This window comes from Artemia sp. Qi Xiang Cuo, chromosome 11 (genome assembly GCF_049724085.1).
Source record: "Artemia sp. Qi Xiang Cuo chromosome 11, ASM4972408v1, whole genome shotgun sequence".
Classification (NCBI taxonomy): Eukaryota; Metazoa; Arthropoda; class Branchiopoda; order Anostraca; family Artemiidae; genus Artemia; species Artemia sp. Qi Xiang Cuo.
In genome coordinates this window covers 8976884-9048972 of record NC_142804.1, presented here as the reverse complement: position 1 = coordinate 9048972, position 72089 = coordinate 8976884, and the positions used below count along the sequence as shown (strand labels likewise).

General features: G+C 35.3%; 2 protein-coding genes across 7 annotated transcripts in view; both read left to right on the top strand.

The window, feature by feature from the left end:
- Rsod (superoxide dismutase family protein Rsod) overlaps nucleotides 1-5731 on the top strand; it is a 108363-nt gene extending 102632 nt beyond the window's left edge. For both annotated transcript variants that reach the window (XM_089096269.1, XM_089096270.1), the window contains 2 exons: nucleotides 3042-3206; nucleotides 5324-5731. In XM_089096269.1, the coding sequence (XP_088952395.1) occupies nucleotides 3042-3206; nucleotides 5324-5430 (272 nt within the window). In that variant the 3' untranslated portion in view covers nucleotides 5431-5731. The remainder of the gene's footprint in view (nucleotides 1-3041; nucleotides 3207-5323) is intronic.
- Nucleotides 5732-12232: 6501 nt separating this feature from the next.
- Dhrs4 (Dehydrogenase/reductase 4) lies at nucleotides 12233-45178 on the top strand. 5 transcript variants are annotated; one of them, XM_089097059.1, is made up of 8 exons: nucleotides 12233-12252; nucleotides 25185-25264; nucleotides 33443-33620; nucleotides 36479-36556; nucleotides 39644-39790; nucleotides 41208-41342; nucleotides 42649-42704; nucleotides 44945-45178. In XM_089097059.1, the coding sequence occupies exons 2-8, from the start codon at nucleotides 25200-25202 to the stop codon at nucleotides 45057-45059; spliced, it is 774 nt and encodes a 257-aa protein (XP_088953185.1). In that variant the 5' UTR covers nucleotides 12233-12252; nucleotides 25185-25199; the 3' UTR covers nucleotides 45060-45178. The 5 variants fall into 5 exon arrangements, with proteins under 5 accessions (XP_088953185.1, XP_088953184.1, XP_088953181.1 ...); XM_089097058.1 differs by having other exon boundaries at nucleotides 12244-12258; XM_089097055.1 differs by lacking the exon at nucleotides 12233-12252 and adding an exon at nucleotides 12272-12294.
- The last annotated feature ends 26911 nt before the right edge of the window (nucleotides 45179-72089 follow it).

The window sequence follows — 72089 nt, the reverse complement described above, 5'->3', positions numbered from 1 at the left end:
GAGGTTTGACACCTATCAAATACCATGCTCTTTAAGCTAAAGTTCGAATTTTGCTTCAATTCTTTAAAAATTACCCCTTAATTATAAAGGCCGTTAATTAGAATAAATAGGTCCTATGAAAGTACTAAAAAATCTTTGGCTTAAAGAGCGAGGTATTTACTTGAAGGTGAACCCAGTCATATAGCTAATATTTTTTTATTCGTTTCAATTTTTGATGTTGCTCCTTACTTTCAGTTGAAAAACTTGTTTTTTTATATTTAATTTCTGATTTTTTTTTTTAAATAATGATGGGAAATCCGGCGCCCCCTTCATAGCAATGTCCCTTCCCCCATGAAAACTTCCTTCATGAAAAGATCCTCCCATATAACCCCCGACCCACCCCCCCCCCCCACAACCACAAAAAATTCCCCCTGAAAACGTCTGTATACTTCCCAATAACCAATACTACACATTGGGTAAAGTTCATAACTTTCAGCCCTCCCCCTGGGGGCTTCGAGGGATTAAGTCATCCTAAAAGACATAGTTATAATATTTTCGACCATGCTGAACAAAATGGCTATCTCAAAATTTTGATCGGGTGACTTTGGGAAAAAATTAGCGTGGGAGGGGGCCTTGGTGCCCTCCAGTTAGTTCGTCACTTAAAAAGGGCACTAGAACTTTTATTTTATGTTCCAATGAGCCCTCCCACGATATTCTAGGACCACTGGGTCGATACGATCACCCCGGGAAAAAAAAAAAACAAAAAACAAATAAACACGCTTCCGTCATATTTGTTCTGGCAAAAAATGGAAAATTCTACATTTTTGTAGATAGAAGCTTGAAACCCCTACAGTAGGGTTCTCTGATACACTGAATATGATTGTCTGAATTTTCATTAAGGTTATATAGATTTTAGGGGGTGTTTCCCCCCTTTTTCGAAAATCAGGCAACTTTTCTCAGGCGCGTAACTTTGGATAGGTAAGATTAAACTCGATGAAACTTATATATTTGAAATCAGAATTAAAATCTGATTCTTTTAATGTATCTATTGGTATCAAAATTACGTTTTTTAGAGTTTCGGTTACCATTGAGCCGGATCGCTCCTTACTTACAGTTCGTTACCACGAACTGTTTGATCGTGTGCTCCTCTTTTGTGTATTTATTGAAAGTACATGGACAATTGTTTATGAATCTTTTGAAGGAAAACATATTATGGTTTACTTACTAAGGTCAAGGGTCAATTTGACAAAATAACTATGGGTCGGATTGGATTATGATAAGTTTCCGCTCCTTGTTTTTCTCCACCCCTTTTTACCAGTTTATTCTGCTGAAGAAATACAGTAAATTCACTATATCTTTTTAGTTATACAAATATTTAATTGAGCCTGCAATTTGGAATAGAGATTGGATACGAAAAATTAGGCAAGAAAAAATGGGTCTTATATTTTTAATAAAGAAGTGAAATAAATAAAAGACAAATAAACACTTTAATTAAAAATGTTCCGAATATTTTGGTCCCACGTCCGGGAGCCTTTCTCAACCGGAAAAAAAAACGTCAAAAAAAGAACAAAAAAATGTTTTTAAAAAAATAACACACATAAAAATTACAACAACTAAACACACGAAGAGAAAAAAAAATTTAAACAAATAAGTAAGAAACAAACTCACATATTAAACAAAACTTCTACCACTGGTGCTTTGACATAGGACGCAAAAGCGAATATGTATAGTGATATGTGTTACAGTCCTCTTACAATCAGTGTATATATCGGAATCTATCAAAAGTTAATGCTATATTTACTTGAACAAACAGAAAAGGTCACATAACCCCAGGTCCATAACCCTTAATTAAATCTCACAGATTAGTCAACCAATTCATGAATTATAAATTGAATGGATTTTTTTGGTTGCTAGTTTTAGCTGCAGTCCGTTGACTTTTCCCAGTTTTTACCTCACTCAGATCTTTATCCGAAAGGCTATCGATTGTTTCAGAACATTTACTAAGATTAGTACTGGTTTAATGTTTTACCTGCGTTTTAAATAAACTATTAATAACAGAATATATCCTAAAATTCGCTTCATCCCTATTGATACTAATACCCCCATAGATAATCTTTTTTATTTCTATAATTCTCTGAAACCTTGTTTAAGTCCTACAGACGTATCTACAATTTTTGTCTGATCAAATAAAATACTGTGATGAGGAAAATTATAAACGTGTTCTGCTATAGCTGACTCAAACGTTTCCGGTTTTTAATTATGTTTTAGTGTTTTTTTTCGTAAATGGAAAAGCAGTGTGGTCTAAGAAATTATTGAGATTAGTTACATCTCTATGTGCTTTGTTATTGTTGAAATTTTCCGGAAATGACTTTTCAATTAGATGTGTGACCATTTGATATAACTGTTGATTCCACTTTGAGTTATATCAGGCCAAGCTGCATTATTTTACCTGATTAGTTTATTTTGATGGAAATAGTATTTTTGAATTGATATAGTTTTGTTTATCTTCTTCATTGATGATGTGTGAAAGCTCATGGTTCTTTGGGATTGCTTGTAACGCTTTTTGTTCGTAGCTTTTGGAGCGTTTTGTCTTTAAATCTTTAATTTATTCCTCTTGGGTGCAATTTACAAAGGAAACTTGTTTCAATATTAACACTATTTCTGTATACTTTTTTTTTTTTTGGGGGGGGGGGTTGACCCTCCTCCATTTTCTCCCAAACATATTCCTATGTTTCCCTTAAACATATTCCTATGTTTCCCCTATGTTTCCTATGTTGCCTAATAGAACCACCCCCCCTTGGGGGGGGTTCTATTAGGCATGTACATATCCCCTAAGTACATGCCTAATTGAAATATTTTGTATGTAGCTAAGCACATATGACGCTAAAGTTCAATGGGCGAAGATACGAAAAACTTTATTTATATTTTTTTATTTAGCGTTTTGTTTTCCCCTTAAATTCCAAATTTCAGCGCCTCTTTTTGGTTTGGATACTGAGCCAACTACTTTGGTAAGCCAAGTTTGTGGTTACTGCTACTACTAATAGTGACTTTTCCCTTCTCAGGTCCTGAATCCGCAAAGTTGGAACTGGATTTTAATTTGCTTCTTATTCATGGAAAATTAGATTTCCCTAGTATTTCAGTTCCGGGTGCATACCCAGACCCGAAACGGCAGAAGAAAATAGATTATAAACTGTGTAACACAAAGGAAGAAATACTGGCAGATAGAGGTAAAATATTTAGTAATAAAATTAATTTAGTCATTTAGTCTAGATTTTCGGAGAAGGAGGCGGTAGTATCTGGAGCTTTTTAAGGGTAGTTTGGTAGAAAATATGCATTATTAGGCTTATATATTGCGACTCGCAGCTTGTTCTGTCATAAAAAAAAGTCCTAGGAAGGGTTTGGGTGACAGGCTTGGACACACATTTGGGAAACTTAAATGCATATTTGCATATATATTAACATTGTTTCATCTATTATCTTCTTTATTTGTTTTCCTTTTGTGTTTTTTTTTTAGGCTTTAAATCTTATAGAACAGTACAACTATTTTGTAGCAGTTTTAACGCTACTTTTTTTTTTCTTAGCCCTCAGAACAAGGATTGTGTTATTATATGATGTTATAAGTATCAATGTTTTGACAGTTTTTGTTAGAGTTTCTTTGGTATGCTTTGTATTTTGCGTTTTGTTGTATTACATGGTAAGGTTTTTGTTGTATTACGTGATAAGGGTGAAAAAAAATGAATGGGTTTAACTATGGAAACACAAAATAAACTAAACATGTGTAGAGGCTCGACAAACAGTTCTGAAAATTCAGTAGCTTCTTGAATTTTAAAAAAAAAAGAAAGAAAAACCTTAAAGTAAAGTGAAAGTTCAAGGCATGGCTAATAACATTTTAATTATTGCGTTCTATACAAATTTGAAAATTCATCTGAAGTTTCTGAAAGTTTGATGAAAGTCGATAAAAATATATAGGTTTTAAAGTAGTCAACCATTTTAAGTTGAAAAGCTTGTCTTCAGTTTCTAAGGGCGTGATTGAGCTTGATCAAAAGGAATTCTCTCTTAGAAATCAGCAGTTGGGATATCACAGGAGTTTGTATTTTTGTATGCACACAAGTTATTGTCAGAAACACGTCATGTTTTTCTATGTATTACAAGACTTACGGACTGTTGTGTACTTTTGGTCACATAGGGCAGGGGAGGGGGGGGTTAAACCACTACTATTCACTCCTCTACAAGAGCACCGGTTGGGGAATAGGAGGGCAACTTTCCCAGTATAATTTTATTGTCCCATCTATATTTTTTTTAATTTTTTAAAAGTTTCATTAAAAAAATTCTAAAAGTAAAAAAAAGGAAAGTAAAAAAAAAGTAAAATTGCCCGTCCTCCTTCCTATTTTAACATTTTTTTGTGTAGAAGTACGTTTTTGTTTCTTTGCTGCAAGAATACATTGAAAAAAAATTGTTGTAAACACCTATTCCTTTTTCATGAATTTGGAGCCCCCCCCCTCACAGTGTATGCCCTTGATCTTGACTCTACCCGGCAATTTTGTTGATTTTGCAAGGATTTCTATGCTGCAAATGAAATATTTGCGTTCTATATGTTAATGTACTGCTGACACGAATGAATAAGCTTAGGTTAAAAATACATGCTTACAATGTTGTAGATGATTAATAGATATGGAGAATATGGAGAATTTTGTTAGCAATTGGTGGAGAAGTATGAACCTCCAGAGGTTATTCTTCGACGTACCTTTTTTAGGTTTCACTTACCTTTCGTCAAGTTTAATTTGATTTTCCTAATCCCCTCCCCCTCCCCCTCTATGTGTGTAACCCTACTTCTGTTTTTTCATGTTTTACTTAGCCACATTACGCACTGTTGTGAACCCCGTTTTGCCAATTTTGAAGTCTGTGAAGTACCTCTTGCGAAGCCGACTTTTTCTAATTTGGAACTACATACACCATGCTCTGAATGGCCTAAGAGCTTCGTTAAGCGAAACTATCGAAAAATTAGCCACTTCAAAAATTAATTACCAAGGGTAAAATAAATAAAATTACCAAGGGTAAAATAAAAAAAATCCTAGCACCAATGATTAGATTTAGCTCTTTTTGCAACCTTTAAACAAAAAGCACATGCTTCTACCATTTTAACGACCTAGGTAGGAGATGAAGGATGGACAAGTGAAAAGTCCTTTTTAATCAGTTGAGGCTCATAGATTTCTACTCCTCCCTCTCTCCTTCTTGTGTTCTCTCTCCCTCTTTTTTCAATTTTTCTTTTCCCCTTTCTGTATCTCTTTTCTATTCTTATAAATGGCGTTCCTATGCGTTATTTATTGAATTCATTTTTTTTCAGGAAGTCAAACGGATATCAGAAGTTCTGCGCACCAGTGCACTTCAACCCATATTCTTCTCTTATCTTTCAGTCTTGTATATGTTATCTACAATGTTGCAGTATTCTAAGTCATTTCAAGTTTCAAAATTGTATCTAAAGGGAAAGTCGCCTAAGTGTGCAAGTTTTTTAGGCAAGGCTTTTTTTGAAATGTATATTAAAAAAGAAAAGAAAAAAAAACACATTCGGCTAATATCTCCTTTTTTCTCTTCTCAAAGTTTCGAATTCCGATATTCTCTGCATCTCCATAGTGAAATTTTGAATTTTTCGTAAAGGAGCATGGAAAAAGTCTATTCTCCCCTTAAAATTTACCCACCAGGCAATAGCTTCACTTCACAAAAATGTAGAAGTTGGCAGGTGGGGGAGCAAGGGTGGATCCAGGATTTTTTTCGGGGGGAGGGTTTACTAATTTTTGACTTTGGGGGGGGGGGTTTACTAATTTTTGACTCAGTTTTCGACTAATTTTACTGATTTTTACCTAGGTTTTACTAATTTTCGACTTATTTTCGACTCGGTCAAGAATTTTTTTTTTTTTTGGGGGGGGGGGGTCAAACCAGGTACCCCCCCCCCCACCCCACCTGGATACGGCCTTGGGGAGGAGTATTTATTAATGGAAATAATGGAAGGTTATTTTTCAAAATCCAGAGGGGCAATTGCCCCCTACCCTGCCTCCTAATTGCTAACCCTGATACCACGGTAACATTATTGTACTGAAGTGGGAGGGTTCCCAAACACTTTGTACCGAACATGGTACGGATCCAATACAATTGTAACCTGATTCTGTTTACAATATTAATTAAATATAACAAAAATGAAAACTTAATAAAAAAATAAATATAATTCATTTTGCTGTGTTTTCTCTTCTAACAACGTTTAGATGTAAAATTGCTAAAAAGAAACGCTTCGTCTCAAATTAAAAAGTATTTCTTTCTTAAGGATTATATTCAGTTTATTCCCAACCTAATAGAAGAAAAATGTCTATTTAGTCCAGATATAGTCTTTTTTTTAGCATTTGAGAAATTTGAAAAAAAATTATCTTTGGATGTTAAAACAATTAGAGCCAGGGATCTAAATATTTGTAAATTCTATGGTCCAGCTCTAATTTTCTGGAAAATTAAATTCTAGCAACACATCCAGGGTGAAATACACCTTAGAATCCCGAGCATGTTTGTTATTATTGTTTAATTGTGTAATTAATTTCTAATTTTATTGGGGTTGTTAAAGTGGCTTTGACCTATTTTAACACTTAAATAGGTCAAAAACCACGTCTTAAATAGGTCAAAGCCACTTTAACAACCACAATAAAAATAGCGTTTAATAACGCTATATTATACGCGTTATTAAACGCTATTATTATTGGCGTTGTTAAAGTGGCTTTGACCTATTTTAACAACCACACTTAAATAGGTCAAAAACCACGTCTTAAATAGGTCAAAGCCACTTTAACAACCACAATAAAAATAGCGTTTAATAACGCTATATTATACGCGTTATTAAACGCTATTATTATTGGGGTTGTTAAAGTGGCTTTGACCTATTTTAACAACCACACTTAAATAGGTCAAAAACCACGTCTTAAATAGGTCAAAGCCACTTTAACAACCACAATAATAATAGCGTTTAATAACGCTATATTATACGCGTTATTAAACGCTATTATTATTGTGGTTGTTAAAGTGGCTTTGACCTATTTTAACAACCACACTTAAATAGGTCAAAAACCACGTCTTAAATTGGTCAAAGCCACTTTAACAACCACAATAAAAATAGCGTTTAATAACGCTATATTATACGCGTTATTAAACGCTATTATTATTGTGGTTGTTAAAGTGGCTTTGACCTATTTAAGACGTATGTAATTCTGAACTATGCGTATATTTTGTTTATATGCAATATTTTAGACGTTGATTTTACTTTATTGGACCAATCTAAATATAGATTTAACGAAAACGCTACTTTGCACATTAGAATTCACTGACAGTATAGTCGATGTGTGGTATCTCAACATTTTGTAGGTTGTTCTCAATAAAATTCTCTGAGATTTGTTAATTTGCAATTTTCCTACAGACCTTGCCTTTACTCTGTATCAAAAGAGAAATTCTTTTACGAGATTTCTCCACTTTTAAAAATTCATTTGCAAAATTTAGCAAACAAATGTTTTCGCAAACACATATTTTAGCAAACAAATATTTTTGAGTTGTACTATTTACCGACGACAAATATAGTTATTGATATGGCATTTGTGAAATTTACGCTCACTACTTGCGAACGGCAATTTTACTGACGATGAACTTTTCGAATCTCCTGCTCTTCTTTGAAACGTGTTAAAATAGTTAGTGTTCTGCACTGGACTCTATCCATGTGATTTGCAGCTCTCTAACTTCACTGGAATAGACTTTGAAGAGTGCCGTCAAGAAAATGGCATCAGGAAAGGGGGGGGGGAAGAATCAAATACTGCTAAGAGTTTAGTTTTCTTAAGAGCTTTGATGGAGTTATTTCCTATTCTCCTCTTTTGATAAGTTTTGGATATTTTCCTGTTTCCCAGGAGGATGAGGGAGAGTAGGACATTGTCTCCCTGGTGAAACCTATAGATTTAAACAGTTATTCATTTTCATTGTGTCTTTTCAATCTAGTTGGTTTGGCACTTTTGTAATGGTTAGTGATGACAATTTGGATACTATCCTAGAGAAGTTAAAATCTCAGTTCATTAGCTATGGTCTTTATTCTGTGTCAAGTGTACTGGCACAATCACAAAATCATTTCAGCGTATTTATTTTTTGAGAAATTGGCTGAGGCGGTATTTGCCTTCATTATTAGCTCAAAGTTGTTTTTTTTATAAATGTTTAGATAGTATCTCTTACTTTTCTAAATTATTCTTATCTGAAGGATTTCTCATCTTGTTTCTTTGTGTGAAGGGAAAAATAGCAAGAAAGCTTTCGGTGTTGGTATGATGTTCGATATATTTTCTCAGGAGATTGTCTGCGTTCGAGCTTCCAAAATTACTTATCCGACAACCCCGTCTTAGCGTCTCACGAAACGTAAGTGACATCAGAGGTTAGGAGGATACTATCCAAGTTGCTTGAAATAGTTACATTGTAACACTGGGGTTTATTTAAAAAATAAAGTATACATCATCGATTCCCTGAATCAAGCTTGTGGGGAATAAAACCCACCTAACAAATCAATAAACCAAAAAAAAAAAAAAAAAAAATATATATATATATATAATTAGAGCTCAACTTACCGGACTCGAAAACCAACGAACCTCCAAACAACACCAAACAAAATTATGATATTTATAATCATATTCAGCTGCAACTAAACCCTCCTCAAAAACACAACTTAACTGGCACAGAATAATCCATCCAAAATATACACATCAAAACAATGGTTCTTTAGCAACTTACGAAATTTCTGCAAACCCCCAAAATTCCTCAAATCCTCTGGCAAACCCTTCCAAACTAACGGAACAACATGGCGAATTGAAAACCTAGACATAGACGTGACCATAGCTTGTCTTCGCACCAACTGAGAAGATCTTGTCAAATGATCGTGAATAGTAGACGCAAGACTGAACATTCCTGAAAACATGATGGTAACTCCGAAGCTAAATATTTAAACATAAACAGAGCATTATAGAATACGCATATTCCTGCAAACGGTAGAATTTTATACTCGCGGAAAGATGCCTCACCGATACAGATAGGTCAATTTGATTACCATACAAAACTAATTGCCATATTCTGCGTTACACAGAGCTGATGGAGGTGAGTTAGGAATGTTTTCGACCAAACCATACAACAGTAAATGAGATATGGGTGAACCATAGAAAAATACAACATTCTCAGAATTTCACACGGAAAAAGATACCTAAGTTTACGCATAATACCAATATTACGGGACAATTTACTGCTAACAGATACAATATGGTCTTTAAAAATAAGGCTTTCATCAATAACAACACCTAGGTATCTAGTAGTAGTAGATCTTACAATAGTATGGTGTCCTACTTCTATCCTATTAATCCATGGATAATGTCCAGTAATTCTACCATAAATCAAAAAACGCGGCTTATTATGATTCAATTTCAATTTATTTACTCGCATCCACTTTTCAATCGAAGAAATAACTTGTTTCAATATAGTCATCAACTCATTTTCAGTTCTAGCAGCTACAGTAAAATGGGCATCATCAGCAAACCATGGTAGAATTCCTTTAGTACCATAAGTATCAAGGTCTAAAGAACAAGACACATTACTTGAAGCTCTACAAAGGTCATTAATATAAACCAAAAACAACAAAGGACCCAAAACGGAACCCTGGGGTACTCCAATCGAAATATGTTCAATTTTAGATGTAAATCCATCCATCACGACACACTGAGTCCTTCCACTAAGAAAACTAACTATCACTTTAAAAAAAATCACCACGCATACCACTACTATATATCTTTTGAACTAGTATATCATGATCAACAGAGTCAAATGCTTTAATAATATCCAAAAATAACGAAGCTATCTTCAGACCATTGTCTAAAGCATCATTAATAAAAGTTATTAAAAACAAAACTGCATTCTCTGTAGAATGATGACTCCTAAACCCAAACTGACTAGAACTAAAAATTGTCTTTTCTCGAAAAAACTTACCACCCTACTATGAATCAACTTTTCAAACACTCTAGAAATAAATGGCAGTAAAGAAATCGGTCTATAATCACTAAAACAATTCTTATCCCCTCCTTTAAATATCGGGATAATATTCACGAACTTTAGACAATCGGAAAATATTCCAGCTTTTAAACAATTATTTATCAGTCCTGAAAAATGACTAGATATAACAGGTAAAATCGACTTCAAAACCTTCAATGAAATAAAATCGCCTGTCGGAGTACAGAATTTAACCTACTATTATAAACTCTACATATTTCTTTATCATGAGAATCATTGCTCCTTGTTGACAACTTATATAAAAAACGTCTTCTGTTAATTGACTGTAACGAACTCTTTGTAATCCAAGGTTTATTCGGAGACACCTTTCTCTTCTGTATTCTTGACACTTCACAACATTCCAAAAACGTATCCTTAATCTTACCATACCAAAGCTCAAACTTCAAATTTAAATCTAATTCTTCTTGTAAAAATTTAAAATCTAACTGTTCTATCCTAAGCTTAAATCTTGAAATAGTATTTGAATCAACTAATAATTTCTTAGGCTTAGGGCGAGCATCCCTGTTAATATTAATATTCTTCAATATACCCGGAACTAATGTTGCCAAACCAAAGTGATCCGAAACATCATTTAACACAACACTCGACGAATCATGGGGAACATTCAAAAATACATTATCAATTAAAGATGAAGATGACTCCGTCACTCTAGTACAAATATTTACGGCAAATTGCATCCCATAACCTAACATTAAATTCAAAAAATTCCGGGCTTTTAAATTAGATGCTAACAAATTCAAATCAATGTTAAAATCTCCACACACAAAACACGGCATGTTCTTACGAGTTAGAAGTTCCGTTTGTTGCTCTAACAATTCATAAAAACAATCTACACTTGCTGAAGGGGGCGGTAACAAACAGCAATAAAGAATGGGTCACCATTATTATCAACCTCCGCAACAAAACACTCAAAATCATCTCTCTATTAACGGACAAATCATCCCTAACCTTCACATTCAAATCAGTTCTAATATACAGAGCAAGTCCTCCATGCTGATGGTGAGTGCGGTTCTTAACATACATATTATAATTTAAAATATCCAAAGTCAAGAATTATTATTCATTAACCATGTTTCAGTAAGTGCAAGAATATGAAAATCAGATAGCATACACAGCTCCGACAAATAATCCAATGTACTATTTAACCCCTGACAATTCAGATGAAAAATGCCAAGTTTATCCGGTGCCAGTCTAGCATGTAAATCAACTGGGCACTTATAATTAACTTTTGGAAAAACATCATCTACCCCCATATCAAAATCCCTGTGAAGTACCCCTAATCCTAAATCCGATCCAAGCCAACCCAAACGATCATTACGAACAATTACCATTTTTTATAAATATATATATAAAAAAAAGAAAAGGAGGGTAGTTGCAGCCAAACCTAACCAACTGAATAACTTACTGTAACTCGGAGGGTTCGTGGTCCCGCTTCCAACGTAAATGAAGCTGCGTAAAAAACAGGATATAACCTAAAAATAATTAGAAACCTATTAACAAAATGGTATAAATAAACGAACGAATACAAATTAGGATTTGTTGTTCCATAAGTTTCAGCGACTAAATCTGGAACATGTAGGATAAGTTATGTCATATCTAAACAAAATTCGATCTTTTAAAAAACAGAAAAATTATATACAGAGTACAAAAAGGGATAAAAGAATTGGAAATTTGGCAAATCTAACGTTTTGTAAGCTATGTTTACACCGGAGTACACGAGATGAATATTATTAATCGCCTATTTATCTGTAGAGTTTCAGTTAACGAGCTGCCAGATAAGCATTTCTTGTTATATCTTAAAAACTAAATTCAATACTATACTATTAAGCCGATTTAATACAATACAATAGTATTAAGCCAGTAAGACGGATAAGGCATGCTCAAACGTGATATTTGATTCGATATTTTCATCAAGCTTTCATTCGACTAGAAGGGATATACTTTCTTGATTGCTCGTGTGTCTACATCGGACTATAGACGGCTATTGAATTTTCAAAATATTATTACTTATCCTCAGCCCAAAGTTTATAAGGCTAGCATGGTGGATCTTAAACAATTTTTGGCTGATTTGTAGAAACGAATGTATTGGCTAGTTTCTATCATCGGCAATTCGTTCTATCGATAACTTGGCACTGACAATATTGATCCCGCTAGAATTCAAAATCGGTGTGGGTTCGTTCTGCTTTGGTACTTCCTACAACCATGGGCGTAGGCAGAATATTGTCTAGGACGGGGGGGGGGGGGCAGTCGATAGTGTGATGGAATCCTTTATCACTGCTTTTCCAACCATCTGCTTTTTCAGCCATATCTAATGTAAATTTGAAGGTCTAGAGGGGGGGGGCAGCTGCCCCCTCCCTACGCCCATACCCACAACCCATAAATAAAACTAAGAATTTTAATCGGGGTTACCTGTTACTAACTGACAGGAAGACTTCTTTATTTCCAGGGGCTTGGTTAAAGATGAGGATGAAGGATTTCTGATTATCTGAAGATACTTTTTCAGGTGTTAAAGGGGCAAAAGAATAAAACTACTTTAGCTAATTTTTACTTTCTTGGAGAAGGGTTAGGAAAATGAAACTTTTAGGGATGGGTATACAGGCCAAAGTAGGCTATGTCCCAGGAAGTTATTTTGAACTACTTAGCCTACCTTGGTAAATAGCCTAGCCTATATACAAAGTCATATTATTGAGTTAGGACTAAAGTGAATAGCCTACACCACTCGATGCCTTTTTGGTAAAATTCTACTTTAGTTACTTTTGGCTATCTTGGAAAGGAGTTGGGTTAGGAAAATGAAACTTTCAGGGATGGATGTACATGCTAAGGTTTGTCCCGGGCAGGTACTTTGAAGTACCGACCGCCCCTCATCCCCCCTCTATATACTGGTAAATTACTGCACATTACTAGTTGTTTTTAACTCATATTTCATCCTATATTACTATCATAAATATAAATCACTGCTTACCTTACACAACTTCTGCTTTTACCCTTGTTCATTAAAATATATTCCAAAATCCTGTTTAAATCCTAAGCCATTTAATTTTCAACCCATGCTGACTTTATGGTATATGAAACCAGGTTTGTTGTGATGTCACACTTGCCTTATCAGATAACCTTACCCTTAAGGGTAGTAGGCACATGCCAAACAACTCTGTTGATAAGACCATTTAAACTGTATTAATTAGGGAAAGGATTTCACAAGAGAGATCAGTAAAAATAACCTAATCCTTTTTAGAGGACAAATTATGTCATAGGAAGATGTTTTTGAAATTCCACCTGAACTTAAAATTTTCTAAAATTCTACTTTAGAAGCTTTTAAAATATTTCTAAAGTACTAAAAGATAGAGTACTAAAAACATCAGAATCGACTTCAGAGGACACGTTATATCACGGGAAGAGGTTTTTGAAATCACCCTTCCCCCAGACTCAAAATTTTCTAAAATTCTACTTTAGAAATTTTTAAAATATTTCTAAAGTAATAAAAGATACAGTGCTAAAAACATTAGAATCGACTTCAGAGGACACATTATATCACGGGAAGATGTTTTTAAAATCTCCCTCCCCCCAAACTCAAAATTTTTCAAAATTCTACTTTAGAAGCTTTTAAAATATTTTAAATATTTCTAAAGCGCTACAGAAATAGAGCACTACAGACATCAGAATCAACTTTAGAGGATAATTTATGTCATGGGAAGATGTTTTTGAAATCTCCCTTCCCCCCAAACTCAAAATTTTCCAAAATTCTACTTTAGAAGCTTTTTAAATATTTCTAAAGCGCTAAGACATAGAGTAATAAAAACATCCGAATCGACTTCAGAGGACACGTTATATCACGGGAAGAGGTTTTTAAAATCCCCCTTCCCCCCAATCTCAAAATTTTCTAAAATTCTGCTTTAGGAGCTTTTTAAATATTTCTAAAGCATTAAGACATAGAGTGCTAAAAACATCTGAATCGACTTCAGAGGAAACGTTATATCACGGGAAGAGGTTTTTAAAATCCCCCTTCCCCCCAATCTCAAAATTTTCTAACATTCTGCTTTAGGAGCTTTTTAAAAATTTCTAAAGCTCTAAGACATACAGTGCTAAAAACATCAGAATCGACTTCAGAGGACACATTATATCACGGGAAGATGTTTTTGAAATTCCCCTTCCCCCCAAACTCAAAATTTTCTAAAATTCTACTTTAGGAGCTTTTTAAATATTTCTAAAGCACTAAAACATAGAGTGCTACGGGAAAAGGTTTTGAAAATCCTCCATCCCCCCAAACTCAAAATTTTCCAAAATTCTACTTTAGAAGGTTTTTTAAATATTTCTAAAGCGCTAAGACATAGAGCGCTACAAATATCAGAATTGACTTCAGAGGAAAAATTATTTTATGGGAAGATGTTTTTGAAATCCCCCTTCCCCCAATCTCAAAATTTTACAAAATTTTACTTTCAAAGCTTTTTTCAATAGTTCTAAAGCGCTAAGACATAGAGTGCTAAAAACATCAAGCCCCTCAAAATTTTACTTTAGAAGCTTTTTTAAATATTTCTAAAGCGCAAAGACATAGAGCGCTACAAACATCAGAATCAACTTTAGAGGATAAATTATGTTATGGGAAGATATTTTTGAAATCCCCCTTCCCCCCAAACTAAAAATTTCTGCCAAAGTTAAGTTAATGCAATCTGTGACTAAACAGGCGGAATCGTTGGGTCAACCGTGTAGGCTCAACACTAGGATATTTGCATCAAGGGTAAATGGGTATTTGGTGGAATAGAGCAAGAAACTGGTTATTCATTCATGGTTTCTATGCTAGATAGAAGAAGTGCCACGTTGTTGGGACTTATCCAAAACCGAATCCTGCCAGGGACAACAATTATCAGCGACTGTTGGAGGGCCTACGATTGCCTGGCTAGCCAGGGCTATCAGCATTTACGTGTCAACCACAGTATAAATTTTGTTGACCCTGCAACAGGTGCTCACACACAAAACATTGAAAGACACTGGCGTGACGTTCGAGACAATATACCCAGATATGGCAGAAGAGAAGAACATATGGAAGGATATCTGGCAGAGCACTATTTCAAAAAAAATATTCAATCTCCTCGAGAATGCACCATTTCATGAAATATATATATCGGAGCTTTATAACCCCAACTAATTTGTTTTTTATGAGTATTATTTACTAATTAATGTTTAAAACGTTGTAACAGAAAATTTGGTAATTTATGGTATCTAACCCCATTTGTTCTTAAAGCAATTCAACTGTTTTTGTACAAATAGTTTAGTGTAGCAATCTTCATTCTTGAAGCTACGAGACGTTATTAAAGTGTATATAGGGAGGGGGAGAGAGGGGGCAGAAGTACATATTTGACTATAGATTATTCGGTACTTGTGCATTATAAATAACCCACCACTATACATAAAAGAAGTTAAGTTTGGTTAATGATAATGAAATAAAATAGGATGAAAATATTATAGTTTAGAACCAGATTTTGGTTATATATTTGCACATTAGGGGATAGGGGGTAAAGCATAGCACATATTAAATACATAACCTAACCCATGTACCTTTTTCCCTCCCTAAACCCAAAAAAACAACAGTTTAAATATTGTAAACGCAATAAGAAATCACGTCTGGTTTCCTTGTACAGTCTATAGCGGTGGGTTATTTATAATGCACAATTACCGAATAATCTATATTTGTTTTGATTATTTTTTTTTGGAAACTCCTTAACATTTTGAGTTGGGTAACCACATAAAACATATTCAAATAGCTTAATCCTATAATGTTGAAAAATTTTGCTTTTCTTTTTTACATCCGCGATTTAAAATATGTAAAAAATGTTGGAACTTATATAAAAATTTTCTTTCGAGGGTGCAAAGGTTAGCTGAACGGAGTTTTGATAGCGGGAGGAGGGGGAGGGCGAGGGCAGTGGTCAGCAACATGCTCGCGGTGCCCCTGCTTATACTAATCTAAGCTGACCATTTCGTTGCAACGTGTTGCACCAGAATAATACTCTAAAATCTGGTTGATAAATTGCCTGTCTAACAAATTTGTCTGAGTTTCGTAAAAGGGGTAACAACCCCTAAAAGTAAAAGATTTTAATAAAACTCATACCATCAAATTTGTGGTACTTGGCGAATACCCGCCGGAAAATCCCCCCAGAAAATACCTCCCCGCGAAAAATACCCCCCCCCCCACGGGAAATACCCTAACGGAAAATCCCCCCTCCCCCCCCAAAAAATACCCCCATGGAAAATAAGGCTTTTCAAATTATCAACCAGATTTTATAGTATGAAGGGGGAATGGGATGAATGGTAAGGGGGATTTCTAAAACTTTGAATGACCTTTCAAAATTTGTGAGTTATAGCAACGGAAAACAAATTTGGGCTATATATTTGCAAATTAGGGGGTGGGGGGTAAATCAGAGCATACTTTAAATACGTAACCTAACTCAGACAAATTTGTTAGATAGAAAATTTATCAACAAAATATTAGAGCATTATTCTGGTGCAACATGTTCCAACGAAATGTTCAGCTTAGATTATTATAAGCAGCGGCACAGAAACCAGGTTGCTGACCCCCGACCTCACCCTCCCCCTCCTCCCGCTATCAAATCTCCTTTCAGCTAACCTTTGCATCCTCGCAAGAAAATTTTTATAATTTGTCCTCTGAAGTCAATTCCGATGTTTGTAGCGCTCTATGTCTTAGCGCTTTAGAAATATTCAAAAAAGCTTCTAAAGTAAAATTTTGCAAAATTTTGAGTTTGGGGCAAAGGGGGATTTAAAATACATCTTCCCATGACATAACTTGTCCTCTTAAGTCGATTCTGATGTTTGTAGCGCTCTATCTATTAGTGCTTTAGAAATATATTCAAAGCTTCTAAAGTAGAATTTTGGAAAATTTTGAGTTTGGGGGGAAGGGGGATTTCAAAACATCTTCCCGTGATATAACGTGTCCTCTGAAGTCGATTCTGATGTTTTTAGCGCTCTATCTATTGGTGCTTTAGCAATATTTTAAAAGCTTCTAAAGTAAATTTTTGGAAAATTTTGAGTTTGGGGGGAAAGGGGATTTTAAATAACTTTTCCCGTGATATAACGTGTCCTCTGAAGTCAATTCTGATGTTTTTAGCCCTCTATCTATTAGTGCTTTAGAAATATTTTAAAAGCTTTTAAAGTATAATTTTGGAAAATTTTGAGTTTGGGGGAAGGGGATTTCAAAAATATCTTCCCATAACATAATTAATCCTCTAAAATTGATTCTGATGTTTGTAGCTCTCGCTGTCTTAGCACAATATAAATGTTTAAAAAAGATTCTAAAGTAGAATTTTGGAATATTTTGAGTGTTGGGGGAAGGGGCATTTCAAAAATATCTTCCCATAGCACAATTTATCCTCTAAAGTTGATTCTGATGTTTGTAGCGCTCTATGTCTTAGCGCTTTAGAAATATTTAAAAAACCTTCTAAAGTAGAATTTTGGAAAATTTTGAGTTTGGGGGGAAGGAGGATTTTCAAAACCTCTTCCCGTAGCACTCTATGTTTTCGCGCTTTAGAAATATTTAAAAAGCTCCTAAAGTAGAATTTTAGAAAATTTTGAGTTTGGGGAGAAGGGGGATTTTAAAAACCTCTTCCCATGATATAACGTGTCCTCTGAAGTCGATTCTGATGTTTTTAGCACTCTATGTCTTAGCGCTTTAGAAATATTTAAAAAGCTCCTAAAGTAGAATTTTAGAAAATTTTGAGATTGGGGGGAAGGGGGATTTTAAAAACCTCTTCCCTTGATATAACGTGTAATCTGAATAACATTGTGATGGATTTAGAACTATAGGTATAAGCGCTTTAGAAATATTTAAAAATACTCTAAAGTAGAATTTTTGAAAATTTTGAGTTCTGGGGGACGGGGGATTTTTAAAACATCTTCCGGTGATATAAAGTGTCCTCTGAAGCCGAGTCTGAAGTTTTTAGCACTCTACGTCTTAGCGCTTTAGAAATATTTAAAAAGCTTCTAAAGTAGAATTTTGGAAAATTTTGAGTTTGGGGGGAAGGGAGATTTAAAAAACATCTTCCCATGAAATAAAGTGTCCTCTAAAGTAGATTCTGATGTCTGGAGCGCTGGATGTCGTAGCGCTTTATAAATGTCTAAAAGATTTAAAAGCTTCTGAATTAGAATTTAGCAACTGCTCGAGTGGGGAGGGCCGGGGGAGTTCACAGGCATCGTGCCGTAATATAAATGGTCCCCTGAAGACAAGTCGGTGGCGTTTATCACACTATCTTTTAGTACCTTAGAAATATTTAAAAGATTCTAAAGTAGAAGTTTAGAAAATTTTGAGTTTGGGAGGAAGGGTGATTTCAAAAACCTCTTCCCGTGATATAACGTGTCCTCTGAAGTCGATTCTGATGTTTTTAGTACTCTATCTTTTAGTACTTTCTTTTAGTACTATCTTTTAGTTATCTCTATTTTTACTGATCTCTCTTGTGAAATCCTTTCCCTAATTAATACAGTTTAAATGGTCTTATCAACAGAGTTGTTTGGCATGTGCCTGCTACCCTTAAGGGTAAGGGTGTCTGATAAGGCAAGTGTGACATCACAACAAATCTGGTTTCATATACCATAAAGAAAGTCAGCATGGGTTGAAAATTAAATGGCTTAGGATTTAAATAGGATTTTGGAATATATTTTAATGAACAAGGTTAAAAGCAGAAGTTGTGTAAGGTAAGCAGTGATTTATATTTATGATAGTAATATAGGATGAAATATGAGTTAAAAACAACTACGTAATAATGTTCAGTACTTTACAATTATATCGAGGGGGGGGGGGATGAGTGGAGGTCGTAACGTAAAATTAACTAACTAGGGCAAACCTAATCATGTACAACCCTCCATGAAAGTTTCATTATCAAAGAAAAACTCATTTAAAAGAAAGCACAAAGAAAAAAAAGTATAATTTTAACACCTTTTTTTATGCTGATTACAAATATAATAAGCATTTCTATCATAAATGAATTTCAGCCCCCCCCCCTATATATGCCAATTCAGGGTATATAGGTTATTTCTACATTAGGGGGGGGGGCAAATTTTGTTTCTGATGTAAATGGGAGGTAAGTTTAAACTTTACCCCCACCCCCTAATGTAGAAATATATACCCTGAATTGGCATATAACGGGGGGGAGGGGTCTAAAATTCATTTCCAATAGAAATGATTATTATATTCATAATTAGCATAAAAAAATGCATCAAATGGTGTATTCACTTTATTTCTGACCCAATAATATGATTTGGTAAAAATTTACCCTTACCTTCACTCTGTCTCCCTCTAGAGGCTCCTTAAATGTGCCTACATGACAGGCATGGGCCTATGTAGCTTCTTCTCTAGGGGGGGGGCAACTGATTCTGTGATGAAGGGTGGGGGGCTGAAGTTATATTGGCAGTTCACAAATCTTTACATTGCCAGTAAGTTCTATCATACCTATGAAATCTTAACATAATTAATAAGTAGGCCTAATCACCAAAAATCATCAATAAGCTTCATTATTAATCAATCTTATTGGATTAGAGCTAAATCTTTTCAATACATTATGGATAATTGCTTCTTGTTTGAATTTTATTCTTTCATTCCAGCTGTTTATTTCCAGCTTTTTCAAATATCTACCTTTTATCAACTGCTTTTTTAGCCATCTACCTTTTTTTAAATATCTATTTTTTCAGTCATATCTAGTGTAAATTTGAAATTCTAGGGGGGGGGGGCAGCTGCTCCCATGGGCGCCCATAAGCTGAATTCCAGGGGGGGGCAAACTTCGTCTAATTGCTATTTTTAATGCTATATAACAGAAATTTCAGAACAAAAATATAAAAATAAGGCAGCATCATTCATCCCGGGGGGGCACGAGCCCCCCCTGCCCCCCCATATGGGCGCCCATGGCTGCTCCCCTTCCAAATACCCATGATGACAGGTCTATACCTATTGAAATTTTGACAAAACAACATTTTACCTTAATTTCCGGTTATCAATTTTGTTTTCTGTTTGTTCTGAAAATGCAATTCCTGTTATTTGAGTAGAGTTTTAGGCCATATCAATGTTTTGTTTTCAAAATTTAGGAAATGTATTTGCATATCTTTAAAACCTTATAAATTAGGATTGAGCACAGTAATGAAGCTGAAAACAATTTTGTTGTACTTCATTTAAGCAGAAGATCTATTTTGCAAGGTTTTATTTACTTTTATAACACACAGATTTTTAAAGGTCAGGACCAGGGGTGTCCAGAGCAGGAAGTGGCGCGCCACCCCCCCCCCCCACCCCCGTCCCTAACTTTTTTGGCCTTTGGTAAAAGTTGTGCTGAAGGCAAAAATTTTGCAAAATTGGCTGAAATTTAGCAAAATTCTTGATTTCTGCAGAAAATTCTGCTTAAATCAGGTAGCAATTTGGTAAAATTTACAAAGATTGCCCCTCCCCCAGTAAACTGAGCCTTGGGACACCCCTGGTCAGGACCCTCTAGAGGGAGAAGGAGTAGAGGTAACTATATTAAGTAAAAAAAAATGTTCCCAAAGTTGAGCTAGGTATGTCATCTGTATTGCCTAGCCTACTTCTTTGTAAGCAATTTTCTATACCTTTGTTATAGCTGAAGGAAAGATCAGAGATAAGAGCTTGAAAATCCATCCTAGGGCCTAAATCAGTATTGGTCTGCAGTTAGGCCCACTCAAAGGAAACACTAAAACTCTGGGATTATCTTTTAAAAAATCCCAAAGTAGGTTACTTGCCATACTTCTATCATTCCTGGAAGCATTTCACTTTACTTAACCCTCCCCCTAATATGTAAATATATAGCCCAAGCTATATATTTTAAATGCATTTCTCTATTTCTTGATTTTGTCAACATTGCTTCTTTCCTATTAAATCTACTTGTGCAAAAGAGTGATATAATAAATTTTTGCCATATATTTGCACCTTAGACAGGTTTAGACATCTTAGACAGGTTTGCATCTTAGACATCTTAGGGGTTTTTACCTTACCACTAGTAAAGTTAAGGTAAAGTGAAATTATTTTACGAATGAATAAGTAATTATTTTATGGTTTTTAAAAATTATTTTCAGAATTTTATAGGGATTCCTTTTGAGTAGTCCTAACTATAGTCTAAAAGCCTATCTCTAGATTTATCCCTGTGAGTTTTATTCTCCTAATTCAAATCTTTTTTCTTCCAAGATAGGCTAGCTTTGAATTTTGAATTAAATATCATGTTGTTTTTATTCTTTCTACTATGTCTACCAAAAAACATGAGGAGTCATGTATCACTTTAAGGATTGTGTTTATGTTTTAACTTTTGATATTAGCCTACCAGAATTGTATTTAGAAAGAAATTTTAGCCTATTGGCAAATCAAATTATTTACTTTTCAGCTACAAATTAATCAAATAATGGACAGTTTAATTCAACATTCTTTCCATTATGCCCAGAAATTTTCCATTTATTTAAATTTTTGGTATAAGCCTATATTTGGTGCAATTGAGAAGGAAACATGTTAAGAAAACAATTCTTACCATACTTCATAATGTGCAGAATAATTATGAATAACACATTTTGACAGCAACTCCACTATTCTTTACCCCAACCACTCTTAGTGTGCAAATATATAGCCCAAATTCTATATTTCTATTGTAATTTATCATGCCATGCAATGAAAAAGAGAATGGTCCCCTTGTTTCAACCTGTTTACCCAAAGATTAAAGCAGCTGTTAGAAAATCAAGAATTACAGAAACACATGGGAAATATTTTATTTGGACTATATAATTGCACATTTGGGGGGGGGGGTGTAGAATATAGTGGAGCTGCTGTCAAAATTTATTTACAGTTATTCAACATATTATGAAGTAAGATTGCTAATATAAATTGTTTTGCTTCAAGTATAATCACACCTTGGGGAGAGGTGAATATGCCCTCCTAGATTTGAAAATTCCTTCTAAATTCGTATTTTCATTAGACAATGCCTTTTTGGTAGTTTCATTGGACAAATGAGATATTTCTCCCCTGGACATTGAATAAGTGCTTTGTACCCCTTCCCCTAAATCTTTGGGATTTAACAGCACTAGGAGTGGCTGGGACAGTTACATTGGAAGTGACTCTAAAATTCCATAAATTGAAATTTTTTACTGTAATAAAGTAAAATTTTTGTCAGTACTGTTTAGCTGAGAAAAGTGTCTTGCATTAACCACCAAATGTTTCAAGTTCTGCTTTATTTCACATAGGCTTACAATTTGGTTAACCTGCCATATCTTTAAGTGGTATCAGATTGCCCTAATTTTTTTTCACTGCAGACATTTATTAGTTCAGATTAGGGAATTGATTCAATCTTTTAATTTTTTACAATTCTTGTTTTGTTGAACTTCAGTTTTGAACTTCAGCTTAATTTTGATGATTGTTTGCCTATATTTTTTTCTTCATTTTTTTTTATTTAATTTGATACCCGCTTCTGCCAAAAATTGCAGAAGTTCATATGGAAGTCTTTTCGACACAAATGGATTTGTGTTTTTTTTCTGAGTTTTTAAGATACTTCTGGTGTGTAAATTCCCCTTTTCCCCGTTCCTTAGCACTTTTCAACGAAACTAAAAAAACCTCAAATAAAAGTTTCAAATTTAGAACCTTATTTTCCACAGGGGGGATGGTATTTTCCAAGGAGGAGTATTTTCTGTGGTGGCTACTTTCCGTGGGGGGGCATTTTCTGGGGGGATTTTCAGAGTTGGGGTATTTTCCAGGGGGATAACACCCCCATTCACTATATTCATTTATGTTATTTTACTGTCTTTATGGTCATATATTTGGCTTTAAAATACACTTATTTATCTATCTATCTAATATGCAGAATAATTGTACCAAACACATTTTGCATGCAGACTTGCTATACTTTAGTAACAAAGTAACAAAGAAACTAACAAAAAAAAACAACAACAGTGTGTTCTCAAATTTCACATTGCGTAAACTTGAGTGAGTGGCGCATAATACACAAGTACCAAAATTCCTTCCCCCTACAGAAATTACAAAAATAAAACTCAAATAAAATTCTAAAAATTTGGAAACCTTATTTTCCACAGGGGGGCATTTTCCGGGGAAGGGGATATTGTCTGCCAGGGGGTAAATGCCTAGAAGCATAGCAAATACCCAGTTTTTCACGCTGTCTATACGAAACAATAATCTTTGGCTTGTTGAGAAACCACATTATAGCTTTTTTTAAATTAAATATTTAGTTGGTATTTTGATTAGGTTATTTTAGGTTACGTGCTCTAGGTGGTCCCCCTTCCGTAAGTCTTTGTGGTAGTTTTCATATATTTGTTACTAAAGCTTTTGTATTTTCGTCATATTTTGTTTTAATTCACTAGCATTCACCAAACTCACTTCTTGAGTGTGTTTTATATAATGCACAAGTACCCAGATCATTTTCTTTGATTTTAAAATACGGTTGTTCAAAATTATAGAAACTTTATAAGGTAAAATACCAGATAACAGTTGGTAAAAACATGGTTTTGGTTCACCCCACTAAAATTCAACATATATAGGTGATTATAAAGTGAACATACTGGGAAGCTTGAAAGCTTTTATCTCTGTATAAACAATTTGGCTGTATAATTCTTATTGTGTCAGAGTCAATAGCATGCCAAACAGAAGCCACCTAAAAAATGTGAAAACTGAGACAATCTGATGCAAAATATGTCCCATTCCTTCATAACTTTCAAAATTAACCTAAGACCTTTTTTTTGCATAAAGGAAAGTGAAGACAGCTTAGCTTGCCATAGTTTGTTTTGATTATTTGTAACTATTGGACAGCTACCAGAACCTTATTTGCAAGAAGACAAGAGTTGGCTAGACTTAGAAAGCAAATCCTGCTCACTAGTTGAAGTGTTTCTGGCTGTTTTTTTTTTTTTTTTTTTTTTTTTTTTCTGGCTGTTGGTTTTAGGTTGCAAATTCGAATTATTATGCTCATGACTTTAAACAAAGCTTCCAAATTTGTGTTTTTTCTTTGTGTTATTATGAATTACTTCAAAAAATGAAAATTATTTTCGAAAACCTTGCACTGAGACCTATTATTAACACTGGTTTATACATAAAAATCCATTATAATGAAGAAAGCATTGTCAATTTTTAAATTACTTATGTTTTTACTCGTCATTTGTGATTAGCTGGTATAATTTTTACTAGCCTGTCATAATAGGCCAGCTTTGCTTTTCACTATTTTTTTGCAACTGGCACTTTTTGCATTTAAGACTGGCACTTGTTTCTAAATTATCCTCTAAATATTGCCTCTTTGCATCTTAGGTTTTTTTTCTCTAATAAACGTTGTTTTGCAAGGCCTCATGCCATCTCTATAAACCTCTTAATTCCAAAATTGAGAAAAACTTCACCAGGGTAAATTGGAAAAATACCCCCCCCCCCAAAAAAAAAAAAAAATGGCACTTAGCTTATCAGTGGTAAATTTGACTGATGTATGGGCAAGTAAAAGGTCCAATTTATTAAGACAGGGTTTAGCAATGGAGTGAGACCCAAACATTTGATTCAAGTCTACTTTGATAGTCTTCTTATTAAAATTCTTTTCTCTAAGACCTCAATATGAAAGATAATGATAAACAAAAAACATATTAGTGCTGAGACTGTAGTTTCCTAATCACCAAAAAATTTATTTATTGTCATCAGTAAAATAAGGTCTTGTATTTTGAAGACTAAACAGGGGTATTGTTAACTGTATAGCCTAGAATGGGCTGGGGTGGTAATTAGGGGGTGAGTAATTGCCCCTAAACTTTGCCTTATCCAGATTTTGAAGATACCTCTTTTATGGTATTTTCATTAAGACAATCAACTAACAAAATTGCCAACTCCCTCTGCCTTAAATATTGAGAACCAAATGCTACCCCTCTCCTCTCCCATACATTTTTGTGAATTGGTGCCCCTGAAATTGAGTATGTATTTTCTTTAATAACTTGGAAATTACCATCCCTTGTATTATCCAACAATGATTGTTTCCTATTAGGCCTATGTTAGAGTTAGTCATTCCTTGGCTACTAGGGGCTTGAGACAGCGTTTGACTGCAAATTCCAAGTGCTTTCAATTTTCTTTTGCCAAGATTTTTTTTTTGAAGGGATCAGAAGAAACTATGTCTGTTAAGAACCTTGGCAGTCTTGCTGGAAAAGTTGCTGTTGTAACTGCAGCTACAGATGGGTAAGCTACCAGTCTTTTGAAATTATATTTTATATATCTTCTCATTATTTTTTTTTTTCAAGTTGGTATTTTTCAAATCCCTGCCTCTCTCCACTTCATTCCCATGGATAAAAACACAAAAGTTGTTGCATCTGCTGAAAAAACTGCATATGAAGATAAGAAACAGTGATGTAAAATTATTTATTTTTTAGAGTAAACAGCTATCAGAAAAAAAATTCGTTTATTCTTTGTTTAGATTAATTACCGACAAATTGTAGCTCATTTTTGTTTATCAATCAATTACATAACTATTTGTTTTTGTGATGTCTAGCTGATGCCTCTACATTTACCAAATTTGCTGTTATCACCTTTCATTTAAACGGGTTTGATTAGTAGCATAAATTCGAGGGGGCAGGGGAATGTATACGCCTCCTCCCTAGGTTTTGAAAAATATTAAAAATATCTTTTCTATGGCTTTTTCATAAAAAAAGCCTTTTTGATATTTTCAACGAAAAATTTGAAAAATGAAGATTTACATTCCTCCCCTGGGTTCTGAAAAATAGATTTTCTCCCTCTAAATTTTTGTGAATTGAGGTGTACTAGGTGCGCTATGGTTAGTATTTCTAGGGGCGCTAATTCACAAAAATGTATGGGGGCCAAGGAGTCTTTCTTTTTTTAATGAAAGTACAAACCAAATATTTCTCAAAATCTGGGGGGGGGGTGTTTTTTTTTAATTTGTTCCCTTTAAACATACCAAAAAGGGTGTTTTTTTATAATTTAGGGGAAATACCTCTCCCCCTACTATTGGTGCTGCTGGTTACTTCCCTTTTATCGAATGATTATTCATAATTTTCACTATCTTATATGGAAATTTATGTATCTTGAATCTTTGTAGCCACCATATTATAAAAAAAACAACTAATTTACAATTTCATGGTTATCTGAAACTTCATTTTTAACCGCATTTCCATAATAGATGTTCACATAATTGTGTTAGTACATGTAAACAAGCCTGTATTTCCCCCTAAAAACAGAATTATTGAAAAATAAATCAGAAGTTACAATTCAATGGTTTTGTTTAATGTTTTGATCTACTTTTTCCGTTGGCAAATCGTTTTCCTGTCTTGGATTCGGGAAACTTAGTAATTTGAAACTACCCGAATAATAATAGTAAAAAATAATAATGATAACAATAAAATAACTTTTATATGTCAAATATCCGGTATTGAGTTCTTGCGTTGCAGGCCTTATAAAACTAACTATAAGGTCAGAATAACGCATCAAGGATTTTATTGTGCATTTTGGTTGAAAACAAGGCTCAAAAGTAGGGGAAACCCCCAATCATCTACGTTAAAATCGTCACTCCAGCTGCAACTCTTGTTACGAGAAACAGTGTGTACTGAAATTAAATATATGTATATATATATATATATATATATATATATATATATATATATATATATATATATATATATATATATATATATATATATATATATATATATATATATATATATATATATATATATATATATATATATATATATATATATATATATATATATATATATATATATATATATATATATATATATATATATATATATATATATATATATATATATTATATATATATATATATATATATATATATATATATATATATATATATATATATATATTATATATATATATATATATATATATATATATATATAGTATATATATAGCACTCACACACCTACCACCAAGAAAAGGAATAGATGAGGTGGGTCATCTTGAGCCTCGTCAGGAATTTTGTATCTATGGAGGGGGGAGGTTCTGCCTGAGTTCTGTAGGTAGAAATTTACTTAGTATGGTGATATTTTTAGACTTATAGATGCTGTAGACAAAGCTTTAAGAGAAGAAAATGTGGTTTTAGGAAGGGTAGAGAATGTGTCAACCAAATTTTCACTCTTAGGTTAATATTTGAGAGTGCTTGAGTCAAACACCTCTAGTCCTCAGTATTATAGATTATGAGCAAGCATCAGATTCAGCTGATAAGAGAACTTTAGCAAAGGTATTAGTGAGATTAATACTGCTGCGGTTAAGATAGGAAATGAGGTTATTACTTGGTTTTGTATTAAATTGAATAAAAAAAGCAAGCTTTTTCAACTGAAACTAAGGAGCAACATTAAAACTTAAAATGAACAATTATTACGTATATGTAGGGGTTCGCCCCCTAGTCAATACCTCGCTGTTTAAGCTAAAGTTCGAATTTTATCCGAATCCCAAACCCCTGAATCACAAAGGCCGTTTAATTAGAATAGATAGCTATTTTGAAATTACTAAAAAAAACTTTAGCGTAAAGAGCGAGGTATTGACTAGGGGGCGGACCCCCTTATATACGTATAATTTCTGTTCGTTTTAAGTTTCAATGTTGCGCCTTACTTTAAGTTGAAAAAACTTGATTTTTAAATTTAATTTCTGATCGTTTTCTAAATAATGCATGAAAATCCAGCGCCCCCTTCATAGAAATGTCCCTTCCCCCAGGGAAACATCCTCCATGGAAAGATCCTCCCACGTAACCTTTTACTTTTAACGAACTTTTAATTTCCGTTCGAATGAGCCCTCTCACGATATTCTAGGACTATTGGGTCGATACGATCGCCCCTGCGAAAAATAAAAAAAAAACAAATAAACACGCAACCGTTATCTTCCTTCTGGCAAAAAAAAACAAACAAAATTCAACACTTTTGCAGATAGGAGCTTGAAACATCTACAGTAGAGTTTGCTGTTACGCTGAATCTGATTGTTTGATATGTATTAAGATTCTATCACTTTTATGGGGTGCTTCCTTTTTTTTTCGAAAATAAGGCAAATATTTTCAGGCTTGGAAATCAGCATAAAAATCTGATTCTTTTCATGTATCTACTGGTATCAGAGTTTTGGGTACTATTGAGCCGGGTCGCTCCGTACTTACAGTTCGTTACCACGAACTGTTTGATCAGGAGTTAAGAAGGGTTGTATTCTATCCCCATTTACAAGAATCATTTTGATGGTTTGTCCTAAGGAGCACAGGAAAGGCAATGGGAGAACTTTGAGTGAAATGGGTAGGGGAATTAGATTATGGTGAGGATTTAAGCATCCTAGATGACAGTTTGAGCAAAATAAATGCACCTTTAGAGGTTTTGCGATTTAAGGGTGCTAAAATAGGTTTGAAAATTAATGTCGCTAAGGCTAGAAATGAGTGAAGATGAAAAGATGGTATTGGGTAACGAGAAGATTGATCAGGTGGACATCTTCACTTACCTTGGTAGTATCATAGGCAGTGCAATAGTGCTGCCTAAGTAAAGAGTGATGCGGGCATAATGTATAAGTTTCGTCAAGTAAGTCTTACCCATCAAAATTCACGAGCCTGAGAATATTTGCCTTATTTTTCAGAAAAATGAGAAACACCCCCTAAAAGTTTAACACCCCTAAAAGAAACACCCCCTAAAAGATTCAGCGAATCAGAGAACACTTCTGTAGAGGTTTCAAGCTCCTATCTATAAAAATGTGGAATTTTGTATTTTTGCCAGAAGAAAGATTACGGATGCATGTTTTCTTTTTCTTTCTTTTTACAGGGGTGATTATATCGACCCAGTGGTCCTAGAATATCGCGAGAGAGCTATTTGTAGGGAAATCAAAAGTTGTAGTGCCCTTTTTAAGTGACCAAAAAAAATTGGAGGGCAACTAGGCCCCCTCCCACGCTCATTTTTTACCAAAGTCACCCAATCAAAGTTTTTTTCACCTGAAAGTAAAGAGCAACATTAAAACTTAAAAGCGAAAAGAAATTATTATGTATATGAGGGGGTTCGCCCCCTCGTCAATACCTCGCTCTTTTTGCTAAAGCTTTTTTTAGTAGACCTACTTTCAAAAGAGCTATTTATTCTAATTAAAGCCTTTGTGGTTCAGGGATCATTCTTAAAGAATTGGAACAAAATTCGAACTTAAGCGTAAAGATCGAGGTATTGACGAGTAGGGGGGCGAACCCCCTCATATACGTAATAATTTATGTTCGTTTTAAGTTTCAATGTTGGTCCTAACTTTAAGTTGGAAAAACTTGTTTTTTTAAAAATTTTATTTAGATCAGGGCACCTCGTATGGAAGAAGTTACCGTAGAAACTTCGAAAGGGGCTCATTCGATTGGAAATTGATAGGGCTAGTGCCCATTTTCATAGTCGAAGGTTATTGGGGAGCAGCCAGCCCCCTTCCCACGCCCATCATTTCCCCAAACATCCAATCAAAACTTCGAGACAGCCATTTTGTTCAGCGACGTTGAAAGGTCCGGAAATTATGTCTGAAGGATGACACCCCCCCCCCCCCCAAAACCCTCAGGGCAAGGGTTGTAGGTTATGCCCTTTGAGCTTATAAGGTTTTATAGAAAGGTTGGTCGTATAAACCTCAGAGGGGGCTTATGGACTGGTAATCAGAAGTTCTTGTGCTCGTTTTAAGGGTTAAAGTCATCGGAGGGCAGCTACCCCCCACACGTCGTATTTTCCCGAAATGTATCTGAGAGAAATTTTGAGAAAATTTCTTAAAAAAATAGTCCAAAGATCATAGGCAGCACAGTTGCACTGCCTAAGTAAAAAGCGATGTGGGCACAATGTTTTTATCTTTTTTGCTTTCTTTTTTTAGATCAGTGCGCTTCATATAGAATGATTTTTCGTAGATACTTCTAAAGGCTCATTCGCTTGCAAATTGCAAGTTTTATTGCCATTTCCATTAGTTGAAAGTGATTGGAGGGCTAACACCCCCCCCTCCTGGCAATCCTTTCCCCAAACATATCCAATCAAAATTTTGAGATAGACATTTTGTTCGCCGTAGTTGGAAGGTTCAGTAATTATGTCTTTAAACATTAACCCCCTCCCAGAGCCCTCAGGGCAAGGGTTGTAAGCTATGTCCCGGGGCATATGAGGTTTTTATGGAAAGCGTTGTCGCATAAACTTCGGAGGGGGCTCATTGATTTGGAAATTGAAAGTTCTAGTGTCCTTTTTAATAGTCGAAAGTGATTGGAGTGCAACCAGTCCCTCCCTCGCTCATCATTTCTCCAAACACATCCAATCAAAATTTTGAGATTGTCATTTTGTTAAGCATATTTGAAAGGTCCAGTAATTATGCATTTGAGGATGACAACCCCCAGTTGCCCATTGTTAACATTTAAGGTTTTTATGCAAAGGGTGGCCGTATAAACTTTGGATGTGCCTCATTCAATTGGAAACCAGAAGTTCTAGTGTCCTTTTTAGAGTCAAAAATGATAGGAGGGCAATTAGCCCCATTCCACGTCTTCTTTTCTCCAAATGCATGATAGAAATTTGAGATAGCCCTTTTGTTCAAAATAGCCTAAGGATCATATAAAAAGGCCTTCGGGGTTGAAATGGCCCCTCAGAACCCGTGGGCAAGGATTGTAAGCTATGCCCCGAAGGCATATACGGTTTTTATGGAATTGGTGGTCGTATAAAATTTGGATAGGGCTCATTTAATTAGAAATTGGAAGTTATAGTGTTCCTTTTAAGAGTCAGAACTGAATTGAAGGCAACCAGTCCCCCCCCTTACGACCATCATTTTCTAAAATAAACGTCAAATAAAAATTTGAGACGTCTACTTCCTTCAGCATTGTCGAATGATCCTGTAATTATGCCTTTGGGGACGTCAACTCCCTCACAGCCCTCAGAACAAAGACTAAGTTAGGCAATTCGTTCACTGTTTGCATATAGTATTTCCTACTGAGAAAGGTATGCATACTTTGACCTTTACTTTCCAAAAAGACAAAAGGAATTTAGGTGAGCCTTTCATAGAATTTCGAGGGGAGTGTTAAACTACATCAAGACAAGTTATATGCATACCGGTTGTCAAAAGGCCATAACTCAGGAATGACTAAGTATATTAATCAGGAACTTTCAGGAGATGATCAATAGGCCAAAAAGGTGATATATGTACGCTACTACTACAACCACATTACAACATTTAAAATATTAATGGGAAATTTGAACTAAATCAAAAGACACTATGTGCATGCACTTTTTCAAAAGAGCGTATCTGAAGAAAGAATTTGAGTTTTAAGTTGGAACTTTCAGAAAATGCTTAAAGGGGAAAATCATCTGACAAAAATGCAATATATGCATGCTACTACTAATGCTGCTACCCCTGTCATATTTACTACTACTTCTGCTGCTGCTACTTCAACTACTACCTTTAGTCAACTACTTGTAAGGCTAAGAGCACAAAGATGAAAATCACAAAAGTATATAAATGCACAGGTTATTGAAAGGACATATCAGTAATGTCATAGCAACGGCTAAGTGTCTTCAAATACTTTTAAATGAGCTAATTCGATTCAAGGTAAAAAGTTTTAGTGCCCTTTGTAAGATTAAAAAGAGATTGGAGGGCAAGCAGCCCTCCTCCCGAGCCCATTTATTTTCAAAACACATCCAATCAGAATTTTGAGACAGCCATCTTGTCCAACATAGTAGAACAGTCCAGGAGCTATGTCTCTAGGAATATTGGGTTTGTCACCCCCCCCCCCCACAATTATGTAATTGGCCTATTATACTTTAAAACTAAATTAAAAGGCACTGTGTGTATGGCTGCCAATAAGAAATCTCAGCAATATATCGAGAATGACTAAGGGTATTAATTTGAAACTTTTTGGGCTACTGTTACTACTTCTTGCTCTTATAATTTAAATCAACAAAAAGAGTGTAAGTTTATCCAGGTTGTCAAAGGGGATGGATAGAATTTTTCGGGAATGATATTAAGCTTTATTTTTTCAGGTCTACTTGAGGAGATATAAAATTCTATTAATAAAACAATACTATTTGTGTCAGGATTAAAAATTGTGAAAAAAGCTGCTCCAACATACAAATAGTAAGCCAAAGTATGGATTTTTATGGGAAAAAACTGAAAAGATATAAAATATTATTTTTTCCATGAAAAGGCTATGTCAGTAAGCAATGAGCAGAAATTAATTCATTTAAAAAAACAAGTTTTCAAAACAAGTTTTCAAAGAAAAGTAAACAGCTCCATTAAGCCAAAAATGAGTAAAAATAAAGTTAAGTAACCTTCCAAGCGTAAAACTATGACAAATCACCATCATCAATAAATAAGTGAAGCTCAAAGCGAATAGAAGTTATAATAAATAACCGAGTCAAACTCAAAACGATTAAAAATTAACATGAGAAGGGCTGACAACCCTCATGCCTTCTCAAGGCCAGAACATACTCTGCACTTTACTGAAAAAAAAATACATTTAAATTATTTTCACTTTTTTACTTTAATTAATAAAAATTTGTTTAAACTCTAAGGAATATGCACTAGTGTATCTATATTTAAATGAGAATCCACGGTCATTTGTGTTTTTTTTTTTTTCAGTAAAGTGCAAATTATGCTCTGGTCTTGAGAAGGCATGGAGGTCGTCAAAACTATTGGCAGAATCCCTTCCTATCCCTCTTCAGTCATAATTTTGAGGAAACTCATAAATGTGACTGGAGAACAAGGTTGAATGATATGGAGAACAATAGGAAACCTCCTTTTTTCAACAATTTTCAACGTATTTTCGATAATAAAAAAAAATCAACTACATCAAATTTTGTATGAGCCCTTTTTGAAGTTTCTCCGACAACGCTTTCTATAAAAACCGTATATGCTTCAGGGCATAACTTACAACCTTTGCCCTGAGGGCTGTGAGGGTGTTGTCATCCTCAAAAACATAATTTCCGGACCTTTCAACTACGTTGAACAAAATGCTTATCTCAAAATTTTGATTGGATTTTGATTGCATTCCTTCCTATTCCTCTTCAATCATGTTCTGGTCTTGAGAAGGCATGGAGGTTGTCAAAAATATTGGCAGCATTCCTTCCTATCCCTCTTCAGTCATAATCTTGAGGAAACGCATAAATGTGCCTGAAGAACAAGGTTGGATGATATGGAGAACAATAGGAAAACTCCGTTTTTCAACAATTTTTAACGTATTTTCAATAAAAAAAAATCAACTATATCAAATTTTGTAAATTTAATTCAGTAGTCGGATAGAACTGTATCTCAGCTATCGAGTAATAGCAAAATTTTGTCTCTCGATATAACCTTAGAACCGTAGGAGAGTAGAAAAATAACATACCAAAAACTTGCAGAGGGAATATAAACCTTAAACATCCAACATTTTTATTGACTTTATTTCAGGATAGGATTCGCTATTGCAAGAAGACTAGCTCAAGGTGGTGCAAGTGTTGTTGTAAGCAGCAGAAAAGAAGCAAATGTCAAGAGGACAACAGAGTCCTTGCAGTCAGAAGGACTGGACGTAATTGGCGTCAAGTGTCACGTGGGATTGGAAGAAGACAGGAAAAATCTTGTGGATGAGGTTTCTGGAATAACTCTTGCTATTAATTTTATTGTATGCATTTAGTGCTTTGACATGCAAATTTTGGCTTTTATAAATTGTATAATACTGCGCGAAAGGGAAAATAGATTGAACGAATTGGGCATATAAGGTATGGTCTATAGGCCTCTGCTCCTCACCCGATAACTTGAGGGCTCCTATAATATCTTGTATTTTTTTCTATATTTTGCATTTTTATTTTCGTATTTTGCCTTTTTTTTTCTTTTTTCGTATTGGAAATTTTCCTATTTTATTTTCGCATTTTTCATTTTTTCCTCATCCTACCAAATGCCATGCTCCATATGAGGTTATTTCAAGGCCGTACCCATGATTTTTTTTTGGAGGGGGTTTTACTAAAAAAAAAATGGGGGGGGGGGTTACACTAAAAACCTTAAAAAACGCATACAAATTTTTTTTATGTCCATTTTTGTTACGTTTTTACGGGTCAGACAAACATTTCTGGGGGGGGGGGGTTCAAACCTTCTAACCCCCCCCCCCCTGGATACGGCCTTGGGTTAGATAATTTCGGAGACCACACTGCCTTTCCATGACGATAAATAAAAGTTCAAATAGGGATAAAATCCTTTTAATAAACAGTGATGATGATGACAGCGATAATAATTCACAAAATACCAAGTATTTTGGTCACATATGCAGTGACCGTCATCAGTAGTAAAACTAAAGTAAAACAACTTAAAACAAAAGTTTATTTACAAAATCCAATACAATTAAATATTGTTTAATTCTCTAATTCTTTTCAAAGCAAAGGCGGAAGCTAGCCTCTTTGACCTTCTTGGATTCGGTTCGTTAGTGTTCAATGATATAACACTTGGACAGAGGTCAACTACATGGGTCATTTCCTATGTATGTGCCTCCTTTCCTCTGCCTCTTTTTGGGGTTAAAAACACTAGTGCCTAAGGTTGTATTGCTTTGCCTATCTAAATTAGTGGTTAACGGCTAGACTTTCAATCCTATGTCCTTCACGGCGGGCGTTTGAGTCCATGTGCCATCGATTATTTGGTTTAAGGCGGGGGTCAGTGGTAAGACTCCGTAAGCTCACCCAAAGTCGACTCGACTCCAAATGGGTACCTGAAAAAATCTGGGGAAGGTAAACAGGAAGAGTGTGCAAATCACGGGATGGCTGGCCCCAATTCTCTCATTGTACTTACTGGGTTGAAAGGTCATAAAACTGAGATAAGTGGTGCCGATTTGGACTGTGAAGTCTGGCTTTGTATCCTGCGCCCTTTCCTTTTTTTTCTTTGAAATAAAAGAGAAAAAAAGCAATATCATTGTAGAAAATTGAAACTGAGTAAAATTGAAAAAACAAAACAAAAAAACAGTGGCGGTTTAAGCATTTTACTAGACAGTACCACATGGGGGTCAATTGGAACTGGCTTGGGCAGTAATTTGAAATTTGAAAAAATGTGCATAATTTAAAACCATAAATAGTTTTAGATGACAAGATATAGAACTAAAACTTAGAGTCTAATTTAAAGTACGCTTTTACGCCCTGGTGTATATACAGTACATAATGATGTTCAATTTAAAATGTATATGCATTGATGTTTACTGTCTGAGCAAATTCTCGAAATGTAAAATCAAAACTAAGCTTTTAACGTTATATTTTATCACTTTAAATTTGTTTATGGTTTAAAATGATCCGTATTTTCTTGACTTTGATATTAATTTATTACATTTGTGAGTACGGCCTCTAAAAAAATTAATTTAAAGTATGATTTTACTCCCTGATATACACTCCGATAATCCCAGTGTGCACCCCACAAAAATATTCTAGTGGGAATTATTTTTTTTTTTTTTTTTTTTTTTTTTTTTTTTTGTTCTGTTCCCTCTACTCCGTCTTATTGTTTCATGTGAATGATGATCTTCAATAAATTAATAGATTGAACTATTAATTTGTAATTAGTTTACAAACTATTAATAATTACTATAATAAAAATATAATTATATTTATAATATAAATTACAATTAATTTATAAATATTAATTAATAAACTATTAAGTAAAAACAAACCACCTCTAGTCTTCTACTGCGGGCCGAAAATATCTTCAATGAACCTCTTTTTCTCGGGATGTAAATGTTTTTTTAAATACAGGCCAATGACACGTTGCTTTGTATTGTTTTAGTCATACACAAAAAACCCAGAGTGGAGGATAAAGGGCGTTAGGGAGGACAAGTGATACTGGCTGGTCTACACACTTATTGTTTATTTGAGGTTGTTCTTTCTTTTGTTTTTATTTCAGTTCTTTGAATTCTTCCATTCATCTTTTATTATATGCTCTTTTCATTCTTGGTCTTCTAGTTAACATCATTTTTGATTGGCTATATTTACGTGTCTAAACCATGAGATGACACTTATTGTTTATTTGACGTTGTTCTTTCTTTTGTTTTTATTTCAGTTCTTTGAATTCTTCCATTCATCTTTTATTGTATGCTCTTTTCATTCTTGGTCTTCTAGTTAACATCATTTTTGATTGGCTATACTTGCATGTCTAAACCATGAGAGAAAAAATAAACGGTGGAAAAATAAAGGGGGTCAATTTCTGTGCAATAATGTAAACAAACAATCGAGTTTTTATCGTCTCGTGAACTCGTATGTTTACATTGAGCGAGATTTGTGCACAGACTCCCTGGATCAAAGTCTTAAATCTTTAAGGTTCCTAGCATTTGTGCCCCTCCCCCCTAAATAGTATCTTACAAAACAATGTTTTTCCTTTAAAAAGGAAAAAATGAAAAGTTCGTATTTGACTCTTGATTCCAATCTCGTATAATTTTTTCAAGTTTAAATGAGGTAATCAACTAATGTTTTTCTCTTGATTTAGACTTTAAAGAAGCATGGTGCCATAGATATTCTAGTATCAAATGCTGCAGTTAACCCATTTTTTGGCAATCTTTTGGACGTAAGTTTTTAAACTATTTTTTTCAATTCTATTTTATTTTATATTTCTATATCTTAATGATAAGTTGAAGGGTAAGTAAGCTGACAAATCATATCAATAAAGCTATAAAGTACGAGGATTTTCTGGCTAACTGGCTAACCAGTTAACTGGCTAAAACTGGCTAACTGGCTAAAAGTTTTCTGGCTAACCAATATATTTCATTGATACTCGTATGATCGTTTTTTCTTGGGTATAGCTATAGCAGACGGCGTTTGACATTTTTTGGGGTTATTTTTAAAATATATTTTGTATACGAATATTTTCTAGCCAAAATCAGGAAATTTGGCATTTGATAGGTTTTTGTGGGTAGCAAGAATTTGTTTTACTTTTTAGCGTATCCATAGTTTGGGTTGCATTGGTCACGTTTGCTCAATTCGGCAAAGTTTTTTTTTAATATTTTATAGACAGGAAAATTTTCCCGGCCTGAAAATGGACCCAAATATTTCTTATCCCTGATTGGTTTGAAATTATAAATTTTACGCCACAAGTCTTTGTGGCGCAAAATGGCACAAGTCCTTGTGGTACAAGCTTCAGCCACAAGTCCTTGTGCTGGGAGGAACTGAATTAAAAAAAATTCTGGGGCACCCCCCCCCCCCTCCACACACACACAGAAAATTGAGGTTAAAAAAAGCGGAAATTTTTTTTTTGGCAATGGGCTCGAAACTCGTATCACCAGGTCCTTGGGCTGAGGGGACAGTTGCGATATGGCGCTAAGAAGACGTAGTGTAAAGTTTTAATCGATTCTATCAAAAATTGGCTAAAGATTTTGGCTAAAGGCTAAAGATTTTGGCTAAAAATTGGCTAAAGGTTGGCTAAAGATTTTAATCATTTTTATTGTTTCCGGAAAAAAAGATCGAATGTTACAGAGTTATGAAATATTTGCAAGACAAGGTTTAATTCTGGCTAAATCTAAAAGATAATAATAAATCTATAATCTATAATCTGGAAGATATTAATAATCTATAAGATATATAAATCTATAAGATATTAATAATCTATAAGATATACAAATCTATAAGTTATTTATAAATCTATAATTTATAAGATATTAATAATCTATAAGATATATAAATCAATAAGATATTAATAAGTCTATAATCTATAATATATTAATAATGTATAAGATACATGAATCTATAAGATATTTCCTAGATTCGTAAAATTTGTAATGCTTTTATGTAAGACTTGTTTTATTTGAATTCGACTGTCACTGTAGTGATCTTTATATTTGGCAACAGTGTTGAATGAGGATTTAAGAGGTGCTAACCTTTTGTTATTGCGGTGTTTAGTTTAGAAAAGGCTATGAACAAGACTTCTACACAGCAAAATGTAAATTCGAAATAAGTAAATGTTATAAAATTCAACTTTGTGAAATTCGGTCGCAATTCGACCAAATCCGATCGTAAACGCGTATCGATTCTCCTTCTTTAATTTACTCCTTGAAAGAATGTTTCTGCATGTACGAACTTACTCTGAAAATGTCAAAATGCACTTGTTTTTAGTGAATATTGCAAGAAACGGATTATGTGCGAGATTAGACTGGCTGACTGAATCTGAAATGAACCTGAATCTGGCTGACTTGTATATTTGGCTGCTGGTAATGATAATAATAACAAATTTATTATTAGTGAACAAGGCTATCCATTCAACACTACACGTCGAATGGGTAGCCTTGTTCACACACAAATACACGTCGAATGGAACTACACGCCACAAAATAAATGATATAAATATTGATTTTCTCTCCCCTCCCCGCAAAATAAAAACAAGCTTAAATTTATCAAACTATTTATTGTAAACTTGAACAATTATTCCTTTTAAAGTCGTCTGGCAGATCCTCAGGAACTCGAGGGTTTTGCCTTCAGAAAAGTGGCTTCATAAATGAGACAGCTACTGGCACCCAGCTTGAATTTGGGCTATATCCTCAACTCTTAAATATCATTGGGGGAAGGATCATCAAGAATGGTCGTATGATCTTGGAATAGTATGGCTCTGAGCAATGCGAAATTTGAATACATGCTGTTATATGGTGTGCTGTAGATTAGAATTAGAATGCGTTTTGGTGTGTTGCCACCCACCAGAAACTGTAGAAATGGTCGAAGTGCCAAAAACGCCAAAAACGTTATAAGTGCCAAAAACTGACTATCAAGCAAAGGCAAGGCTGTAGCAATATTTGTTTATATGCAGTTTTATTACATTTTTACGAGTCGGACAAAAATTTCAAGTGGTGGCGTTCAAACTGCCCTGGATACGGCCTTGAGGAATGTGAAATTCTTTTCTAAAAAATGTTTACTTATCTGGCACACTATGCAAGGCTAGGATCTTCACTAGAGCTCTTCTATCGGCTGAATCCAATGCCTGTTTATAATCTACAAAAATGGGAACTAAGGTAAATATTGACAATATGGTTTTCTAAAATTGAAATTCCGACTGTCAAAGAATTATGTGTTATATTTATCTCATATTTGCTTATGAGAAATTGGAGCTAACCAGATTTTTTTTCTGAACGTTTTTTTTTTTAGTTTTGCCCATCCTCGAATTCTAATAATCTCTAAAATATAGAGTTATCCTCATAACTCTAATCAAGGCCGTACCCAGGATTTTTTTTTCGGAGGAGGTTTTACTAAAAAAAAATCGGGGGGGGGGGAGGAGGGGTACACAAAAAAACTCAAATAATGCATACAATATTTGATTATATCCATTTTTGTTACGTTTTTACGAGTCAGATAAACATTTCGGGGGGGGGGGGGGGGTTCAAAACCTCCTACCCCCCCCCTCTGGGTACGGCCTTGACTCAAAAACTGAATACAAAAAAAAATTATAAAATCAATAAATTTAAAAAGAAATCCAAGAATACTGAAATCCAAGAATACTTTTATTTTTTTCGAAAACAAATAAAATAAACTTGAACCTAAAATCTGTTTTTACATACAGTTAAAATGCTTTATTGCTCGTAGTTTGATATGCATTCACTTTTCATTGGTTTTATTTTTACTGTAGGAAAAGATAAATATATACCTTATCAATAATTTGTTTTGTTAATTTTAGTGTTCTGGTGAAGCCTGGGACAAAATATTTGAGATCAATGTCAAGTCAGCCTTCCTCCTCACCAAAGAAATTGTACCCCACATGGAAAAAAGAGGCGGAGGTTCAATTGTTTACATCTCTTCCATTGCAGGATACCATGCCATGCCAGTGAGTATTATAGATTTATTACATAAGTAGATACCTTGTACTTAGGGTAATTTGTTTAATAAATTTGTTTTGTGTAATTGCCTATGCACAAGAAACCTTATTTAATCAGATTGACCGATTATTATTGACCAATGAGACTTTGTTTTCTCTTCACAATATTATAGTAAGTTCAAATTATTTTATATGAATTTCAGTCGATCAGCTGATGCATTCTAGGTACTTTAATTATCATACAATCGTCTTCTCTTGAACCTTGCCTTCTCTAATGGCTAGTTTTAACCATTTCATATGTGTAAGCAAGGTTGTAAAAATTGAGCAAAAATAGAAAAATTAAAATAAAATGGACAAAATAATAAAATTTAAAAAAAAAACAGGATTAACCAAATAAATACTTTCATTTTCAAGGTATTGTAATGCAAAAATATATCGAAACAGTTCAACTTAGCTTGAAGAGGCGGGGGAGGGGGTAGCCTCCCTATACATAGGATAGTTTGCTGAATAAATTTGTTTCGCATAACTTCCTATGCACAAGCAATCTCAATAAATCTGATTGGCCGATTATTATCGACCAATGAGAGTTTGTTTTTTATACACAATAGAAAATACTAAGCAAGTACTTGAGCGGGGTTGAATGAGCACAGCTATGAATCTGAAGTATTTTATAGATACCCCAATTTATTAAAATTAAACGAGAAATTGCGTTGCCTCATTTACTCTTAAGGGGTAATGGATAACTAAGAAATGATTCAGATCAAACCCCAATAGAGCCTAAAATTTTTCGAAATTCTGTAAATGTTCTTTCCTTTTGGATATCTTAATTTTGGTGTAATTTCACTATTGGAGATGAAGTTTGACAGACTAAATAAAAAAAGAAGCAAGTTAATTTACTAACACATACATAGACAACGATTTTTTTTTCAAACATACGTCCATTTATGGGGTTGAGTATATATTTTAATTTGACTTATTCCATTCTCTTTATTTTTTGTTTTATTCATTTTAATATTTATTAGTTGCTTGTGTTGATCTGATTGACTTTTTGTATTTGGTCTGTAATAAAGTATTGTGTTAATCCCAATTATCAAAATAATAGCCATTTAAGCAAAAATCGCAACAAAATCGGCCTACTATTCTAATTCCATGTTTGTAGGCTTTTTTATGAAAACTTAATGGCAAGGGTCAAATTTGATCTAGATTCGAACACGAAGTAATTTGTATTTATACTTGTTAGATTTGAACATGAAAAACCAAAAGATCCTTAGAAATAATAGCCTAGTAATTTTAAGAAGCCTAGTAATTTTACCGACTACAATTTGTACAGTTATTATTTTATAATTTTCAACATATGTCTTTTTCTGTATTTATGCATTTTGATTTTTCTAGCTGTAGTTTTCAACATAGTTATATTTATTTTCAGGGTCTTGGACCTTATTCCATAAGTAAAACTGCCCTTCTCGGACTAACACGAGCAATGGCTGATGAATGTGCAAAATACAACATCAGAGTAAATTGCGTCGCTCCTGGTGTTATCGACACCAAATTCAGCAGTGCTGTAAGTAGCCAATAAAAGTAAAAGGTAAATAGGGAGGCTCCCCCATGGAAGCTCAATGATAAAAAGGAGATTCCATGTTAAACTTAGTGGAGTTGTCTATTTAAGTGTATACCTGAGGAAAAGTCCGGCAGACTTTGCATTTACACTTTAGAGCTGTTTATATGGGAGCCCCCCCCCAGTCGTTTTGGGGGTGTCTCTGACTTCTAAAGCTCTGACTTTTGCGTTGATTTTGCTTTTTCAAGCTTTAATGTTTAAGAACAGCTCCTCTCACAAGAACTGTTTCAGTAGTTGATCCGATCCGTGGAGGTCAGTCTTATCACCTTGGTTTTGCCCGTGTGATTTTTTTCAGCGGGGAAAGCTCACCCAAGAACTTTTTGGGGTGTTTCTGGCTTCCAGAGCCCAGTTTTATCGCTTTGATTTTACACGTTCGAGCTTTTTATTTTGGGGATCAGCTCCCATCAGGAACGTTTTGAGTGGTTGATCCGGTCCTAGAAGCTCGGTTTTTTCACCGCGGTTTTGCCCTGGGGAGCTTTTCAAGCGGGGACTTGCTCCTCTCTGAACTGTTTTGGAATGTATCAGGCCCCCAGGCCTCGGTTTCCCCGCCCTAGTTTAACTCTTTTGAGCTTTTTATGGGGAAACTCGCTCTCTGAGACGGATCATGGGGTGGTTCAGGCCCCTGAGTGGAGGACCGCTAAGGAAAGGTAATAAAGCGTCTGATGAAAGACAGTTGCAATTCTTTGACTCTCAACCGATTAATAAATCATTTGAAAAAAGAGTCAAAATAGTCTCTCTCGTCATACTTTTTTCACAATGAAAAAAAAGAAAGAAAAACATTGCAAAAAAAAATCCAAATATCTATATTTCAGCATTCAAAAGTAGTTCCTTAATCTATTTTGAAATAAACCAATTTGCTCCGCCCCCCGAATGCCAGTCGTAATATTATTCCAAGTTTCCGCTGCTAAATAACGGACAGTAAAGCATGAAAGTGTCTCGATAACTACGAATGCATTTCTAGTAACATATGAGTGAAAGACACTACCAACACGAAGGAACTTACTAAAGGCTGAAGAACATACCTTATTTAAGTCTATTTGAAAGACACTTACTTTTCTACTATATTTTAAGTACTTTCCGCGTTTTTTCACAGGCCATCAGTCAACAGTAGTGTCATCTACTTTGTAGTCATCAGTAGTGTCATTTGCTATTTTTCATCTGTAGTACTGTCAACAGTACGATCTGTCTTTTCATTACTAAGGTATATCATTTGATCTAGTATATTCTTGGTTTTATTTATTTGTCTTTTCAGCTAACTGAAAATGAAGCAGTGAAAGAAAAGATGCTAGACCAGATACCATTGAGAAGGTGCGTTTTTCGTTTCCATATACATACTATTATACAGATATCATTCCATATAGATACCATAAATACTATTGAGAAGTTCAGCCTTTTGTTTGTAAATAAATACTATTGTATAGATACCATAGATACTATTGAGAAGGTAAGCCTTTCATACCAATATAAATACCATATAGATATCACTGAACCAGAGAGGGTTTTGTATTTTCAAAAGAAGGGTAGTCTAAATTACCTAAGTCAGGCAAGTCTTGGGGTTGGGGAAAGGGGATGATACCTGAACGTGGAGGGGGTCTATATTTTTTTTAGAGTAATAACATTACTTTTTATGTTTTTACAAGTTCACACATGATGAAAATAAGTACTTGGGGGCAAACTTCTGTAAAAGAAACAATTTGTAACCTGATAAGTATTTTTGTGGGGGGGTGGAAGGCGGGGTGCATGAAAATGCATAATAGACATTATTTAGGCAATTAAATTTTCCCTTAATTATAAATATGGGAATAACAGCGACGGAACAGTTTACCAAGTTGGTAAGTATGATCTTACCAAGTTAGGTCAGCCTACTAAACTTTATAATTATGTATCTTAATGTGGTTTAGTTTCATTTCATTGGAAGTGGAACCGTCTTTTCTAATAGGCCTTTTACCCATTAAACTGAAGCTCTTTATGCTAGCCCTAATATTGCAAAGAAGAAACCCATAGCCGAAATTTTAGTTTAGGATAAGTCTATTAGTCTCTTTAATCTATTCAGTCTACTAGTAAGTCTCTTTAGTTTAGAATTAGCCTATATTAAGATTTTTCTCTTTTTCTATTGAGAGTTTTATTTAGTAGTTATTACATAAAATAAGGATTTATGGTACTTTCACATTTCTATGCCAAGCATATTTAAGAATCTTTTCAATTATTAAAGCGAACGCAAAGAAGAAATTCACTGTCAAAATTTCGATTTTTTCAGAATAATTTTGGAGAGATGTTCAGAAGGAGGGACATGCAAATATTAAAGCAAAGTCTATTTAAATCGCCAAGATAACGTAAAGAAAAATTCAAATCCCACATTGTCGAAATCCCGATTTTTCAGAATAATTTACGGTCATGGATAATCTTCGAAATTTATTGGCAAATCACAATTAAAAGATTTCCCCGGAAATAAATTTTAAAAAATGTTAGTTTTGCCAAAAAGAGGCAAAATACCGAATTAGGGGCTTCGTTTTAATATTCAGATATTAAAACGAAGCCTATTGAAATCGCCAAGATACTGCTAGGAAGAAATTCAATTTCCACACTGTCGAAATTTCGATTTTCAGAATAATTTACGATCATGGATAATCTTCGAAATTTATTGGCAAATCACAGTTAAAAAACTTTCCCGGGAGTAAATTTAAAAAAAATGTCAATTTTGCCAAAAAGGGTTTAAATACCGAAGCAGGGGCATTCAAATATTAAAGCAAAACCTATTGAAATCGCCAAGATACTGCAAGGAAGAAATTCAAATTTCACACTGTCAAAATTTCGATTTTCCAGAATAATTTACTGCAATCATGGATAACCCTCTTAATTCATTAGCAAATGACAATTATCATAAAGAAAGAAAAACGAGCAAAAATGTGGTTTTAAAGGCCAAACGAAAATACAGACAAAACATAACAAAGCGAATATTTCGAGGGGACAAACGCCTCTCTTCTTCAGCGCGAAAAGAAAAAATATATTCAATTAGAGTGCCGAAGAAAAAACCAACAAAATAAAACGCGGAAAGGCAATGTGAAAAAAAAACAACTAAAAATCAATGAAAAAAAAACAAAAATTAAAAGATGAATAAAATTCAATAAACACTATAATATTTTGTTTTTATTGAATTTTATTCATCTTTTAATTTTTTAGTTTTTTCATTGTTTTTTTTTCATATTGCCTTCCCGCGTTTTATTTTGCGGGTTTTTTCTTCGGCACTCTCATTGAATATATTTTTTCATTTCGAGCTGAAGAAGAGAGGCGTTTGTCCCCTCGAAATATTCGCTTTGTTGTGTTTTGTCTGTGTTTTCATTTGGCCTTTAAAAACCCCATTTTTGCTCGTTTTATTTCTTTATGCTATGTCAAGCCAATGTGGTTTAAGAAATTATCTTAATGACAATTATAAAAGTCCCCTGGGAATAAAATTGGAAAATGTCCGCGGTTTTATTAAAATATTGTACATTAAATTCGCTGTGAGCTGCAGTAATTGCTCGTTTTCTGTGAAGTTTGCATTTTTTTAGAATTGGTGTACCGCAAGAAATGGGCGGTCTGGTAGCATTCTTGTGTTCAGATGAGGCCTCATATATCACTGGGGAGAATATAACCGCTGCTGGAGGAATGGAGTCTAGACTGTGAACTATTTCTTCTATTTTTTTTTTGTTGCTGGAGAAATGGAGCTTATGCTTTAAAGTTATTTTTGTGTTTATCTTGTAAATTGTCGCAAAAAAAGAGGAATAAATAAACTTTGTTGGGTGGTTTTGTCGACAAGTGGAGTGAAAGGATAAAGTAAGAAATAGCTTTCTGCTGTAAATTAGTTTCTCCAATGATATTTTAAAACTTTCTATTTATCCCAAAGTATATTAGAAATTGTATATAATTAGATCGGTTGTACTTCGAAATTGCTCTTTTAGGGATTAAGGGATATTTCTCGATCGGCCTCATCCGAATTTTTCCGCTATGAAGTCGCTTGATCCAACTTTTTTTGGTTCACCCGGCGTTGTTTATTGGTCAAAAGCTAACCCAAGCTAGACAATGAAATGAGTTCTTGCTGATTCGGTTCAATAGATAGTATAGTGTTACCCAGCTGAACTAAAGAATAAAGATGTATATAGCTTTGGTCTTATTTCAGTTACTGATCTTTTTTCAGTTACTGATGTTTAAACTCAATATCACATATACCTTGATGCTAATTTAGGATACACATTGTGAAATGTATTTGAAAATGACAAGTATGGGTAGGCTATTGTCATATGAATAAATAAGTACAAAAACTTTCTATAATTCTTGGAGAGATTGTAGATTAGTTATTAGGGTACCTCTGTCAATACTTCCGGAAAAAAGGAATGTATTCAGAGGTAGTTATAGATTTGGAGGATGGCAAAACCTGGGGTAAAATCCGAAATACAGCATTCCTTGAAAGGGACTTGGGGGTTTGCATCCCCGACGCCTTCTGAAGTTCCAGCACATTTGAAAGTTTTATCTTCTTTAAGAAAGTGAAGTTTTTTTTATTTTATTTTTTATGTTTGTTTTCGAAACTTTATTATTTTCCTTGGATTTTTCCCTTAGAAAAGGACCAAGTATGGGCAGGCCGTTGTCGCACGAATAAAAAATAACAAATAAAAGTACTAAAACTTTCTTTGATTCCAGGAGAGATAGTAGATTAGTTGCTAATTTATATTATTAGGGTACCTTTGTCACTACTTCCGAAAAAGAATGTATTCAAAGGTAGTTGTAGGGTTTTAGGGGATGGCAACGCCTGGGGTAAAATCTTGAATGCACCACTTGTGGACATGGAGCGCTTAGGGGGCTTAGAAGCCCCCCCCCCCCAACAGCTTCAGAAGCTCCTGCACATTTGAAAGTTTTATCCTCTTTAAGAAAGTGAAGTTTTTCTGCATTTAGTTTGTATATATTTTCGATACTATGTTCTTTTACCGCAAAAGTTCACTGCTTTTTTTTACCGCAAAAGTTTGCTTCTTAACCTGTTGATCTTGACTCTCGAAATGGACTCTCGGATTATTATTGAAGTTTTTTCTTACAGATAATTGATGTCCAATTGCCGCTGACACTGAATATCAGCAGCACTTGAGATAATTTATTTTGCATGAGTACAATTCTCTGGGGTTATTTGAAAAGTTTTAAATATTATTTATGTGTATCAAAAACACTTTTTCTCATTCCTTTAAAGTTCTAATGGGATAATCGGTTGAAAGGTTAACCCACTGGGATCCACAAAGGATTATTTACTTAGAGGAGAGGGAGGACTCATCCCTCTCCAATAATCTCAGCAAAATTTCAACACATACATCCAGAAGATTTTCTATACCATCTATCAAAATCAAAATATACTACCATAATCATCAATGAAGAAATATTCAAGCGACGGTCCTATTGAATTTTGTTTGGAAAATCAGACCTAATGAACCTCCATTTCTATTGATATTATTTTAAATTCCGCCAGTTCTTATCAGCACTAATGAGAACAATAGCCTAGCTGACAAATTCTTTAAGAACCAAAACACATTCCCTATAAAAAAAAGAGTTTTGAGGTAGATGCCCCATATATCTATATATCTGCACCATATATCTATATATCTGCAGTATATACTATATATCTGAGATCCGGATTACTCTTGCTCCGCGTATAACTCTGGAGTTGATAACGTAGCCCACATTCTTGCAGATTGCTAGCAACTTCCTCAGTTGAGGGGACATTTTTCCGGGCGGCCTACGTTGTGTTTATGGGATCCTTCAGTCGACTGCAAAAAGGACATTTGCTCTTGTTTGTAAACATGGTGAAAAAAAGAATACCAACTGTTGTTATTTGGAGTTATTGGAAAGAGAAGATTTCTGTATATCCTGTTTGTTTTGTGTGTGTATGAATGCTACATTGTATGGCCTTGTTTGGCTCGTAATAAATTTTTATTACTGTATGGATCTAGGTCCATCTAAATAGCCTTGCTTGGGGATTCAAGAAACCCAAGTTCAAACCGGGCTGTCACAGGGCATTAAAGAGGGTGGCAACCCTGAAAGTAAACATAGTCAAGAAACTGATACAGCTTTATAAACGTTCTTAGACCAAACCAGCTATACCTGACGAAGGCCAAAGAAAAGAAATAAATAAAGCAAAGAACAAAAAGTAACTAAAAAAAGGACAAAAACAACTGAGGGTGATTTTCATGTAGTGAATATCACTGCCTGAAAATCAACATTATTCGGTTTCATCTTTTCTGAATTTTTATTGTATAACTGACCTTTGTCCTAGTGCATCAGTCTCGAGGGACTAGTGACAGAATAAAGGAAGGGGATTTTGTATGCTTGACAGGTTCGTGTAAAATTCATAAAGCCCCTTTCCTTTTCTTGCTTACTTTTGAAAAAAGATGGACTTCACCATTAATGCCGTAACGAAATTTTGAAGGGGGGGGGGGTAAGTCCTAACAGAGCTTCGTTTTTATTACGATTTAAATGCTTATATTTCTCGTTTTTCCTATTTTCTCAGATTTTAAAAATATGAGATTGTTTCTAGGAGGGGGCATTGCCCCTTACCCCCATGTGTCGGTGTCCATGCGTCTTAGAATTTACAGAATCCTTTTTTAAGAGAAAGGCAGGCAGGTGACACTTGATTTAAATCGGAAACATGCAATAAATTCAGACTTTTCGGAGTATTGATTCAGACTTCGTTGTGTTAACACCAAAATGTTTTCGGATATAACCCTGCTAAAGCTGTGAAATTTCCCTGTGGATTTTCTTTTTTGATTTATTTTCATAAGCAGATTATCGTTTTGCTGGCTATTTCAAAGTCCCCTGGGACAGTAAATTTTCATTGCCAGTCTTCAGAGTGTAAACACCTCTTTTTAAACTTATTATTTCACTAACAAGAACTTAATTAATTCAGTGACCTTCAGCAATTATAAAAGTTGACAATTAAGGCCGGGAGTAAAAATTGGACATACGATATTTGTGGGCAATTACGCTGCGATTGAGGTGGAGAAAGAAAAGTAAGCAGAAGAGGGGTGGAGAGTTGTTAGCAAGAGGCATGGTACCCGTTGGGCTTGCCCCTTAAATTGCGGAGACAAGGTAGACAGCCTTCAACGTTTCACTTACTTCTGTCGCAGGGAAACCACCAGAAAAATATCGAATTAGTTCAACATTCGGATTAGATTAAGTCGTTTGATATAAGAAACATTTAGTGTTATTTTTTTCGATTTGCGTAGTATAAGGAAAAAACCGCACAGTGTTGCCACGACTGTTACAGTCAAATATGTCAGAAAACGGCGAAATAAATTTGGCCGTATTATCTCCGAATAGCATCGGAAAACTTACGGTAACATGGACTAGATACGTCCGGGAAAAAAGCAGACCTTGAAGCACGAGTGAAATTATTGGCTGCCAAGCTACAAACGGATGGTGACGATGGGAGAGGGCAGGCAACTCTTCCTCCCAGAAATGTGATGGATAAAGAATTATTTTTATCCCCTAAATGTACCCGGAAAAGAACCTGCAGCTAAGAAAAGTCTCGAACCGATGCTTTTAGACGACGGAGGCGACTGCTCTACAGATCAAGATTTTGCTCAGGTAGAGTTGATGCAGCTCCGCATTGCTATGGCCGAAAAAGACAAAATCATTTAGCTTCAACAAAAGCAAATAGATCTGTTGCTAAATCTTGTGGTACCTGAGTTGAAAGAGGATGTTGCCAACCAGCTTAAACAACAAAGCGTTTCTAAACAAAGTCGCTCACAGTTCACTAGCCGACCGTACACAGAACAGAAACAGAAAAGGACGATTTGTAAATATTTTGGTCACGGAAAATGCAAAAAAGATAAAGCTTGTACTTATGTTCATCCTTGCAAGTTTTGTGCAGCTAATAAGTGAAAGAGTCAGAACTGCAAGTTTGATCACCCGACCCAGTGAAAGCATGGTTCGTTACACCAGTGACCTAACAAACATAAATACAACTTTGTTCACACCACGAAACAGAAAGTGTCTCCAAACCAACAACTGGCGAAGGCTCTCAAACACAAAATATCTTAGGCGTTTCCCATGGTATAATCATAGAAGATCGGTTTCTGCCGAAAGAGGTATTTCCCTTGTATTTAATGCTGCTAGTATGCTGCTGTATTTAATGCCCCTAGCCAAAATGCTGCTCCTCCTTCTTCTCGGGTAAAAGTCAAGTTGTTCAGCACAGCCCAATTTTCGTTCCCTACAAGAATATAGCAAACCACGGGCAATATTTTGGAGTTCCTGGAGCCCCCCCGCCCGTTTTTCGAACAAGTTCTAATAATTTAGGAAACTTCCAGTATTTTTTGGCGATATACCCCAGGTAGAAAAAAAGAAAGATATAGATATTTCTCACGATCTCCCCTTTTTTCTCCTTGTTAATGCCCAGTCTCTAAGCTATAAAGTGACGGAATGTTCGACAAGACTAAATGACAATAGAATTGATATTTGCTGCGCAACAGAGACGTGGTCTGCCAATGAGTTTAACACCCAGATAAGTAACTATAATTTTCTCATCAAGAGTAGGTAAAACAAGGAAGGTGCTGTCGTCACACATGGAGGAGGAGGAGTAGGTATGTATATTCGAAACGATATACCGCATCAGATATATGAAGGCTCTCAGAATACAGACTACGAGCTGTTGTGGGTAATATTGAGACCAAAGGTTCTTCCCTTTAAGTTTTCCTCGATCGTAGTTGGCGTACTCTATTTTCCGCCGCGGTCGAGTTACAGGCGGGAGCTCATAGCCCATCTACAAGCATGTTTAGATGAGATTAAACTGAGACACCCAAGCAGTTCTGTGGTTCGTATGGGTGACTTCAACGACCTGCTACCCAGCTGGATTGAACGTTCGCTAGGCTTGAAGCAAGTTGTTCGTGAAAAGACAACTCAAAAGTCTGTCATTGATTTCATCTGCACAGGTATTTTCGATTTCTATAATGATTCAGTGACGTTGCTAAGTCTTGGTAAAAGTACATACTTCTGTGTGCACCTATGTCCTAGGGAGAACAAAAAAATAGGAACCAAGCGAATTTTTTCGAGCCGGCCTCTGACTGAGTCTGAAAAAGAGCTATTTGCTAAATGGGCTATATCGAAAAACTGGAAAAGTTTGTACGAAAACTGCAATGTCAACGACATGTATAGAATATTTTCCACTGAATTACGGATAGCTTATGATGTGTATTTTCCAGAGAAGACAGTCACAGTAAACTCAGCTGACAAGCCCTGGGTTAACTCGCGCCTGAAAAGGCTGATACGCAATCGCAACAGGCTCCATAAAAAGGGGAAGATAGGTGAAGCTTCCAAGCTGAGAAATCAAGTGGTCTATGAATGTAGATTGGCTGAGAAGTCATACGGCTCAAAAATGAACGAGCTCATGACCACAAATCCAGCCGGTTATTATAAAGGAATACGACTTCTCACTGGCTCCTCAGTAAGGCAAAGTGTAAGCATATACGACGAATCTGGGAATAAGCTTGACGCAACCGCTATTATGAAGTATTTTGCGAGTATTAGGAGAGGTAATCCACCAATTTCCAATGTTCCCCCCTTGGCTGTTCCATCTGAAATACCTGTGATTTTCCCTCACGAAGTTGCAAAGGTTCTTGAGAGACTTGACCCTAATAAGGCAACTTACCCTGGAGACATTCCAGCAACCCTGTACAAAGAAAACGCAGCCTTTCTAGCTGAACCACTGACTGCCTTTTTAAACCAATGTATTTTGAGTGGTACCTTTCTGGATGATTTAAAAAAAAAAAGCAGTTGTAACACCAATACCTAAAGCTTCGAATCCAAAAGGTGCGAGTGTACTACGACCTATAAATTAGACCCCTATTGTACCTAAAGTTCTTAAACACTTTCCAAAAAAATAACTACTAGAAGATTTCTGTGGTAAAATAAATCCTTGTCAATATGGATTTATTAAAGAATCTTGCAAAGTACATTATTTAATCAAAATTGTGGAAGAAACCCTAGAGCATCTAGAAAATAAAGATGCATTTGTAGAAATATTGCAAGCAGACTTAGAAAAGGCTTTCGACAAATCAAGCCATCTGGATATTCTTGAGTCAATGAAAGATTTTAGACCTTTTTTGATTCGGATTGTTTATAGTTTTTTACACGGACGGCAACAGTGTGTTAGTGCTGATGGGGTGCAATCAGATTTTCTTGAAGTTTTCTGTGGAATACCCCAAGGTACCAAAACGGGACCTGTTTTATTTTTAATACTGTGTAACAAAATTGCGACTTGGCATGAAAACAGAGCGAAGTTTGCAGATGATTTGTCATTGATGATACTTCATAAGCTAGGATCCACGATTTGTACGGATGGCAGAATTCGCCGTTTGGAGGCTGACAGTGAAGAAAAACGGCTTTTAATTAATAAGAAAAAGTCAGCACTTATGAGAGTCCCGTTTTTGAGAAAAAAAAGTTCCTAGTCAAAGTGATATGAATGTGCCAATTGTAAATAATATGACAACTTAGGTGTGACTTTTAACTCAAAAATGTCATGGATGGATCATGTAAATAATTGTACTAAGAAGGCGAATATAGTGTTGCGTAATCTATTCACAATTCGGATATTCGGTTTTAGTCGTTTTTCACTGTTGAATTTTTATAAACTGTACATTTGGAGTATTTTAGAGTATGCTTGCCCTTTGTGGCATCCGGGGCTAAGTAAAGAGCAAAGAAATGACCTTGAGAATGTGCAGGAACGAGCTACCCGTGTGATATTAGTTCCAGAATTCATCTAGGCCTAGATGGACGTGATGCCAGGCGACACCAGCTTACAATGGTCCTTAGACAGAAGCTTTTAAAGTCAAGCAAGCACCGAGATTTTCTCCCTGAACCGGCAAGAACAGGGTGTAATACAAGGCACCAGAATAAACTCAAGCCTTGTAAGCCCGTGGCTACCAACCGATACAGATTGTCTTTTTGACAGTATTCTGTGTCTCATTTTAATAAATAAGTGACAAGGAAGAGTGATTATTTAAATTATGTTGTGTCTCATTTAATTCTTGTTATTTGACATAATAAATTCGTATCGTAAATAAACTGCCTAGGTGGAAAAAGCTTAATAATTTGTTTATTTTCAGTCTATTTTGATTTCTTATATAAGAAACGGTTGAGCCAGGCTTTGAATAGATTGGGATGGAGGATGAGCGGATGTAGCTGTGTTGGCCTCAGGCGGCTTCGTGTTTTAGTGAGTTGTTAGTAGTAGTAGTAGTAATGCCAGGATCTCTATGCTTAGAGATGCCGATAGCACTTGGTCCGAAATTGTTTATCTATAGACAATGTATATCGAGCTATGTACAATAAAAACAGAATTTACAGTCCACATACAAAAGAACATCGTATCCACTATTTAAATCAAGATATTTTACCATACTGTATGAGAAGCTAAAATTCGGAGCTATTATGTTTAATACGGACCTTTCTAAATGGGGCATCCACCGCTATTATGTTTAATACGGACCTTGGGGCATCTAAACGGCAAATATACGGACTAAATGAGGCATCCACAATGTCTTTATGAAGAAATCACAGCTCGTTTTCTTCGAATGAAATCAAGCGGACCAAGAATCTAGACGACGGACAAAAATTTTGCCATCAACTGAAGATCCGTAAATGCATCATATCCCTCACGCCTGCAGATATCAAATAAAATCAGATAGGGGTACCCAATAGTCATTACGGGAAACCGAAGGAAAAGGCAGAGTTGAACGGATCGCTTCACGGCATCTCCAGACCTAGTAATTGCATGAAGAAGAAGAAGATATACCAAGAGGAGGGAGCCCTCTTGATCTACAGAATAAGTTTTGTTCGTTTTAGGTTTTAATATCGCTCTTACCTTTCGTTTCAAATTTTTCTTTAATTTAATATAACTAAAGACATCGTAAGGGAATATTTACTAAATAAACACATGGAAGCTTATAGCAAAAGTTTCGAGTAATCTCCTCCTACCTCTCATTGAGCCTTCAGATAAATAAGGAATGAGTTTTGGGAAGGAGGGCGAGGGGTGTTTGGGATAGACATTGATATATTAATGCCCGAACATATTTAACTCTCATGCATAGTATTTTATAATTATCCAATATATCTTTCTCAGGAAAATGCCCCTCATCTCCAATAAAAGTGCAACTATCTTACTCTTACCTTAAAATATTCAGGGCAATTGAGAGAAAGACTGGTTCCCAAGGAATCTTCATTCACTCTTTATTTTTTACCTTTTTCTTTAGAAATAGGATGCTAGTACAAACTAACCTGACAGGTCAAAGTCGTGGCTCGGGTATTGAAATCAAAGAACGGCAAAGAACTATCCTTTGGCCGTATTGGAATTTTGCTTTTTTTCTACACACTACAGCGTAAATTTTTCCACAGACTTTAATTATCAGATCCATTTTTGACTATAGTTTTCTTATTCAATGGAAGAAATAATTCATGTAAACTGAAATAAGAATGTACCAATTATAGGATAAACTTGACATTTAAAAGCATAAATATTGGCCTTAAAAACAAAATCTTTCACTACACTGTAAAGTTTAAACAGTTTCTTTTTCTAGAATCATTTCACAATTTCTTTTTTTTGTTTTGATGTGCACCTTCTTCTTTCGACTGTTTAAAACGAAACATATTGTTGTTTTTTTCAAAGTTTTTACTGTGACAATTTTGTCTATGCTTATGGTACTGTTAAATATGGTTATTATGCAAATTACGTATAAAAAAGCCAGAAATTTACGTTTAGAAAAACATCACAGTCCTTGAAAATTCTAGCCGTAAGACCCAGGGCGGGGGAGATCCTGAAACACGGAACAAGGTCTGTTTGGAGGTTCAGGCTCCCTAAAGACGTAGCCCTAAAAGGCCCGAATTTTGTTTTATTGCCATTTGCTTGAAACTTATATTTTTCAGGGAACCAAAACGCGTTACAAAAAATTTAACAGTGCATAAATGAAGCCTAAAATAAACTGACTCATATGTTTTGCCCTAGCTTTGAAATAGGAGAGAAGAAAGCACAATGCCTTTTGTCATTTTGGAATCATTTTGACCCATACATGACCATGAAAGGTAAAAAAACAACTTTATTACGATTGGCTTGAAACTTGTATCTTTAAATTTAAATTCAAAGGGATTCCTAATGTACAAAAAATTTAAATATATAAGTGAAACCTACAATAAAATCACTTGTATCTTTTGCCCTAACTGTGAAATAGAAGAAGTGAAAGCACAACGTCTTTTATTGAATCGAAATATAATATATGCAAAATAAAATCCAAAATGAAAGATAGCCTATACGAACTAGCCTGGCTTTTGACACCTAATTTTTCAATATAACAACAGGATATTGCCCAAAGTGAGAATGTCTGTCTACGGCGCAATCACTTGTACAATTATCAACGTATATTGGTTGAACCTTTTTCTGGTTGTAATAGTGATTCAGTACCAGAGACATATGAATCAGAATTCTTGGGAACATATTGCTGATGGATATTTCTTGACTCTTCGACTGGTAGTAATGGCAATGCGATGCGCGAAGGATCTGAATTGCTGCTCCATCTTACTGGTTCTAAGAACATATCTTGATCATCCGTTCCAGAGACATCTGAACCAAATTTTGGATCATCATTCTGATAAAAATGCTGTTGGTGGACTCTGCCTGATTCATCCTCTGGTTGTAAAAGTGGTTTGGTACCGAAAATGTCTGGGTCAGAATTACGCGGAGCACAATTACTTCTTTCCCAGTGACATTTGCTTGTGACAGCAGGATTGCGAAACCTGCGAATGTTTCGGCGAATGGTGGCTAATTCTTCTGTAAGTTCTTTTGAGAGTGCATCTTGATTATCTGGATAAGAATTCTGATGAACATATTGTTGAGGGGTTGATAGTTCTTGGGCTGCATCGGCAACAGAAATGTCTGGATAACAACTCCTATACTCTGCAAAAGGAATACAACTTCTCATCACCCTATTGTGATTTATTGGGCATCTTCGTTCAGCCAACATTTGAATTTGGCGGATATTGGGTAATTCTCCTTCATGTAGCGTTCCTGATGGTTCATCCATAGCATCTTTATAGGCGTTTCTGTATTGACAATGTCCAACTGAAAATAAAAAAAGGTTTTCACAAGAACTCAAATGTGCTTAGTATTTTGTTATGATGGTGTAATTAGTTAAATTTTGACAGTAATTGTGAAATATCAGACTAAGCCATTATCAAATAAAAATGACTGGCTTTCATTCTGGAAAATGCAACTCTTCTCCAAATGTTTAGAGGGATATTTGATATATATGTTACCGTGAATGTCCGAAATTCGTGAATGTCCGAAATGTTTTTTCCTTGGATTTATTCAGCGTTACCATGTCATCTTTTTCAGTTTTATGCAAGGTTTGATGATGACAGGTTAGGTTACTTTGGGTTAGGTTAGGTTTTTAACCCATTTCTGAAGTTTATAACCTAATTTAACATAACCTAATCTAACTTTTACCACCAAAGCTTATATAAGACTAAAAAAGCTGATTCCAAAGCTAATTTAATTCACGCACAGTAAAAATAATTTTGGACCTTCACCGGCGACGGTCGACATTGACCAGATTTCGGATATTCATTGTAACATATACATTCTAGCTCAAATTGAGCATTCAAATTTAAAATAAACAGTAGGTTCTTACTACCTACTGTAATGACCGAGGTCGATCACTAAAAGATCAGGGTAGCAGTTTCCTCATTGAGGAATTCAAATGTCTGTAGAAACACGGAAGGCTCTAAATGACGTTTTCCAAAATGTCAGGAGAAGTAAACACCTGTTTTGGAAAATTTGCCTCCATATCTCTCTCCAGCTCCACTCTTGTCTGTTTGGCCATCTCATGGTGGGACTTGTGTGACAAACTTGGTGGCTTTAGAAAAGCCGTTCACTTTACGTATTTTGGTCAGCACAACTGGTGAAAGTTTGGTTATCACGCGTTTTGAGTGGACTATAAATTTAGGAATATCTTGAGTACGAATTCGGAGACAAGCATTCTGATTAAACCGATCGATTGGGTGTGCCTGATCTAATCTAGCCGATATATAACTTATTTTTGAGTGATATGTGACATAACGCCTTTCGTATTTACACAGCTGCAAAGGCGTCTAAGATGAGGATTGGCGTTTAATCACGGTACTCGTGGGAGATAAAATTAGAAAACCGACAGCACAATAGGATCTACCTGCATATAATATAGTGGTTACATTATTGATAATTTACGACCCAAAGGAATCTCTTCAAATATATTGAAGTTATTCCCCCCAAGTTGGGGAATAGATTGCCCCTCCACATGGATCTGAAGGACCTCTCAGGAAAAACTATAAAATTAATGTGGCTTCAAGCCCCCCCATCATTCGCTGGTCAGATTTTTTGTACTTCTTGTGACTCTAAACTTCTGGCTCTTGTGGCGTTGGGGGAGTTAATAAAATAAAAAAGATGGACCCCTATGTTCCTTCTATATAAACAGGAAGAAATTCTTATGCTGTCTAAATTAATTTCCTAACCTTACTGAACACCGATATTACTCCTGCTACTACTAGCCACCCGAGACCAGCACAGGTGCGCATGATGCTTCTCGATCCCAATTTAGCACCAAAATTAGCATTTGATAATCCCGCCGACCTGTAGGTCTATTGTTTACCGGGTAATATTATGGTATCTATATTATATTACTGTTTTTTTCTTTTGTACCGACAATAGCAATCCGCACCCCTGATTTGCGTATACGCCTATCATTATTTTTCTTAAGTACATTAGAAAAGTATTATCTCGATTTCAGATTGAAAAGGAAATCAAGGATGTTGCTAAATTTCGGCCGATTTGTCTAAATTTAGACCAAAAGTTTCGCCTTCGGTGAAAATTTTACCGAATGCCAAAAAGTTGGGGAAGTGGCTCGCATCTCCCCCCTCCTTCCTACTACTACTAGCCCCCAGAGACCAGCACAGGTGCGCACGCTGCGTCTCGTTCCCGATTTAGCACCAAAATTAGCAAATGGTAATCCCGCCGACCTGTTGGTCTATTGTTTACCAGGTAATATTATGGAATCTGTATTATATTACTTTTTTTTGTTTTGTTTGTTTTTTTTTTTTGTTTTTTTTTTTTTTTGAACCGACAATAGTAATCCGCACTCCTGATTTGCTTATAGGCCTATCATTAAATTTCTTAAGTATTATTCCGATTTTAAATCGAAAAGGCCCAACCCAGTAGCCGAAGAACCGACATGAGTTTTACCATAGACAGTGAGTATTCAAGTAAATGTCATAAGGCGAAGCCGCATGTGTTGCAGCCAATATATTCTAGTCATCTTGAATAAAAACTTGGCAGAAAATTTGTTTCCCAAATTAGTCTAAAAATGTGTTTTTTTTATTATTAAAGACCTCACTAATTTGAGCACAATTTGGAATTTATGGAAATATTTATTGGAATTGTGCATGTCAGGATATTAACCACTGCCCTCCTTACTTATATTTGATGAAAAGGTGACTTGGGACCAACAATCTCTTAATACCGGTCTCAATTAATTTCAGAAACTTTTTTTTCCTAATAGACTTTTTTCAAATAAAAAACCTACATTAAACCTAGCACTAGCGGAAATAAAGTAAAACTGTAATTCAAGTGCAAAACGAACATGAATCACTATCAATAAATAAGTGAAACCAAAAAAGAATCGAAATTACAGTAAATAATTAATTTAAACTTTCAACGAACATTGTGCTGATCTATTTCTAGATGGCTCGTTGTAAAAGTATTTCTGTTTATATATAAATGTCAGTCAAAATTTTATATAAAATGTTTTATATAAATTTAATGTCAAATGTAATCTTATATAAAATGTTAATCAATATTTAGAAATAATGTTTTTTTGCGGTTGAAATTACTATAAATAATACAAGTCTATTACTTGTGGCACCACCACTCAAAGCTTTGCTTTAGAGTTATAAGAAATTTTGAAATTAATGTTGTAAGTTTTTGCACTTTTAACCCACAAACTATTCAATTTTTGTGCTAATATTCTTACGGAAAAAACTAATCTAATGATGACACTGTCAGCAACTTTTTCATACTCTTTGAAATACTTAAAGGAAACCGCCTGTCCCCTATCCATTAAAGCCAAACCTGTGCATACGTGAAGTCACGCGTTCCCCTTCTTTAAAAAATATGGGCCAACCTGACGAGACAAGTCTCTTATAAGCACTTACCCGCTAGGATGCTAAGTAATATGGCAGTAATGAGTGCTTTCATTGTTTTAACGATAAGAAATGACTAAGAAGTACATCGAATTGGCTTTTTATACTTCTACGGATGACAAAAAAAGAAAATTAAATTATATGAGAAGTCACGTAGTTCCTCTCAGATTTTCACCCACGTAACTTGAATTCTTCTCTCTTAAATCTTTGTTTTTGTTTTAAGTCATAAGCTAATTAGAAAAAAGTAATGGATTAAGGATTTATAAATATTAATGCTGACAAGAACGAAAAGTAACGAAATATTTTAGCGAACTTATTAAGCTTTGTAGAATAATAAAATGAATCAACTTATCCTTGAGTCTATTGACGCTCCTTGGTCGGTGGCTGCAAAACTCAAATTCACAATGAATCTTGTTGCTTATAAATAGCCAAGTCTGACCCCATTCGTATAAGCAAAATCCTAAAACTAATATTTTACAAAAGAATTATTCACGTACAGATGTAGTTTTATATTCTAGTTCTAAATATGTAAGTCTTTTTGCACTAAAGTTGACTTAGAATCCAAGTAATTTTCGTTCGTTTCATTTTTAATTTAATTTGAAAAACATTTTATTTTATACCTGAAAGTAAGGAGCACCATTGGAACTTAAAATTACCTGAAATTATTCCGTATATAAAGGGGAAGGGATATCTCTTTCTCAACCTTCGCTCTTTATGATAAAATATTGAAGTTATTTGAACATATTGCTCTTTCAAACTCAAATTTTGTGTTTGAGCCGTCTTTCTTAAAAAACGTGATAAAGTCAAAATTAAGCATGAAGAGCGAAGGTACAGAATTATTTCTGTTCGGTTTAAGTTTTAATGTTGGTCCTCAATGTCAGTCGAAAAATGCATTTTTTTGAAAATTTAATTGATAACCGTTTTTCAAATCATACCAGGAAATCCTCTTCCTTACCCCACCCTTGGGAAAGTAAAAAATATCCTTTAGCCGAGAAAATAGGCCCCAAACAATTTCTATATATTTCCGGGGAAATCACATAACTTTAATATAAAAAAAAACAAGCTATAAACACACATCTGTGATCTCCTTCCTTACCTCACCCTCGGTATAAAATTTCCCTTGAAATATTCCCCGTAAAAAAATCCATAATTCCAAGCTGTGATCTTCAGGCACGGTGCACCTGCTTTAAGCACTCTAGTTTGTTTAAAGTGAATGTATCGGCCACCCAGGACAGTCGGTTAAGAGCACCCCGAAGGATCCAATGAATTGTCTGATCGAGGCAATGACCACCGTGAGGCGGCACCACCCGACCGAGACCCATATCCAACTATGAGATTATTAACCGCAGCAACTTTAATATATGGCCCATAGGAATTTTTTTATATTTCCCAATAACTGAGAGTATGTGTGAACAATGGGCAAATTTCGTCGCTTCAACATAAAAAAACAACAACAAATAAACACACGCGCTCTTTCTTCTGTCAAAAAAATGCAAAATTCCACAGTTTTATGTAGATGCTTTGAACCTCTGCAGTAGGATTCTCTGATATGCTTAATCCGATGGTGCGATTTTCGTTAAAACCATTCAACTTTTTGGGGATGTTTTGTGTCCCTCTTTGTAAAAAATTTGGCAAATTTTCTCAGACTCGTAACTTTTAATGGGTAGCATTAAACTCAATGATTTTTTACGTATGGAGTCAGGATTAAAATTGACTTCTTTTGATGTATCTATTGCTATCCAAAATACTGTTTTTTTTAAGTTTCGGGTACTATTGAGCCAAATCGCTCCTCACTTGTGGTTTGTTACCACGAACGGCTTGATGTTGCTTTTTAATTTCATTTCAAAAGAAAACATGTGTTTTTATCTAATATTGGTAAAACCACAGCTCTCGGTAGCACTTATTCTCTGACGACATTCATCTTAAGGTCCAAAAGAGAGACAAGGTGGTAAGGATCCTCATAAATTTCACACTAATCCGTCAAGTATATGTAATCCTCTTCCCAAATTTTGTCAGCGGGCAGCATGTACGAACACGGTAGGAGTAACGAACAGAAGTTACCATGAACAAAGGTTACTTATATTCCGAATCCTTTTCCAAATGGTTTGAACCTTTCAATGATTGAATTAAAAAACAAGTTTTTTCAACTGAAAGTAAGGAGCAGCATTAAAAATTAAAACGAACAGAAATTATGACGTATATGAGGGGTTCTCCCCCTCGTCAATATTTAGCTCTTTGCGCTAAAGTTCGAATTTTGTTGCAATTCTTTAAGAATGACCCCTGAATCACAACGGCTGTTTAATTAGAATAAATATCCCTTTTGAAAGTACTAAAAAAAACTTCAGCTTAAAGAGTGAGGTATTGACGTGGGGGAGAACCCCCTCATATACATACTAATTTCTGTTCGTTTTAAATTATAATGTTGCTCCTTACTTTCAGCTTAATAAAATTGTTTTCTTATTTAATTTCTTATCTTTTTTAAATAATGCTGCAAAATTCGGTACCCCCTTCATGGAAAATTCCCTTCCCCCATGATAAACTCCTACATGGAAAGATCCTCCCACGTAAACCCCTCCCCCTTCTACCCACAAGAAAACATCCACCGAGAAACTGTCTGTATACTTCTCAATGACCAATACTATATGTAAACAATGGGCAAAGTTTATAATTTCCAGCCCTTTCCCCGAGGATTGTGGGGATTAAGTCATCCTCAAAGACATAGTTATTAGACTTTTTGACTGTGTTTAACAAAATGGCTATCTCAAAATTTTGATCGGGTGACTTTAGAAAAAAAATGAGCGTGGGAGGGGGCCTTGTTGCCCTCCAATTTTTTTGGTCACTTAAAAAGGGCATTAGAACTTTTAATTTCCGTTTGAATGATCCCTCACACAATATTATAGGGCCACAGGGTCGATACGATCACCCCTGAAAAAAAAAATAAACACGCATAAAAATCCGATTCTTTTGATGTATCTATCGGTATTAAAATTTCGTTTTTTAGAGTTTTTGTTACTATTGAGCCAGATCGCTCCTTACTTACAGTTCGTTACGACGAACTGTTTGAATCGCTGCCCGAGTTAAGGATACCGCACATTTTCTTTTGGAGGAGAGCGTTCAGGGGACCAGGAAAAGGGCTGAAAATTCCTGTCTTTGATCCCTGTTTGTACATCTTTTGTTTTAGATTATATTTTGAACACTTTTTATCTGGATTCAATAATAGTCACTGGCAGTTAATTTTCTTTCATTTCCCAGCCAAGCGTAAAAGATAATTATTTACCAGAATCTTCTATGTTAAAAATTTCCAAGACTCATCTCGATCTATGTCCTTCCTGTTTAGTGAAGCTATTTGTTACTTCAAACAATCTAAAATTTAGAAAATTTAATTCAGTGGAACAGTTTCAACAAGATCATGTCTTTTTTTGGGTGGGTGGGGGGTACTTAAACACTCCCTAATATAAAATACCAAACTATTTTTCTCATGAAATTTGACTTCCAATAGGCAAATCTATTGCATAAATTTTACACACCTGACTCAAGGAGAATTTAATTCATTTTACTAATTTGCTGTTTTCTACCAATCTTATTAAAAAATTCACCTAATAAATTCCTATACCACACTTGTTCTTGTTTTTAATTCTTGACAACATGAATAGCAATAAGTCATAATATGATACTTTTTTCAAATTAGCTTAAAACTTAAAATAAAAGTAAAGAATTCTAAGAGAGAAAAATCTGAGTCGGCACTTGTGTGGGCAGAAATCTAAGCGTGGTGTGGGCAGATGTGACTTCTTATGCAATTTTTCACAGTTGAAAAAAGTTTGGAAGTATTGAATGACAAGTTGGCGAACCAAGATTAGAAGCTACGGTGATGACAGTGGTCAAACATGGTTCTGAAACATGGAGGCTCCGAAAAACAGAGGGAGATTCGCTGGATGTTTTCAAGAGAAATTTTCTACGGATTGTTATGGGTACTCGACTGACTGACCATGTTTCAGACAGTAGGATGTACGAAAAGCGGGGTTCAATCCCACTTCCTAGGGCTATAATGAGAAAAGGTCGAGCTGGCTAGGGCACGTTCTAGGGATGAAGAATGACAAATTGCCAAAGATTGTCCTTTTCGGCCAACCGTCTAGGGCTAAAGGGAAAGCAGGTCGTCCGTGGTTGGGTTGGGAGGATACCGTAAAGAAATATTTTTGGGAAGTCGGAACTCCCGGGAAGGTGTAAAGAGGGATGCTTTGAATAGATTGGGACAGAGGAAGAGCGTGCGCAGCTGTGTTGGCCTCAGGAGGCTTGGTGCTACGGTGAGTTGATAGTAATAGTAGTAGTTTTTTTCTTCCGCAGAGGTATAAAAGTTAATTCCATAAAATTCCAAGTCATTTCTTATTCACATTACAATGAATCCCTCATTGCTGCCGTTCTATTTAGCAGCGTAATGGGTAAATGTTTACTATATTTTCCTGTGCTGGTTTAGATTTTTTTTAAAGAGTGGGTTAATATGACTAAGTTTTTTCACATGCTTGTATATGATGGTCTAAAGACTAACACATTTTCTTTTGAGTAGCCTATATCCAAGTTGCGTTAATTATGTATTATCCTGCCCACACTTAAGTTCTAGATCTGAATAAAACTGATTTCTCTCTCTGCACCCGGAGATAATTAGCTTAGCTTGAGTGAGATAAACTACTATGCAGGTATTATTAGTTAAATATTTAATATATAGAGTTGGTTAGGTTAGATATTCAATATAATGCGTTCTGGGCTGCCTGCTTTCCATAATTATCTGTTGTAGCTTTAATAATGTACTTTTGGTATATTTCATTATGATTAACCTAACTTCCCTTCTTGAGTGTGGTCGGGATAACACGTAAGTGCCAAATTTGCTTATATTTCTAATATTTTATTTGTTTTCTTTGCTTTCTTTCTTTGCAAAATCCTCCTTTTGGATTTTGAAAAATACATTTTGCCTCGCCACCCTACATTTTGTGAATTAGTGCTACTTGGTAAAGGGAGGCATAATTTAACAAATTGTCCGCACACCATGACACCACAAAAACAGACAAGAAACAGACCTCATTTATTGCTTATTTTTTATACTTTTCAATTAAATTTATTTTCAATACCAAAAAATGTTTCTTCTCGAATTTATTAATCTCTTTTTTTGACATTTCGTTTTTATCACTTTAACTGTTGAGCTGAAAATTACTCAGCAGAAAATTATGTATGTTCCATCACCTTTCGGTCCTTCTGATTTATCGTTGCCCAGCTACTCCTCCATTTAAGAATAGTTTAGCAAACTGCATTTAAATATTTGTTTAGAAGACTCAAAATGTCAAATATGACCTTGCTTTTGGTCAGAAATAACTCTAATTCATTTGTTTGTAGGGTGAGACTGCACCACAAGCAGCTTCACCCTAAAAAAGCTTTCACTGAAATAACTGCTGTCCATGGTAAAATTAAAGTTGGTTCTTTAGTACTCGGATTGGTTCTCTTTTAGTATCTGGGATGCTGATTGATAACTAGTGTTTTCAAAAATCATGTCAAAATCAAGATATACCTATATTATTCAAGCATCCACAGAAACAAATCAGTCTTCTTCAGTATACCTTTCCCTTCATGGTACTATATGGCTCTTTTTTCATTTTTCACTGTCATTTTCACTTGACTTGGGAAAATCAGCTCCAACTTTGTTTCCCCAGGATTTTGACGAAATTACACCACTGCATAAATGCCATCACCATGTTTAAGTAGAATAAAAATTGATTTACTACCTCCACCACCAAAAAGTAAAAATTTAGAGTCGAAATAAGTAACGAACACTTTCTTGCCGGAGGGGGGCTTGAGGCTGCATATAGCACATTGTAAGACCCAGATTTTATACTCTTTTTAAGAGGTCCCTCGAATCAATGTAGCAGTTCAATCCATTCCCGAAATTTAGCAAATTTTGAGGAATGTATTTTTATAATTGCGTTTGGTTCCCAAATTATCATCATCTGACCACAATCTTGCATGCATAGAGATGCCATTGTGCCATCTATTTTCTCTGGTTTTTTTCGAGTGTCGGAATTAGCAAGCTGAAATCCTGGTTTTAGATGGCTATAGGGTTTTAGATGGCTATTGGGTATTACTTAAGACCCAATTTTAATGCAAACACTTTGTATCCTGCAATCCAGCTAACAAAAAATAAATAAATAAGTAAAACCAACTGATGGCAGCAATATGTGTCATTAACGCCAGACGCGAGTAATTTGAAAGCTAAACGTTTATCAAACAATTCGTGGTAACGAAGTGTAAGCAAGGAGCGATGTGGCTCAATAGTAACCGAAACTCAAAGAAACATATTCTTGATAACAATGGATACGTCAAAAGAATCGAATTTTGATACTTATTCATAATATATAAAATTCATTAAGTTTGTGTTACCCATCAAAAGTTACGAGCCTGAGAAAACTTGCCCTTTTTTTAAAAGGGGAGAAACACCCCCAAAACATCAAGTAGTCTCAATAAAAATCATACCACCAGATTCAACTTATTGGAGAACTCTATTGTAGAGGTTTTAAGCTCCTATTGACAAAATTGAAGAATATTGCATTTTTTGCCAGAAGCAAGATCACGAATGCGTGTTTATTTGTGTTTTTTTCGTTTTTTTCCCGGGGGTGATAGTATCGAGCCAGGGATCCTACAAGATCGGGAGAGGGCTCATTTGATCGGAATAAAAAGTTCTAGTGGACCTTTTAAGTGACCAAAAATATTGAAGGGTAGCTACCTATCCCGACGCCTCTTTTTTCCCGAAGTCTCCCGACATAAATTTTGAGATAGCCACTTCCTTTAGCATAGTCGAAAGATCTAATAACTATTTGTTTCAGGATGACTTGACCTGCCACAGCCCCAGGGGGAAGGCCTGCAAGCTATGATTTTTGCCCATTGCTTAGATATAGTATTGGCTATTAGGAAGTAATCTGGTGTTTTTTGGAGGGGGAATTTTTCTGGCTGGGTGGGGAATACGTGGGAAAATCTTTCCAAGGAGGAATTTCTCGTGGGGGAAGGAAATTTTCTATGGAGGGGAGCTGGATTTTCCGGCATTACTAAAAAACCTTCAGAAATCATATAATAAAAGTTTTTCAACTAAAAGTAAGGAGCAACATTAAACCTTAAAACGAACAAAAATTATTAAGTTTATGAGGGGGTTGCCCCCTTCTCAATACCTCGCTCTTTACGTTAGTTTTCTTTTAGAACTTTTAAAAAGGTTATTGCTCTAATTAAACGGCCCTCGTGTTTCAGGAGACATTCTTAAATAATTGGAGCAGAAAGTTAAATTGTTTGTACATTCAATCCTTTTGAATGCATCAAAAGGATTGAACTTTCATGCTGATTCCAAATATGTAACACTTTTGAGTTTAATGTTACCTATCAAAAGCTACTATTTTGAGATAGCCATTTTGTTCTCGGTAATTGATTTTCAGATAGAAATTATGTTTTTGAGGAGGAAACTCCCCCCAATGTCCTCAGGGCAAGGGCTGAAAGTTATGCCCTGGGGGCATATAAGCCTTATATGGAAAGCGTTGTTGTAGAAACTTCAAAAAGGGCTCATTCGATTGGAAATTCAAAGGGCTAGTTCCCATTTTAATAGTTGAAAGTGATTGGAGGGCAACTAAACCCCCCTCTCACGCCCACATTTTCCCTAAACACATAAAATCAAAATTTTTAGATAGCCATTTTGTTCAGCGTGGTTGAAAATTCTGGAAATTAGGTCTATGAGGATGAAAACCCCCCTTTGAGCTATGCTATTCAGCATAGCTCAAAGGTCCAGTAACTATGCCTCTAGTGGAAAGGGCTAAAAGTTATACAATTGCCTATTGTTTCAATATAGTATTTGTTATTGGAAAATATTCAGAAGTTCTTCGGATGGAGGGGGGGGGTGCTGGATTTTCTGTGGAGTTGGTTCCATGGGAGAATGTAAAAAGGGAAGGAAAGTTTGTGGGGGTAATTGTCGAGGGAAAATTTTACAGGTGAGGAATTTTCTAGCATGACTCGAAAAACGGTCAGAAATTAAACTTCAAAAAAAGTTATTTTAACAGAAAGTAAGGGGTAATGCTAAAACCCAAAATGAAAGAAAATTACTCTGTATGTGAGGAGTGCTGCCCCTTCCTCATCCCTTACTCTTCACGACAAAGTCTGACTTTTTGTTACAATTCTTCAAGAAATACTACTCAGCACAAGAGCAGTTAAATTTAAATGAGACATATTTTTAAAGAACTTTAAGACTTCAGCATAAGGAGTGAGGGGTGAGGAATAGACAGCTCCCCTCATATACGGAATGATTTCTGTTAGTTTTAGGTTTTAATGTTGCTCTTTACTTTCAGTTGAAAAAACTTGTTTTTTTTAAATTTAATTATGTCCAGGCGTAAAAATGCAGCTTTGCCACTTTAAGGAATTAACCTATTATGTTGGCTGAACTTGTAATTGGCTGGTGACCTTTGAATAAAATATTTGCTTTATTTACCGTGCTCTTCCTAGCTTATAATATTGTACTTTCCAAATGCATATCCTCAAATCCTTTGGAGTCAAGTGCTTAGCTAGATTGCAACTTAGAGGGAGGGATAAAAATCCTTTTTAAATATATTTTTTTTCAATTTATGTAAGGATGTGCGGACGATAAGTTTTTTTTTAATTACCCAAACTATTTTTTACCAAACTTTTGTTTAATTATCAAAACTGCTATTACTGTTACTAAATTACCAATAACTATCAAAACTGTTTTATTTTAATTTGGGCCATTCTGTTAAGGTGATAAAAAAAAATGTTTGTGCGATATTTATTTACAAATTGAGATTTCCAGTGTGTCTTTGCAATATTAACAGATATGATTGAGTGATTTAATCTTTCCTCAAGTCTGTTTTTTTTTTTTTAAATGCTTGAGAAATTTATGAAAAAAAATGAAAAACTGTTTTTTTTTTAATGCCATTTAAAAAAAAGGAAAAACGACGGGGAAATTTTAGAAGGTCAAAAAATTAACCAGTAAAAATTAAAGGGCAATATTATATTATGAACTAAAATTGAAAAAAAAAATATTACTAATGAAGAAACAAGACCAAAACCAGCTGAAATTACTCCAAACAATGATGTGCCACCATAAAGTGGGGTGCCGCCCTCTTAAGCTCCTGGGAGATTAGAGTGTAATTTACGCTTTGCGTAAAAATAGACTATATCTTTAAGTCGTCGCTTCTTTTTATGATAAGTAATCATCTCAGTCAATGCTCAAATGCCCAGAGAAAATTGTTTTCGATATTTCTTTTTATATACATGTATATTTTATTTTGTATTAATACCTTGAGATTTTAACACTTTTTTTTATCTTTCATTTAAAATGTAAAAAAATTGTTCCTAAAAAAAGGTTAAAAAAATGGCTCTGCTCTCTATTGAAACTGATCATATTCAAACTTAGCACCCCCATGTGGCAAAGTTTCTATAAGCTCAGACCCTTTTTCTTCCTCGCCATCTTAACTAGTTGCACGTGTAAAATCAAATCGATGACCGAAGGCAAACTTAAACATAAACATTTGACTTTCTGTAAATAATTTTACAAGCAACTTCCTGAGGATTGATTTTCCGGTGATAGTGACAAAATGAATAAACGGAAGGAATTTCTTCTGCTTGATATATTTATATAAAACTTAGAAAACCCCCTCGCCCTCTCTCTCTCTCTCTCTCTCTTCTGAAACATTTCTAGTGTTGACATAAGCACCGCGAGAAAACTTCGCAGGGGGATAAGTGCTACAAGGAACTCTGTTTTTTACCATGGTAATATTCCTCATTTTCCTATTTTCAAACATTGTTTCTCAGAGGGGTCATTGCCATATCCCCTTTTGGAGTCTATGGGTGTTAGAGTCCCCTTAGCATGTTTTTTTTTAACAAGAAGGTAGGGAAGTAGCAACAGCTTTGAACTAGAAACATGCAACGAACAAGTTGCTTTGACGTAAAAACTTGAAAACTTGCTTATTTTCAGTATGTTTTGCCTTCAAAATATCAAGTGGTAACTAGTAACTTTTTGGTAGCAAGTAGTAAGTCTGGTAAAATACCAAGTAAGTCTGGTAATCAGAGGCAACGCTATAGCGTTGCCTATAGTAAAGGCTATACGGCTCCAATGTTTTATTATTATTATTTATTATTTTTTTCCCCAGAGGCACTTCATATGGAACGGGTTGTCGTAGAAGCTTCAAACGGGGCTCATTCGAACTGAAATCAAGAGCTCTAGTGCCAGTGTTAATATTCAAAAGTGATTGGAGGGCACCTAGCCCCCCCCCCACGCCCATCATTCCCCCAAAAACATCCAATCAAAATTTTGAGATAGCAATTTTGTTCAGCGTAGTTGATTTCCAGATAGAAAATATATTTTTGAGGAGAATACTCCCCCACAACCCTCAGGGTAAGGGTTTTAAGTTATGCCCTGTGGGCATATAAGGTTTTTATAGAATGCGTTGCCGTAGAAACTTCAAAACAGGCTCATTCGATTGGAAATTAAAGGGCTAGTGCCCTTTTTAATAGTCGACAGTGATTGGAGTTTAACTAGCCCTCCTCCCCCCCCCACGCCCATAATTTCCCCAAACACATCCAATTAAAACTTTCAGATAGCCATTTTGTTCAGCGTAATTGATTTCCGGATATAAAATATATTTTTGAGGAGGACACTCCCCCACAACCCTCAGGGCAAGGGTTTTAAGTTATGCCCTGGGGGCATATAAGGTTTTTATAGAAGGCGTTGTCGTGGAAACTTCAAAACAGGCTCATTCGATTGGAAATTAAAGATTCGATTGGAAATTAAAGGGCTAGTGCCCTTTTTAATAGTCGAAAATGATTGGCGGGCACCTAGCCCCCCCCCCCCCCCGTGCCCACCAGTCTCCCAAACACATCCAATCAAAATTTTGAAATAACCATTTCGTTCATTGTAGTTTATTTACAGAAAAAAAATTTATTTTTGAGGAAGATACTCCACCACCAGCCTACGGGCAAGGGTTTAAAGTTATGCCCTGGGGGTACATAAGGTTTTTATAGAACGTGTTGTTTTAGCATCTTCAAAAAATGCTCATTCGAATGGACATTGAAGGGCTCGTGCCCTTTTCAATAGTCGAAAGTGATTGGATTGCAACTCGCCCCCTTGCCCCCCCCCCCACGCCCATCATTTCCCCAAACACATCCAATCAAACTTTTCAGGGTTTTAAAGGTTTTAAGTTATGCCCTGGGTCGAAAGTGATTGAAGTGCAGCTAGCCCCCCCCCCCCCACGACCACTAGTCCCCGAAATATATCCAATCAAAATTTTGAGGTATCGATTTTTTTCAGCGTAGTTGATTTTCAGATCGAAAATATATTTTTGATAAGAGCACTCCCCGACAACCCTCAGGGAAAGTATTTTAATTTGTGCCCTTGGGGCATAAAGTTTATTTAAGAAGGGGTTGCGGTAGAAACTTCAAAACAGGCTCATTTAATTGGAAATTAAAGGGCTAGTGCCCTTTTTAATAGTCGAAAATGATTGGAGGGCACCTAGCCCCCCCTCACGCCCCGCCGTCCCCCCAAAGACATCCAATCAGAATTTTGAGATAGCCATTTTGTTCAGCGTAGATGATTTCCTGATAGAAAATATATTTTTGAGGAGGAAACTCCCTCACAACCCTCAGGGCAAGGGTTTTAAGTTATGCCCTGGGGGCATATAAGGTTTTTTTAGAAGGCGTTGTCGTAGACACTTCAAAACAGGCTCATTCTATTGGAAATTAAAGAGCTAGTGCCCCTCTTAATAGTCGAAATTGATTGGAGTGTAACTAGCCCCCTTCCCCCCCCCGCCCCTCTTGTCCCGCAACACATCACATCCAAATTTTGAGATAGCCATTTTTTTCAGCGGAGTTGATTTACAGAGAGAAAAGATATTTTTGAGGAGGATACTCCCCCACCACCCTCAGGGCAAGGGTTTTAAGTTATGCCCTGGGGGCATATAAGGTTTTTATAGAAGGCGTTGTCGTAGAAACTTCAGAACATACTCATTCGATTGGAAATTAAAGGGCTAGTGCCCTTTTTAACAGTCGAAAGTGATTGGACTGTAACTAGCCCCCCCCCCCCCCCCACGCCCATCATTTCCCCAAACACATCAAATCAAAATTTTGAGATAGCTATTTTGGTCAGCATAGCGTATTTTAAAATTAGATATGAGGCTTTTAAATAAAAACTCCCCCAAAAACCCCAGAGCAAGAGTTTTAATTCATGACCGGTTGGTATATGCGGTTTTTTACAGAAATTTTTGTCATAGCAACCTCAAATCATATTCTTTTAATTGAAAATTAAAGGGCTAGTGCCCTTTTTAGTAGTCGAAATTGATTGGAGTGCAGCTAGCCCTCCCCCCACGTCCATCATTTCCCCAAACACATCCAATCAAAATTTTGAGATAGCCATTTTGTTCAGCGCAGTTGATCTCCAGATAGAAAATATGTTTTTGAGGAGGACACTCCCCCACAACCCTCAGGGCAAGGGTTTTAAGTTATGCACTGGGGGTATATAAGGTGTTTATAGAAGGTGATGTCGTATAAACTTCAAAAAAGGCTCATTCGATTGGAAATTAAAGGGCTAGTGCCCTTTTTAATAGTCGAAAATGATTGGAGGGCAACTAGCCCCCCCCCACGCCCATAATTTCCCTAAACACATCCAATCAAAATTTTGAAATAGCCATTTTGTTCAGCGTAAATGATTTCCAGATAGAACATATGTTTTTGAGGAGGACACTCCCCCAGAACCTTCAGGGCAAGAGTTTTAAGATATTCCGGGGGGGCATATAAGGTTTTTATAGATGGCGTTGTCGTATAAAATTCAAAAAAGGCTCTTTCGTTTGGAAATTAAAAGGGATAGTGCCATTTTTAATAGTCGAAAGTGATTGGAGGGCAACTAGCCCCCCCCCCCCCCCCCCCCCCCCCGACCATCATTCCCCAAAACACATCCAATCAAAATTTTGAGATAGCCATTTTGTTCAACGTAGTTGATTTTCAGATAGAAAACATGTTTTTGAGAAGGATAATTCCCCACAACCCTCAGGGCAAGGGTTGTAAGTTATGCCCTGGGGGCATATAAGATTTTTATAGAAGGTGTTGTCGTAGAAACTTCAAAAAAGGCTCATTCGATTGTAAATTCAAAGGGCTAGTACACTTTTTAATAGTCTAAACTGATTGGAGGGCAACTAGCCCCCCCCCACGCCCATCCTTCCCCCAAACCTATCCAATCAAAATTTTGAGATCGCCATTATGTTCCGTGTAGTTGATTTCCCGCTAGAAAATATGTTTTTGAGGAGGACAATCCCCCCCAACCCCCAGGGAAAGGGTTTTAAGTTATGCCCTGGGGGCATACAAGGTTTTTATAGAAGTCGGTGTCGTAAAAACTTCAAAAAAGGCTCATTCGATTGGAAATTCCGAGGGCTAGGGACCTTTGTAATAGTC

Bases quoted from the DNA above. Each gene is read 5' to 3' on its own strand.
- Dhrs4 (XM_089097055.1), top strand. The intron at 25,265-33,442 runs GTAAGCTACCAG...ACTTTATTTCAG, and splicing joins GTAACTGCAGCTACAGATGG to GATAGGATTCGCTATTGCAA. The intron at 41,343-42,648 runs GTAAGTAGCCAA...TTGTCTTTTCAG, and splicing joins ACACCAAATTCAGCAGTGCT to CTAACTGAAAATGAAGCAGT.